Raw genomic sequence first — 72,089 nt, 5'->3', positions numbered from 1 at the left:
TGGGATAGCCAAGGCTGTGAAGGATACATCTTTGGATCCTCGGTAGGGCTGTAACGATTTATCGTGCAAATGCGCATTTTCTCAATTAATGAATTTGCATGAATTACGGTGAAATGCCGCCACATCCAAAAGCCAGGGGGCGCTCTCGTGCAGAAACTAACTTTGTGCCACAGAAGAAGTAGGCTAGCATTGCAAACGCTGTTCCAGGAAATGTCTACAAGAATATTTATATTGCTGTTCTTCAAATAGTTTCAGGTATTTTCATGATAATAAAGAATATTTTGAATGATTTTGAATGATTCTGTTTTATTTTGAATGATTATGATTTTTGATGCATAATCAGGCAGGTCTTTATAATGGGACAAGCTATAGCGTTACAGCCCTAACTCGGAATCAGTGGGGAAAAGGCCACAGTAAGAGGCTTTTATATGAATGAGCCTTCGAATTGTGACAGCCTTCGTCACAGCCCGGTGATGTCATTTGCCTTCAGATACGGCCTTGGAAGGCCACAGCCCCTGAATTGGGATGCACCCAGTATGTCAGTTTAAAGGGCGATTTATAGTCGTGCATAGGTCCGTAGCCTGTGCATAGCTCTGCGTAGCCTGACGCGCACCTCACAAAATTTTTAACAGCGCATCAGATCTACTGACGCGCGTCTATCTACAGCGCGTCAGATTGGTCCACCAGAACCCCTCCCGTCAGGTAAAAAAAAACTGTGTCATAGGTATTTCCGTTTGTGACGGTGAAAACAAAAATGAGCCAAGTTGAGGAGTGATTTAACTCAAATTGCATCAAAAGTCGATGTTTATTTACTTCCATCATTACTGGTCTTCTCAAATTATACACAACAAGTTGCTGTTTCTTCTTCGTTTGTGGGTTAACTTGCTTAGCTTCTTCTTCTGTGACTTCTTTTGCTGCTAAAATATTTAATTTTAGAGAAAATACACATGGTAGGCTAATAGATACTTTAAACGGTATTACACTGAAATCATCTTGGCCATATGCTGGTGAGACATGAAAACACATAAGCCCTCTGAATGGAGAGCAGTCCCATTAGAGTTTTACCAGTGGCTAAACCTGCACACAGGAAATAAAATTGCACAGTTTCATCAAAGTGAAGTGTGTATAAATAACTTAAAGCTGTAGTGTACGATGTTGAAAATCGGTAGAGAAAGCCTGAGACGGTTAGTAAGTTTTAAAAAACTCATCCCGCCCCTCTGTGCTACCTGATCCCTCCCCCCGGGGAACCACCTGAACAAAGTCACTCATTCAAGCTGTGATCACTGGTAGTAAACATCAGAACAGAGATTTACCGAGCAGTAAACACATAAAGCCTTGAAGGAATGTACAATTACAATTATGATTGTAATTGACGTTATTTACTTTCACAACAACGTTTGGCATACGTTTCCCCTCCTGAGCTTCAAGAAATGACTTTATAAATATAATTATTTTGACCCGTGATACGCGATGCTAAACGGCTAACATTCCGATGCCGACCGACAGCATGTTGTCAGACTCACACAATACAAAGTATAAATAAATGCGTACCTGTTCAACAAAAGTCTGCCGTGTCGGCGTCGGTTTTCAGCCCCAAATCTCCCAGAAGCTTCCTCCAACAGTCAATGGCGGAGCGTCTCTCCAGTTTTTGCAATTTTGCAGTATTATTCCTGCTCATCTCGGGTCTGTTCGTACTGAACAGCTTTGCTTTAACATCATACACCCGACAGGAGCTTTTGGGTATCGGTGAGGACTTTACCAGCAGTTTTATCACCAATCTTCGACTCTAGAACGCTAGAACAACCGAGGCTTCGCACTCTACCCGGCCGGGCGGAAGTGCTCGCAGGCGGCGTCGAGATCGTAAACAAAGGCGGGGGAAGCGCGGAGGTCTAAGAGCCAAGCTAAAGCTAACACCGCTCCGGCTCTCTTTACCCAGCATTTTCCTCGCTAATGTGCGGTCACTGGTGAACAAAATGGATGAGTTACGACTCCGCATCACCCACAGTAAGAGACTTACATATTATAGACCTTTATTCTGTACTTACTGCTTATTGCACTTCTGGTTAGATGCTAACTGCATTTCGTTGCCTTGTACCTACATGTGCAGTGACAATAAAGTTGAATCTAATCTATCTAATCTATGTTGCTGCTTCGCTAGCTACCATACACTGACACAAATTTCATGTCGCAGGCAGGAGAGGGGCGGGGTGGTGTGCGATGGGGTGGAGACGCGAGCACGAGGTGGATTTTCAAATGTAGCAGGGATTGGATGAGAGCAGTTAACCAATGTAAGCTGTCCGGCCGGACAGTTTACATTGGTCAACTTATCTGCTACCATACACCCAATAGACTGAATGGATTTTTTAAATTCTTTTTTCTCTTTATATTGTTAGGATGTTACTGTAGAACCATAACCAGCATATAAACGAGGTTATTAATAATGAACAATCTTTGAAATCGTAGACGATAGCTTTAATAAATAACTTTGTTCACATATATGATACATAATCTATAGGAAAAGGTCCATTGTTTGGAGTCATGTTTTGGTGATTCACTTAAACATCTGATAACTAGTCCACTCAAAGCTGATATTATTTCGTACTTAAATGTCAATACAGGCACGTTGAATCATGTAAATTAAACAATAATGTGTTTAAGCATGTTGAATAGAATTAAACATAAATTCTAACTTTTAGTAAATCTTGTAAATATGTTTATTCATACTGTAGGATCCAGTAGATTACTAGCAATTTAAATGAAAACAGCTTTTCAATCTCTTAACATTGTCTGTTGTGGTATGGTTTCACTGACCTTTTTGGGCATATTTTAATGTTACTTATACACTGTAAAATTAGGATTCTGAATTTAGAATCATTTTTAGAATCAATGGTTGTGTTGTGCACTAGAACTATTTATTTTGGAGTGAAAATATTGTAGACATAAATTTGTTTTGCATTTCAGATATTATACTTGATAGTAATATTGTGTTTAATAAGAATTGGAGGAAACTTACAGTTTACTTGTAGTGTACTTTTGATTGATAATTAATTATTTTGTTTTATTTACAGATTGTACTGAATTATATTTAGATATTTTTAGATTGTAACAAAAGTTTAAGATGTTTTAAGATACATTTCTTGGGAATTCATACTTTTTCATCCAAATTAAAATGTTATTTTACAAATGTACAAATGTACGTTTACATGCATTTATTGAATGTATTTGACTGTAAAAAAAATTTTTTAATTTAGTACATATCTGTGAAATAGTAGCATTTTCCCTCAAATCAGAAAACTTATTGTATTGTTTTGTAATTTAGCATATTTAAATTAGATAATTAACGTTGTGACATGATCACACAAGATACATGTTTTACCACTCATTATATTGTGACTTATGTATATTTGAGTTTAAATTAGTTTTACGTGTTTTCTTAGCCATTTTATCCTTTTGCTATTTTATGTGTGTATGTCTTTTATTTTGCTTCGTCTGCCTGTCATGTGAGGGGTCACATGACATGGAACTTTGTATAAAAGGAAGGAGCAGGTGCACATGGTTAGCTGATGCTATAGCTAAAACAAGCGGTTGCTGGGTTGTGGAGTTTGTGTATTTGGGCTTACCTGTCCAGTTACGTTTTATGGACTTTGGATATCACTTTCTTGGATTTTATATACACAGTGGAAACTTTGCACATTTGGACTTTTAACACGCTTGGACTTTTATATTGTTTTAGATTTGTTTTTTGTATTTCCACCTTTTGACAGTCTTGAGTTTTTAAATAATTGTAACTCAACCTTTAAGGCTGGCCGTTACAACTTTATTTTAACATTGATGAATGTTTACAGAAAATAACTAACCAATCAAATGCTGTAGGGAAAACCACAATGAACTATATATTAAAAACATATAATCTCTGCTTAGTACTTGTCAATGACTGCCAGTAAATTACTGTGGAAAAAAATCACAGTAGTTACCTGGCAGCCATTGACAATAGTAATTTACTGTAGAAAAGAAATCACAGTAGTTAACTGGCAGCCATTGACAAGTAACTTACTGTGGAAAAGAAATCACAGTATTTAACTGGCAGCCATTGACAAGTAACTTACTGTACGGAAAAATCACAGTAGTTAACTGGCAGCAATTGACAAGTAACTTACTGTACGGAAAAATCACAGTAGTTAACTGGCAGCAATTGACAAGTAACTTACTGTACGGAAAAATCACAGTAGTTAACTGGCAGCAATTGACAAGTAACTTACTGTACGGAAAAATCACAGTAGTTAACTGGCAGCCATTGACAAGTAACTTACAGTACGGCAAAATCACAGTATTTAACTGGCAGCAATTGACAAGTAACTTACTATAGAAAAAAAACACAGTAGTTAACTGGCAGCAATTGACAAGTAACTTACTGTGCTTTTTCTAAAGTAAGTTACTTGTCAATTGCTGCCAGTTAATTACTGTGAATTTCACAATATGTTTTTTACAGTGTATACGCCTGGCTATTACTGTATATTTGCATTGAATAGAGGCTTATTGTACTACATTGCACTGTATATATATACATTCGTATATATATATTTATACATTTCTCATAGCAGCCTGCACGCCTAGCTATTAATGTATATCAGCATTAAAAAGAGACTCATTGTACTGCTTGGCACTATACTCATACGTATATTTATATATATTTATACATTAATAGCAGCCTACACGGCTGGCTATTAAGGTATATCTGCATTAAATAGAGACTACTGCTTGGCACTATATATATATATATATATATATATATATATATATATATATATATATATATATATATATATATATATATATATATATATATATATATATATATATATACTCTTACGTATATTTGTATATATACACATTATTAATAGCAGCCTACACGCCTGGCTATTTATGTATATTGGCATTGAATAGAGAGGCTATCTCTCTCCTCTCTCATCCTGCTCTTAGCTCCCTGGCTGAAGGCAGTGAGCCGATGTGGATGTAAACTTTTAGGAGTTATGTTGCTGTACCAACAGAGGATTACTATTGTGCCTTACACATCCGTGCAGTGTTCAGGCAATATCTCACTACAACACAGGTATCTGACTCCCTGCGTGCGCGTGGCGAGCTGTTACTAAGTTGTTCATTCTTAAGGAAGTGTCTCTCTTTCTCTCTCGGGTTCTGCATCCGACCTTGCACAAAGCAGCAAGCCACTGCAGACCCAGACTTGTTTTTTTTTTATATGGCTCTATGTGCGGCAAGTGAGCCAGTGCCCTTCAGCGGATAACTCCGCTAGATGATTCACACACGTCTGGGTTGTGCACTGTGTGGTACAGTTCAGGAGTTTGCAACATCACTGTACAGCCGTTAACAAACTCTATTAAATGGCAACCTTCTTCAAAGCACACAGTATGTAACTGGCACCCGACACGCACAGACGACCGGTTACTATCCGTTCCAGTGTATAAGGAGTGTATCTCCTCGCTCGGTGCTATTGCAGAACCAAGCTCTGTTCTTCCATGGCTCTGTGTAACACACCATTGCTTTATGCCACACAATATGTAACTGGAATCCTGTGCGCTGCAATCCGTTACAGAAATGTCCCAGATGCGTGGAGTCGAATCTGCACTTGTATCCTGTATCCAGCCATCCAAGCGGTGAGCTGTGACAGGTTTGATTGGGCGGCAATCAGTGCGTGTCTGAACACACAACCCCTGTGGCCCTACAGCAGCCTCTCAGGCACATATGGCTCGCTCGGCACTATTATGATTTGTCATGGGTTTGTAACATCTCCATATGATGGGTGGCTCACACACCTATGTTTAACAGCAGGCTTGTTCCACAGCTGACAACATATACTATAATAGGCACACACATGTGTGATCGGAGCCATTGCAAACATGTCAATATGGAGCTACAACATCCCGATCGCTCGGCAATGTTTAGCCCATTACCTTACCCTGAACAGCACTCAATTCCTCCCTTGGCTAACACCGCTGTGATACAGAAGGGAGAGAATTATGAACACCCGCTTTATAGGGTATTTGTATATACTATTACCCAGAGCGGCTGCTAATTTGATTCGACACAGACCACCCCAGCTGTGCAGACCTGTCGCACAATCGGCGCAGCGCGCCGGTACTGAGTCTGGAGTTTACAAACGGGTAATATAGTTTTTACCAGACGAGAGAGGTAGAACAGCTTGTGCAGCCACTATTCTCTCACCCTAGACTATGACCTCTGTTGTGATAGGAGACTACTAGCCGCGCCGGTGGTGCTTATAGCAGGTTTAATGTAGACCCGCACACATTCACAGGGTGTATCGCTGTTCCCTCTTAGCTGAGCGAAATGCGCATCCTGCTATCTTATTGCCCGATTGGGATTGTAGCAACCAGCCACAGACACACTCCTTTGATTAAAGTGGTTCTGCATGCGTGCGTGTGAGCATATAAGCACGGTGTACCTGCCAGCTTTACGTTTATGTGCTTGGTTGGGGATACAGACACGGGCTTGAGTGTAGCTAATTTTTTGCTTACGAACAAACCTTAGCAAAGAAAACATTGCTTTCTTGCCTTGGTTTGCTAAATGCTGTCGGGTTTTCCACCATGACAATTTTGGTGTAAACCACATACCCAGGTATTTGTAACAGTTAACTACTAGAGATGCGCGGATGGGCTATTATTTCATCCGCAACCGCATCACAAAACTCATCATCCGTCCGCCATCCATCCGCACCAACGTTTCTGACCAGTTTTCAAAACCGCACCCGCCCGCCATCCGCTGACTGGGCGATGCAAGACGCTGCTGATGACAGCCGCGAGACTAGAAAGCTCTAGAATATCAGCAGTGAACTCAGTCTCCGATCGGCGCACACGGGACAAAAATAAATAAATAAATAAATAAATAAGTAATGTCTAAATTAAACGCACAAATTACATAGTCTGCACTGGTGTCATCCTGATTTACCACTTTGTAAAACTTATTCCAGGCAAACCTTTTCTGACCTTCTATTTCCTTTGTTTTTAATTCTCATTTTTTGAGGCGTTTATAAGAGCTATGTCAAAATGCGTCCTCATTTCTCTGCGCTGTTAATGATAGAACGAAGGGATTCTTAACATGCCGAGGCTATCCCAAACAATTAAAACCTTTATTAAATAAAAGTGTATTAGAAAACTTTTTCTTGTCACTGTTTTAGTATTATAAGTTATGTTTTGTGTTAATATTATTCTGTTTATGTTGCGTATATTTGCAACATAAGGTTGATTATTTGATATACTGTTGAATAGTTTAATCTACATCAATGTGTCATATTTTCTAAAATAAATTAATATTTTTGATTACATATTTATTTTAATAAGTCAGAAATGTCTCCGCTGTTTTCTGCTGACAGGCGCGGTGGGGGCTACTGGGGGCGCGTGCAACAGGTGACGCAAATTATGGGTCCTCAGAAGGCTAGACCGTCTCATTTCAGTTCTCTTTGAGAACTTCTGAGGCTGCCACCCTGAAAGACAGAGTGCTCACCTTTTAAGGTTGCATGCTTAGAAGGACACAGCTAACAAGCAGTCGATCCGCCACCCGCCCGAATCTAATTAAAATATTATTTTTCGTCACGTCATCCGCCCGATCCGCGGTTTATCCGCGGAGTCCGCGGCTGTAACCGCCAACCGCGCATCTCTATTAACCCGTTTAATCCCACCGGTCACATTTGTGACCGTGTTTTTTTTCTTCTTTCTGAAAGCTCTAAAAGTGTTGATGTTGGCTCTGGGCAAGAAATTAAACTTTTAAATGAAAAAATAGATTGTCTTGATTAAAATGTATCAATGTTGACAAGTAACATTGACAAGTAACTTACTGTACGGAAAAATCACAGTAGTTAACTGGCAGCAATTGACAAGTAACTTACTGTACGGAAAAATCACAGTAGTTAACTGGCAGCAATTGACAAGTAACTTACTGTACGGAAAAATCACAGTAGTTAACTGGCAGCAATTGACAAGTAACTTACTGTACGGAAAAATCACAGTAGTTAACTGGCAGCCATTGACAAGTAACTTACAGTACGGCAAAATCACAGTATTTAACTGGCAGCAATTGACAAGTAACTTACTATAGAAAAAAAACACAGTAGTTAACTGGCAGCAATTGACAAGTAACTTACTGTGCTTTTTCTAAAGTAAGTTACTTGTCAATTGCTGCCAGTTAATTACTGTGAATTTCACAATATGTTTTTTACAGTGTATACGCCTGGCTATTACTGTATATTTGCATTGAATAGAGGCTTATTGTACTACATTGCACTGTATATATATACATTCGTATATATATATTTATACATTTCTCATAGCAGCCTGCACGCCTAGCTATTAATGTATATCAGCATTAAAAAGAGACTCATTGTACTGCTTGGCACTATACTCATACGTATATTTATATATATTTATACATTAATAGCAGCCTACACGGCTGGCTATTAAGGTATATCTGCATTAAATAGAGACTACTGCTTGGCACTATATATATATATATATATATATATATATATATATATATATATATATATATATATATATATATATATATATATATATATATATATATATATATATATATATATATACTCTTACGTATATTTGTATATATACACATTATTAATAGCAGCCTACACGCCTGGCTATTTATGTATATTGGCATTGAATAGAGAGGCTATCTCTCTCCTCTCTCATCCTGCTCTTAGCTCCCTGGCTGAAGGCAGTGAGCCGATGTGGATGTAAACTTTTAGGAGTTATGTTGCTGTACCAACAGAGGATTACTATTGTGCCTTACACATCCGTGCAGTGTTCAGGCAATATCTCACTACAACACAGGTATCTGACTCCCTGCGTGCGCGTGGCGAGCTGTTACTAAGTTGTTCATTCTTAAGGAAGTGTCTCTCTTTCTCTCTCGGGTTCTGCATCCGACCTTGCACAAAGCAGCAAGCCACTGCAGACCCAGACTTGTTTTTTTTTTATATGGCTCTATGTGCGGCAAGTGAGCCAGTGCCCTTCAGCGGATAACTCCGCTAGATGATTCACACACGTCTGGGTTGTGCACTGTGTGGTACAGTTCAGGAGTTTGCAACATCACTGTACAGCCGTTAACAAACTCTATTAAATGGCAACCTTCTTCAAAGCACACAGTATGTAACTGGCACCCGACACGCACAGACGACCGGTTACTATCCGTTCCAGTGTATAAGGAGTGTATCTCCTCGCTCGGTGCTATTGCAGAACCAAGCTCTGTTCTTCCATGGCTCTGTGTAACACACCATTGCTTTATGCCACACAATATGTAACTGGAATCCTGTGCGCTGCAATCCGTTACAGAAATGTCCCAGATGCGTGGAGTCGAATCTGCACTTGTATCCTGTATCCAGCCATCCAAGCGGTGAGCTGTGACAGGTTTGATTGGGCGGCAATCAGTGCGTGTCTGAACACACAACCCCTGTGGCCCTACAGCAGCCTCTCAGGCACATATGGCTCGCTCGGCACTATTATGATTTGTCATGGGTTTGTAACATCTCCATATGATGGGTGGCTCACACACCTATGTTTAACAGCAGGCTTGTTCCACAGCTGACAACATATACTATAATAGGCACACACATGTGTGATCGGAGCCATTGCAAACATGTCAATATGGAGCTACAACATCCCGATCGCTCGGCAATGTTTAGCCCATTACCTTACCCTGAACAGCACTCAATTCCTCCCTTGGCTAACACCGCTGTGATACAGAAGGGAGAGAATTATGAACACCCGCTTTATAGGGTATTTGTATATACTATTACCCAGAGCGGCTGCTAATTTGATTCGACACAGACCACCCCAGCTGTGCAGACCTGTCGCACAATCGGCGCAGCGCGCCGGTACTGAGTCTGGAGTTTACAAACGGGTAATATAGTTTTTACCAGACGAGAGAGGTAGAACAGCTTGTGCAGCCACTATTCTCTCACCCTAGACTATGACCTCTGTTGTGATAGGAGACTACTAGCCGCGCCGGTGGTGCTTATAGCAGGTTTAATGTAGACCCGCACACATTCACAGGGTGTATCGCTGTTCCCTCTTAGCTGAGCGAAATGCGCATCCTGCTATCTTATTGCCCGATTGGGATTGTAGCAACCAGCCACAGACACACTCCTTTGATTAAAGTGGTTCTGCATGCGTGCGTGTGAGCATATAAGCACGGTGTACCTGCCAGCTTTACGTTTATGTGCTTGGTTGGGGATACAGACACGGGCTTGAGTGTAGCTAATTTTTTGCTTACGAACAAACCTTAGCAAAGAAAACATTGCTTTCTTGCCTTGGTTTGCTAAATGCTGTCGGGTTTTCCACCATGACAATTTTGGTGTAAACCACATACCCAGGTATTTGTAACAGTTAACTACTAGAGATGCGCGGATGGGCTATTATTTCATCCGCAACCGCATCACAAAACTCATCATCCGTCCGCCATCCATCCGCACCAACGTTTCTGACCAGTTTTCAAAACCGCACCCGCCCGCCATCCGCTGACTGGGCGATGCAAGACGCTGCTGATGACAGCCGCGAGACTAGAAAGCTCTAGAATATCAGCAGTGAACTCAGTCTCCGATCGGCGCACACGGGACAAAAATAAATAAATAAATAAATAAATAAGTAATGTCTAAATTAAACGCACAAATTACATAGTCTGCACTGGTGTCATCCTGATTTACCACTTTGTAAAACTTATTCCAGGCAAACCTTTTCTGACCTTCTATTTCCTTTGTTTTTAATTCTCATTTTTTGAGGCGTTTATAAGAGCTATGTCAAAATGCGTCCTCATTTCTCTGCGCTGTTAATGATAGAACGAAGGGATTCTTAACATGCCGAGGCTATCCCAAACAATTAAAACCTTTATTAAATAAAAGTGTATTAGAAAACTTTTTCTTGTCACTGTTTTAGTATTATAAGTTATGTTTTGTGTTAATATTATTCTGTTTATGTTGCGTATATTTGCAACATAAGGTTGATTATTTGATATACTGTTGAATAGTTTAATCTACATCAATGTGTCATATTTTCTAAAATAAATTAATATTTTTGATTACATATTTATTTTAATAAGTCAGAAATGTCTCCGCTGTTTTCTGCTGACAGGCGCGGTGGGGGCTACTGGGGGCGCGTGCAACAGGTGACGCAAATTATGGGTCCTCAGAAGGCTAGACCGTCTCATTTCAGTTCTCTTTGAGAACTTCTGAGGCTGCCACCCTGAAAGACAGAGTGCTCACCTTTTAAGGTTGCATGCTTAGAAGGACACAGCTAACAAGCAGTCGATCCGCCACCCGCCCGAATCTAATTAAAATATTATTTTTCGTCACGTCATCCGCCCGATCCGCGGTTTATCCGCGGAGTCCGCGGCTGTAACCGCCAACCGCGCATCTCTATTAACCCGTTTAATCCCACCGGTCACATTTGTGACCGTGTTTTTTTTCTTCTTTCTGAAAGCTCTAAAAGTGTTGATGTTGGCTCTGGGCAAGAAATTAAACTTTTAAATGAAAAAATAGATTGTCTTGATTAAAATGTATCAATGTTGACAAGTAACATTGACAAGTAACTTACTGTACGGAAAAATCACAGTAGTTAACTGGCAGCAATTGACAAGTAACTTACTGTACGGAAAAATCACAGTAGTTAACTGGCAGCAATTGACAAGTAACTTACTGTACGGAAAAATCACAGTAGTTAACTGGCAGCAATTGACAAGTAACTTACTGTACGGAAAAATCACAGTAGTTAACTGGCAGCCATTGACAAGTAACTTACAGTACGGCAAAATCACAGTATTTAACTGGCAGCAATTGACAAGTAACTTACTATAGAAAAAAAACACAGTAGTTAACTGGCAGCAATTGACAAGTAACTTACTGTGCTTTTTCTAAAGTAAGTTACTTGTCAATTGCTGCCAGTTAATTACTGTGAATTTCACAATATGTTTTTTACAGTGTATACGCCTGGCTATTACTGTATATTTGCATTGAATAGAGGCTTATTGTACTACATTGCACTGTATATATATACATTCGTATATATATATTTATACATTTCTCATAGCAGCCTGCACGCCTAGCTATTAATGTATATCAGCATTAAAAAGAGACTCATTGTACTGCTTGGCACTATACTCATACGTATATTTATATATATTTATACATTAATAGCAGCCTACACGGCTGGCTATTAAGGTATATCTGCATTAAATAGAGACTACTGCTTGGCACTATATATATATATATATATATATATATATATATATATATATATATATATATATATATATATATATATATATATATATATATATATATATATATATATATATATATATATATATATATATACTCTTACGTATATTTGTATATATACACATTATTAATAGCAGCCTACACGCCTGGCTATTTATGTATATTGGCATTGAATAGAGAGGCTATCTCTCTCCTCTCTCATCCTGCTCTTAGCTCCCTGGCTGAAGGCAGTGAGCCGATGTGGATGTAAACTTTTAGGAGTTATGTTGCTGTACCAACAGAGGATTACTATTGTGCCTTACACATCCGTGCAGTGTTCAGGCAATATCTCACTACAACACAGGTATCTGACTCCCTGCGTGCGCGTGGCGAGCTGTTACTAAGTTGTTCATTCTTAAGGAAGTGTCTCTCTTTCTCTCTCGGGTTCTGCATCCGACCTTGCACAAAGCAGCAAGCCACTGCAGACCCAGACTTGTTTTTTTTTTATATGGCTCTATGTGCGGCAAGTGAGCCAGTGCCCTTCAGCGGATAACTCCGCTAGATGATTCACACACGTCTGGGTTGTGCACTGTGTGGTACAGTTCAGGAGTTTGCAACATCACTGTACAGCCGTTAACAAACTCTATTAAATGGCAACCTTCTTCAAAGCACACAGTATGTAACTGGCACCCGACACGCACAGACGACCGGTTACTATCCGTTCCAGTGTATAAGGAGTGTATCTCCTCGCTCGGTGCTATTGCAGAACCAAGCTCTGTTCTTCCATGGCTCTGTGTAACACACCATTGCTTTATGCCACACAATATGTAACTGGAATCCTGTGCGCTGCAATCCGTTACAGAAATGTCCCAGATGCGTGGAGTCGAATCTGCACTTGTATCCTGTATCCAGCCATCCAAGCGGTGAGCTGTGACAGGTTTGATTGGGCGGCAATCAGTGCGTGTCTGAACACACAACCCCTGTGGCCCTACAGCAGCCTCTCAGGCACATATGGCTCGCTCGGCACTATTATGATTTGTCATGGGTTTGTAACATCTCCATATGATGGGTGGCTCACACACCTATGTTTAACAGCAGGCTTGTTCCACAGCTGACAACATATACTATAATAGGCACACACATGTGTGATCGGAGCCATTGCAAACATGTCAATATGGAGCTACAACATCCCGATCGCTCGGCAATGTTTAGCCCATTACCTTACCCTGAACAGCACTCAATTCCTCCCTTGGCTAACACCGCTGTGATACAGAAGGGAGAGAATTATGAACACCCGCTTTATAGGGTATTTGTATATACTATTACCCAGAGCGGCTGCTAATTTGATTCGACACAGACCACCCCAGCTGTGCAGACCTGTCGCACAATCGGCGCAGCGCGCCGGTACTGAGTCTGGAGTTTACAAACGGGTAATATAGTTTTTACCAGACGAGAGAGGTAGAACAGCTTGTGCAGCCACTATTCTCTCACCCTAGACTATGACCTCTGTTGTGATAGGAGACTACTAGCCGCGCCGGTGGTGCTTATAGCAGGTTTAATGTAGACCCGCACACATTCACAGGGTGTATCGCTGTTCCCTCTTAGCTGAGCGAAATGCGCATCCTGCTATCTTATTGCCCGATTGGGATTGTAGCAACCAGCCACAGACACACTCCTTTGATTAAAGTGGTTCTGCATGCGTGCGTGTGAGCATATAAGCACGGTGTACCTGCCAGCTTTACGTTTATGTGCTTGGTTGGGGATACAGACACGGGCTTGAGTGTAGCTAATTTTTTGCTTACGAACAAACCTTAGCAAAGAAAACATTGCTTTCTTGCCTTGGTTTGCTAAATGCTGTCGGGTTTTCCACCATGACAATTTTGGTGTAAACCACATACCCAGGTATTTGTAACAGTTAACTACTAGAGATGCGCGGATGGGCTATTATTTCATCCGCAACCGCATCACAAAACTCATCATCCGTCCGCCATCCATCCGCACCAACGTTTCTGACCAGTTTTCAAAACCGCACCCGCCCGCCATCCGCTGACTGGGCGATGCAAGACGCTGCTGATGACAGCCGCGAGACTAGAAAGCTCTAGAATATCAGCAGTGAACTCAGTCTCCGATCGGCGCACACGGGACAAAAATAAATAAATAAATAAATAAATAAGTAATGTCTAAATTAAACGCACAAATTACATAGTCTGCACTGGTGTCATCCTGATTTACCACTTTGTAAAACTTATTCCAGGCAAACCTTTTCTGACCTTCTATTTCCTTTGTTTTTAATTCTCATTTTTTGAGGCGTTTATAAGAGCTATGTCAAAATGCGTCCTCATTTCTCTGCGCTGTTAATGATAGAACGAAGGGATTCTTAACATGCCGAGGCTATCCCAAACAATTAAAACCTTTATTAAATAAAAGTGTATTAGAAAACTTTTTCTTGTCACTGTTTTAGTATTATAAGTTATGTTTTGTGTTAATATTATTCTGTTTATGTTGCGTATATTTGCAACATAAGGTTGATTATTTGATATACTGTTGAATAGTTTAATCTACATCAATGTGTCATATTTTCTAAAATAAATTAATATTTTTGATTACATATTTATTTTAATAAGTCAGAAATGTCTCCGCTGTTTTCTGCTGACAGGCGCGGTGGGGGCTACTGGGGGCGCGTGCAACAGGTGACGCAAATTATGGGTCCTCAGAAGGCTAGACCGTCTCATTTCAGTTCTCTTTGAGAACTTCTGAGGCTGCCACCCTGAAAGACAGAGTGCTCACCTTTTAAGGTTGCATGCTTAGAAGGACACAGCTAACAAGCAGTCGATCCGCCACCCGCCCGAATCTAATTAAAATATTATTTTTCGTCACGTCATCCGCCCGATCCGCGGTTTATCCGCGGAGTCCGCGGCTGTAACCGCCAACCGCGCATCTCTATTAACCCGTTTAATCCCACCGGTCACATTTGTGACCGTGTTTTTTTTCTTCTTTCTGAAAGCTCTAAAAGTGTTGATGTTGGCTCTGGGCAAGAAATTAAACTTTTAAATGAAAAAATAGATTGTCTTGATTAAAATGTATCAATGTCATGTGACTAGGGTGAAAGGTCACATGACCAGATCAGTTTACTTCCTGCTTGCACATCTAGAAGAAGATATCTACCTCAGACTACTACAAAAAGAAGTAAAACATCTTAATTAACAAATAGAACTATCAATTTTGTAGGTGGGGTCACTTACAGATATATTTTGAGAATTTTTTTAACGGTCACAATTGTGACCGGTAGTATAACACACTTTTTCTAATGTAAATATGTCTAATTGAATTTCAATGAAGTCCGGCTATGATGTTTCCCACCGGTCACTTTTGTGACCGAGTATAAAACCTAATATTTCACTAACTTAACCAACATAAAATCAAAGAAGGCATAAAGTTTGTGTGTTAGGGAGGTCTAAGGAGTAAATTGCATGTATTCAAATTCCAAGAAAAAATTTGGGATTAAACGGGTTAACTACCTCTATTTGCTCATCAATAAAATACCATTTCTCATTTTTATTTAGATGCCCCCCTCTTCTAAAAACCATAATTTTTGTTTTACTCAAGTTCACTCTCATACCATAAAGATTACAAAATTTTTCCAAGTGTTCAATCTGTCTCTGTAACTCTCCAATTGTATCTGCTACAGTGGCCATATCATCAGCGTATAACAAAGTTTGCACTTCTGTCATCATTTCAATTTGAATACCTTTACAATTTTTCTTTAGCATTGCTATATATTCATTTAGGAAAAGAATAAACAGAAAAGGGCTCACCATGCAGCCCTGTCTCACTCCAATGGTACAATCAAAATATTCTGTTAAACCTTCGTTTCCTTTCACACATGATTTGAGTTTAGAATACATAGATTTCAGTACATTAAATACTTTCCCACCAATACCATTCTTAATAAGAATAAAATACAAAAGAGTGTGTTGAACACTGTCAAAAGCTTTAGAGAAATCCACAAACATACAATACATCTTTCCTTTTCGCTTTGTAATATATTTCTGAACCATTGACTGTAAAACAAAAATATTATCTATTGTGGAGTAACCAGTCCTGTACCCTGCTTGTTCTTCAAAAAGTATATTATTCATTTCTGCATAGTACACTAGCCTCATATTCAAGATCTTTGTAAAGATTTTACCCAGTACGTTATTTTAGCCGTTAGAGTGTGCATTGATCTGCACTTCGAATTCTAACCGGAAATAGTAGACCATCCGGGTATCTTTGGGATACTCATTTCAACATACTACGATTTGGGACGTACTAATTCTAGTTTCGAATACTATTTAGGACGGATAGTATGCGAATTGGGACTCAGCAAGTGACTGTAAAAAAAGATGGACGACGCCTGTTCACTCTCTTCCATTGGTGAAAAGTGAAGCCGCCAGTGTCCCGATATGGCGCTGACATCTTGGGTCTTGAGTCTGCGCACTAACGATTTCGGGACCAGTCATGCGCAGTAGTGAGCAGGAAGGGAAGCCGCGAAGTCAAAACCCCGCCCTCGCTCTCGTAGAATGCGCATATCACACGATATCACAGCTGTCAATCATGACGTGACACCACCGTTTTTATATCATTAAATAACTAACTAAACACAAACCTATTTTAAAAACAAACATTTGAATTTACATCAGCGTGATAAAAACTACAGTAAATGACAGAAAACAGCTTCGGAAAAAAGATAATTGAAGTGTAATTAATTTTTTTGGTTGGTCCCAACTAAGTCCCATTGAATAACATGGGGAGGCGGGGTTTATGACCTATACTGGTACCAGTCACTGGGGGGCGATCGAGACGTTTTGGCTTCACTTTTCAGGGCTTGTGCGGCACGCTTGGTTGCTCTGGATAGTGTAAAAAATGGATAGAGGTAAAAAATAAATACTTGGTTTTCACACAAACCGATCGTTTCTTAGGACATCGATGTATCGTCTAGAGCCGCAGGGTTTAATTTGGATTTGTCTGTGCATATTTTTTGTCTATAATAGTTTTGTTACCATTCACTTGTACGACTGACAGACTGAAACGGTTGGACTTAAACATGTACATCTGTGTTATGTCTTAGCACGGGTGCTAGATTAATATGGATAACTCTGAGGTATCTGAACGTGTTGTCTAATTTTGATCAGTGTTCATTTTGTATTATTTTTATATTATTTCATTTTATATTATTTTTTTTTTAAATGTTTTAATGTTGTGTTTAAATGTAGTGTGTTATGGAAATGTGTTTTTGGCAATGTTTTTTGAAACCAGTGTTAAATAAATAGCTTTTATAAACTCTAGTGATGGTCTTTCATTATTAATTAATCATTAGCTAATGGTTTGCAAATATATCATTATGTTGTGACTTTACTTGTTGAGGCACATCATTATTAACTCATTATTTAGTAATTGTATGAATTAACACACTACTAATGCTGTAATTAATAATGTATTAATGCATATTAGTTTACCTGTATTATCTGGAAGTTGAAATATAAGGCTTTGGCTTATTGTGGTAATTAATAAATTAATTAACACTATTAGTTAATAAAAGAAGTGATGATGGAATTAATCCACAAATACATATTTAATTAATAACAATTCATATATGAACTAATATATTAATCAGACATACTCTTCATTAGTTGCTAATGAGGCAATCATTAATGAATAGCTAATGAATAGCTTAGATAATCATTAGTAATACATTAATTCAGTATTATCTGTGCATTAGTTAAGCATGAATTCATGATTAGTAGTGTATCCTTATTGTAAAGTGTTACCCAACATTATAATAAAGTGCTTTACAAATAATGCGTTGCATACTTGACAAGCTTGTCACTTTTACTTTTAACTACAGTACAGTACATGTATGTAAATCCAGTGTTTGCATTGGCACCTAGGGTCAGAATATTTATTTAGTTTGTATGGTTTATTTGTATATTCCCAAAAATATGTGTGAATAATTACAATAATTACTATTCCCAGTGCCAGACCATAGAAGATGGTGTTTATTTCATATCTAATGAAAGAAAAAAAAGAAATTGACATATTTGCCAATGGTAATCCGTAATCCGTACTTGGAATGTGGACGTCTGCATTTAACCCATCCAGTAATTAGTGAACACACAAACACCCAGAGCATATCCCTGCAGCACCCAGGGAGCAATTGGGGTTGAGGTGCCTTGCTAGGGCACCACAGTCGCAACCCACCAGTCGTGAGCTTAGAACCGGCAACTCTCGGGTTACAACCCGACACTCTATCCACTAGGCTACAACTGCCCCCTGATGAAGTCTTCATCATTCTGTCATCTGTTTTCATAAAACTGTTTATCCTTAATGTGGCAGTTTAATTTATAAGAACCTACTGTAATAAAAAAATGAAACTGAACTAAAATAGTAAAAACTTTCTATTTAGATGTAACTGGCTTGGGTCATATTTTTCAGATACGTGATCATCTGCACACAGTGAAGGCGTATCCTGATTTCACACTGGACTCTCGCTTTGTTCACATTACAATAGCAGACGCTATTGTAATCAAACACGTCTAGCAACTTACCTGTCAAAGAGACTTATTCTTGATTATGGTACTCACGTTATCACAAGTGTTGATGTTGGTGCCACTTTAGTGCAGGAGGACTAGCAGTCAGTCAGCAGTCATTTCTTCTGTCTCTGCATCAGTATCAGCAGGCTTAAGCTTTTTTCAAAAACAATTTAATCTGATATAAATCCCAAGAAAAATCTGCAACTCAATATATGATGCTAGCATCACATATTCTTTAGTTCATAGTCATGGAGGGGCTTTATTTTACCCGGGCATCACCCTACAGAAGTGGCAGAAGAGTACGCTCAATAATCTGGTAGCTATTAATCGCTCTGGACTGCCACGGCACCATTTTCTCAATCCATCAACATTTTTCGACCTCCCAGACCCAACAGTAAACAAACTAACTTAATCTGTCAAACAGGCTGTACAGCGTTATTATAATATGAACACCATTCCAGGGTGTGTTGATCCAGATTCCACAAGCCAAATTGATGATGCTTTGGTGGCACTTATAGACGAAGCTCACAACATGAATGTGGAGCGCATGCTATGTAATTTACAACCACAGATTAATCCAGCCTCTGGTGGTAATCCATGTCCTGAACAATTCTTTAGCATTCAATTAAATTCTGAGACAAATATCGGCATTAGACGACAACCTGATTTTCATTCTCAACCCAACTTTCTCAGCCCAACTTTGGGACTTGATGTCGGCATAACGTTAGAGTTTGACATCAGCTAAACATCAGCATAAGATGCAACTCAACGTTGGGACTAGACGTCTACATAAAGTTAGATTTTGACGTAAGTCACATGTCAGCAAAAGACGTCAAACAACAGGACTTGGCACCTGCACACAGTGCCAAAGGTACCTGGTTTAAGGACCATGGTATCCCTGTTCTTAATTGGGAACCAAATGCGATATGCCAGATCCAACAACGCAGGCCAAGAGCTGAAGGCCACTATCAGAGTAACCTGGGCTCTCATAACACCTGAGCAGTACTACAGACTGATCCACTCCATGCCACGACACATTGCTGCAGTAATTCAGGCAAAAGAAGCCCAATCTAAGTATTGAGTGCTGTACATGCTCATACTTTTTATGTTCATACTCTAAAAATCCTTTCTTTGTATTGCATGGTCTTAAGTAATATTCTCATTTTCTGAGATACTGAATTTGGGATTTTCCTTAGTTGTCAGTTATAATCATCAAAATTAAAAGAAAAAAACATTTAAAATATATCAGTCTGTTTGTAATGAATAAATATATAAGTTTCACTTTTTAAATGGAATTAGTGAAATAAATCAACTTTTTTATGATTCAAATTATTTGACCAGCACCTGTACATATTAAAACAGTGCCGAGCAATCTGTGCTTTTGTTTGATCTCCTATGATTTGTGTATAGTTTTGGTGTGTTTTCGTTAAGATATTGAACAAAGAGTGTTTTGGTGGCATGGAAGTAAATTCTTAAGTTTTTTTTTTAGTTGGGTGTGTAAGTCACCAAATCCTATTTTAATCACTGTCATGTTACCTAAAACATAACACATGTTTGTGTTCATCATAAAACATGGCAGTAACACCTAGTAACTGATAGCTGGGATTGAAAACATTTGTACACAATGAGGTTAGTTTTAACACAGTGTTACAATTAAGCCTCAGGTATACAATGATAATGTAATGAAAACAATGTAAATACTACTAATCAAAATGATAACTTTTTTTGTCCTAATTGTGCAGCCATTTCAAAATAATCTATTTATATGCATTTTTGATGTATAATACAAAGATGGTAAGATGAAGGATCATGGATGGATGAGTGTGTGGATATCTATCTATTATAGGCAGACATATAAACAATATCCACCTTTTGTCAGGGTTTAGCAGGAGGGAACCCAAGTGCAGACAAGGATGTAGAAAATAGGAATTTATTGTGACAAAAACAGAAAACAAAACCCACGAGGGGCAAACAGAACAGGGTACACTAAATAAACACAACACTTAACTACATCAAAGAACAACACTTAACTTAACTAGAACAAGAGCATTAACAGATGACAAGGAACTCACAGATTTTCACAACGGACCTGTACAAAACAATGATCACAAGGACTTTAAATAGGGAGAACTTAATGACCTACACCTGAAAAGAATCACAAGTAAGGGATCAGGGAAAAAGTGACGAGACCCGGGAAATGCATGGTCAGAATAAACCAATACTAAAACCACGCATCTCCCACATAAAACACTGTACTGTCAGAACCCTGCCATGCTGACAAGATCTAAATACAAACAAGGATCTGGCAGGATCCTAACACCTTTAGTATTTAGACAGGATTTTTTTGAATTATTTTTGTTTAAAGAGTAACTAAACCCCTGGGGCCTCATTTATCAACCGTGCGTAGAAAATGTTCTATATTTGTATCTACGAATGAAATTTAGAATGTGCCTAAGTACAAAAAAATTGGGATTTATCAAACTTGCGCACGGGGTTCGTACGCACATCAGTAAGTAATCCTTGATGATAAATCCCACTTGTTCTTAAGCACCATGCTCGTGCACGTTCATGGTCATTTGCATTCCGAAACGCCTCCAATGATCCCGTTATAAGTCACATGGTTGTGCTTTTTCCCTCATCGCAATAATGGCAAAGAGAGCGAAAAAGAGGAACATTACAGACACAGAAATTGAGTTACTGGTGGAGGAGATTAAATCCTAATAACACATCCTGTTTGGTTCACTTAGTGCGGGAGGAATGACTAACAAAAGAAAACAAATCTGCATGGGAACATGTTACCAGTAAATTTAATTCTGTTGGGTATGAGAACACTTCTAGAAATAAAAAAGTGGTTTGACATTAAATTATCAGCCAAAAAAATAAATAAAAAACGCGTCACAGCACACCGACGTGAAATCTGTAGGAGGACAGACAATGACAGAACTTTCCTTGGACAGCCGCATAACCAGCATCATCGGCGCGATCTCTGAAAACGCGCTCCCGGCGAAATGGATGATTTGCAAGTCTTCCAATAATGCAAGATAAGCCATTGCACTGTGTCAAGCATTTAACGGAGCTTTCTAATATAGGGTTAGACACTAATTTCATTAATTAACTTCAACACTGATTTGCAGTTACTTTATTAACAGTAATCATTTTTAACACCTTGGGGTGGATAATAAATAGGCAAAGTGTTCTTTTAACGCTGGGGATGGACGGTCCTGTGTAGTATCGCTATTCTACCACTAGATGCTCTGCGTACGCATACTCCGAGGTGTGCGTATATTTACACATTTCTACGTATAAGTGCAATTTGATAAATTCCACACTTTGCGTAAAACTGTTCCTACGCACACTTCTGTTCGTACGCACGGTTGATAAATGAGGCCCCTGGTCAGAGCGTGACTCCACCCACTGGCAATATTTGAAAACTGCAAGAAAAGTGGGCAGATCCCAACGAAGATAGAGGGGACGAACTAGGCTCGTATCAAGTCTGTGGTGAGATCGTAACAAGGGCATGGTGATCTTGAACCTGCTTACGTCACGAGTCATTTTTTGGACCCAACATCCAATGGGAAAATTCAACTGCAGTAGCCACTGTTCAACCTGAAGAGGGCAGCAATCAGACGTTTTTACACCATATATTGTAGTATTGAAACACTTTATATCCAAATGTCAAAAAAATTACTAAAATCAATGAACAGCACTAATAAAGCATCATTCTTACAGATCATTAACTAAAAAAAGTTGGTTTAGGGTTTAGTTACTCTTTAAACAATATATTCTAGCGGTTGTATATGCTTTTAAAACATTGGGTGTCATTTTGTGTTAAAATAAAACAAAAGTTGTGTTAAAACTAAGTAACACAAAATGTGTTGTTTCAATAATAACACAGAGATGTGTGGACTCTTGGACGACCCACAAATGTGTTGTTTTTAACACAACCTTTCTAAGAGTGTAGTACAATAACGGTAGGTCCCACAAACAAACTTTAATTGTTCATTTGTAGCAGAGATTATTGTTTGTTGATTGTTCATAATTAATCTAACAAATATTTTTTAATGATGAAGCCAAAGCCAAAAAGTGTCAGGTTGTGCCCCGCCCTCCCCTAATTATGTACCAAAATAATCTACAGAATGTTTGCTCTGTATTGTTCTTACATAAGCTTTTATGTAAAAGTGAAATTGAAAATAATCTTTTGTTATGTTATATTTTGATCCACATCATCCATTACAAAACAATTGTTCCAAAAATGTACTAGTCTATCAATAAAACTGGCTATACTGCTTTAATGAAGTCCACACCCGTTGGGACTGCAATAAATACCAAATGCAATCATACAGAGAAAGACATTTTCAAACACACTTGAAAATCATGGAATTTAGAACAATCTATCTGCTGATGCTCTGCTGTTTCATTCATGTCTGTGATCTTTCTCCACTCATCCGTCCCAGTAATGGACTCAATGAGTGTCGCAAAAACTCTGCTTTAACAGCACTGGAGGTTCTTCCAGGTGGTGGTTGGGATAACCTACGCAACATTGAGATGGGACGAGTGATGGACCTGAGCTATTCCCAGTGCCAGACCACTGAAGATGGTGTTTATCTCATTCCTGATGAAGTCTTAGTCATTCCCCGGAAAGAGAGCGGAGTGGAAACAAACTCTGATATCATCATGTCATGGTTGGAGGAGAAAAGCTCACTTTCACGCTCCATAAATGCAGATGCATCTTATCAGTCTATGATCAATGGAAAATTCTCAGAAGACAACCAACGTATAAAAACCCACCAAGTGAAAGAGAATTCGGTAACAGCTCGGGTTCAAGTAAGTGAAAATAACTGTCCAATTAAATATTAATTATCACTTTTGTTGCTGTTGCTTTAGAGCCTATACTAATTTTTGATTAATTTTTATTGATCATGAAATGTCAGCATTTAAACAAACATTTTATAGTGATAAATAATATTGTAGAACTATAATTTATTATACTTTAATTATCCTGTAGATTATAACAGTGACTTTTCAACTTTTATCTGAATCTGAATTTTTTTAAATGTAGATTTATTACAAGTAAATGGCCAGCTAGATCTCACAGAAATTCGTACATGTTTTATGAATTTGCTAATTCGTATGAAAAGTTAATCATGCAAAAATGTACAATTATCATAAATAAACAATAACAATAAAGTTTTATTTTATTTCAAGTGGATTTTGATTGGCTGTCCTCTGTGACTTTTATTGTTATGGTGGTGGTGTGTCAACACAATCTCACACAAATTTTGAACGATTTTACAAGGTGACCAATTCATTATTCATATGACTTAATATCATTTTATTCATACTATACAATCTGCTTTTGCCCCGATGATGCTCAGTGGCGGCTGGTGCTAAAAAATTTGGGGGGGGATACAAACTAGAAATTAAAGCTGCAAGCAGCGATGAAAGGGCCCTCGCAGGTATGAGCACCGCCACCTGATGGCCTTAGGAAAAACTGTGAACAGTGGGGATATGAATTTTAGTGTGCAAATATGTGGATATTTAATTAGACTAACCAAATATGATGTTGATATTGTTAAATCAGTAAATCAGTGTTTTCTGCTGCATCTAGGTGGTGCTATGACTGTATCTGCATTTTGCTATGCCGGGCCCCTTATTAACCATGTTAAGTATTGGGCAGGTCGGACATTGTATGCCTGAATTACAACAACTTCCAGTTTCATGGTGAAACATCAAACTTTGCCAGGCCGCCACGGACGCACCTTTCAACGACAAGTCAAGATCTTTACAATTTAGTCCTTAAGATCTGTCTGACCAAATAAGATGATGATCTAATTACATTTCTATGAGCAGTAAATCACAGTGTACAACCTGACATTTCCTGCTGCCAGCAGATGGCGCTATGACTGTATGTGAATAATCCCATGTTGATGTGTTTAGGCCAGGGCACTTATCAAACATGTGAAGTGTGGGTCAGATTAGACATTGTAAGCCTGAGTTAGAACAACTTCCTGTTTTATGGCAAAAAGCAGAAATTTGGCAGGCCGCCAAGGACACACCCTCCAACGAAAAGTCAAGATCTCCGAAATTTAGAATCGCAAAGGCCTTTAGATGACACAGACCAAATATGGTTTTAATCTAATGAAATCTGTAAGAGGAGTTTGTTAAAGTATGAAGCCTGGAAATGGCAAAATTTGCACTCAAACTACAGAGAAAATTAAAAATGGCTGACTTCCTGTGGGGTTTAGAGCTTGGCTCCAAGATACTTTTTTGTAGGTCTTGGGGTGATACATTATCCTATCACATTTCATATTTGTACGTTTACTGTAGCGGGGGGGCTGCTCTCTTAAGTTTTTGTAGGTGGCGCTATAGAGCCATTTTTACACCTCCAGTTCTAAAGCCTATTTCAAATTTAAAAAATCATCACATTTTACATGTATGCAACGTTTCATGACTTTTTGAGCTTGTTTAAGCAGTCAAAATTGCGATTCATTTGTCAATACTTTGCGAGGCCACCACAGACACGCCCTTTAACAAAAAGTCAAGGTTGTTGCTATTTATCATCACACAAGATCTTGAGATTAGACTGATGAAATATGATGTTGATATGGTTAAATCTCTAAGAGCAGTAATTCACAGCGTAAAACGTGGTGTTTCCTGCTGTCTCTAGGTGGCGCTATGACTGTTACTGAATTATGCCATGTTGATGTGTTCAGGCCAGGACCCTTATCAAACGTGTGAAGTTCACCGAAAAGTCAAGATCGTTGCAATTTATCATCGCAAAGGGCTTAAGATCAGTCTGACCAGATATGATGATGATTTGATTAAATCTCTAAGAGCAGTAAATCACAGCGTAAAACATAGCATTTCCTGCTGCATCTAGGTGGCGCTATGACTGAAGCTGAATTTTGGCATTGAAATGTGTTCAGGCCAAGACCCTTATAAAACATGTGAAGCGTGGGGCAGATTGAACATTGTATGACTGAGTTAGAACAACATCCTGTTTCATGGCGAAAACGCTGAAATTTGTCAGGCCGCCACGGACACACACTCCAACGAAAAGTCAAAAGCTCCGCAATTTAACATCGCAAAGGCCTTTAGATGATACTGACCAAATATGATGATGATCAGATTAAAATTCTAGGAGGAGTTTGTTAAAGTACAAAGCCTGGAAATGTCAAAATTTGTACAGAAATCACAGCGAAAATTAAAAATGACCAACTTCCTGTGGGTTTTAGAGCCTGGTTCCAAGGGACTTTTTTGTAGATCTTGAGGTGATAGATGACTCTACCAAATTTCGTATCTGTATGTTTTTGGTAGTGGGAGGGTTGTTCTTTTGAAATTTTGCAGGTGGCGCTATCGAGCCATTTCTACACACCCACTTCTGACGCCTATACCACATGTAAATTTTTGTCACTTCTGATGCATGTGCAAAGTTTCATGAGTTTTCGAGCATGTTTAGGCCCTCAAAAATGCATTTCATTTCGGAGAAGAAAAAGCAGAAGAAACTGAGCAAAAACAATAGGGCTATGCACCCACGGTGCAGGCCATGGTCTGTAAGCTGTAAGCTGTTTATCAGGTGATGAATGTTACTGTTAAAGTCAACTAAATCATGAAATAAATTTACTATGAATGTGTAAATCTAAGTATTATGTGGGTTTATTATCAGTAATGAACTAATCATGGTAATCATTCACACACACACACACACACACACACACACACACACACACACACACACACACACACACACACACACACACACACACACACACACACACACACACACACACACACACACACACACACACACGCACACACACACACACACACAGTAAAGCTGCCTAATCACGTTCACCAGACTGGTCCGTTGCAACAAAGTTGACCAAGCCACGGAAAATACCGGATCATCTGATCACCATGTCCACGCAAAGGCAGCTAAAATGCGGCACAAAATATTGACCAGTAACTTATATCATGCAGACTTATAAACAGCAAACAGGAAAATAATAAAAGGCATTTGACTTACATAGCATCCAGCTAACGTTAGCCAACTTTGTTTGCCATAAGTCCTGGAAAAGCACACAGTGTAAACTTGACCATGATCATTTCCTGCTGCTCAGTCTGGTCCAAGCTCCTTAATCCTTTATTTATTTTTCAACTAAATGTCTTGTAAAGAGTGATTTTGTAACCATAAAATCATATTTTCTTTCATCTCAAGGTATTTCACTTGCTTTTACTGATCAGTACTGTATCTAGCATTACATGGCAATCTACAACGCGGTTATGAGACTCTGAAAACGATCCAATTACATGAGGTCAAAGACATAAATAACAATATTGATTCGCTTACAACATAAGTGGGGGGTTTGGGGCGCACAGCCCTGCGCCCCAGGGTGGAACCGAAACCAGCCAATTAGAGCTCAGCCTCAGGTCACATGTTTTTACCCTTTTTACTGACCTGGGTTTGTGTGTCATCAAACATGACACACTCACCACAACGAACTCACTAAACGGTTTTATTTTCTATTAATTTGCATTATATATTTAACTTTTTAGTAACATGTTAAACTAGCTTTCTTCTCTGGCCAACTTTAGGGGGCGGCGCCCCAGCGCCACTGGTGATATTAGGTTTAGGGATGGGGCTTTATTATTGCCTTTTTGTAGTAATCATACAAATTCATACAAATCAGCCACCTCATAAAAATAATTTCTAGATGTAGATGCAATTATTCTCTTAAATTTACTATTTATTTTAAAAACTTTATGGTCTGGTTTCACTAAGCTTTGATCAAGGCAGGGTCTTTATAAATTTGCTTTATAAAGTAAAACATTACTGGCATTACTGCAAGTTGTTTTCAGTCAAAATAGCACAATGCATTTTAGTCTGTGACAAGCCTTAAAGTCCCACTGTGAGGAAGATCAGGTTTTTATTGTTGTTTATGTCTGTGGTGTTTTTACTATGCTTTAAGACAAGTCATGTGTACATTTTCTTCATTGGAAAAAACGGGCCTTAACTATTTATTTTCATGTTTTTATTCCCTTTTGTAATTTCTTTTTTTTGTATTTTCAGGTATATAATCGTCTGTATACAGTGAAGGCATATCCAAATTTTGCTCTGGACTCTTCCTTTGCTGAACAGGTCATGGAAATAGGAGACGCTATTGAGAAAAATCAAACACATCAAGCAACTTACCTGTCAGAGAAACTTATTCTTGACTATGGTACTCATGTTATCACAAGTGTTGATGCCGGTGCCACTTTAGTGCAGGAGGACTATCTGAAAAAGCCTTATGTCTCTAACAGTCAGTCAGACATGTCTTCTATCTCTGCATTAGCAGCTTTTAACTTTTTTGACAAAGTAAAATTTGAAATTGGTGGAAATGATACTCAAGTAAGGTCTAAAATAAGCAGTTATCAGAGTAGCATCACATATTCTTTAATTCAAAGTCATGGAGGGGCTTTATTTTACCCAGGCATCACTCTACAGAAGTGGCAGGAGAGCACGCTCAATAATCTGGTGGCTATTGATTGCTATGGACTGCCATTGCACTATTTTCTCAATCCATCGACATTTCCAGACCTAGAGCAAGTAATTTCTGAACTAGTTTTGTTAGTCAAAGAGGCTGCAGAGCGTTACTACAAAGTAAACACAATTCCAGGGTGTTTGGATCCAGATTCCAAAAATTTTGACTTCCAGGCAAATGTGGATGATGGATCTTGTGAGGGTCCGGTTACTAATTTTAGCTTTGGTGGTGTTTACCAAACATGCACTCCATTGACGGTAGATGGAAATATCATCTGTAACAAACAAAACAATCGAGCCACTGGTGATTTTTCATGTCCTCAGCCGTACACTACCACCCTATTACGGTCTGAGACAATAGAAGAGGGGTATTATCATCCTGATAAAATCGAGAAATGTGTTTCTTGTGGGTTTCTATGGATTTTGCAATGTTGTGATACGAGTGTTAAACTAAATTATTTAGTCCGTCGCGCAATGATTGAAACCTTTTGGTGTTTCACAACTGAGAAAATCCCTGATAATTCTGGGTACCTGTTTGGAGGTCTTTATGGACCATTTTTGCCAAACCCTATAACAAAATCCAGCAGCTGTCCTGACAACTTCATTGCTCAAAAACTATTGTCTAATGGCATGATGGTTTGTCTGAGCAAAGATTATACAACAGGAACCAAATTCTCAGTTCCTTTTGGTGGTTTCTTTAGCTGTCAGGCTAAAAATCCTCTTGCACAAAATCAGTCTCGCTGTCCACCTCAGTTCAGCCAAAATTTAGCTGCCATTAGTGATGGTTGTGAGATATTGTACTGTGTCCAGTCACCCGTGTTCACTGGTGGCGATTTAAAGCCTGCTCGCCTTCCACCTTTTACAAATCCACCACTGATCAGCAATGCAACAAACACTGTGGATATAATGACAGAAGGCGAACGGTCCTGGGTGAGAGTTAAAGGAACTAAGACATGGCGACTGGCAGAACCTGATGAAATTCAAATGGCATTAATGCTTGACACATCTGGAGGAGAGAAGGCTGGTCTAGCCTTTAATGCAATGGTTGTTTTTGTAGTAGGAGCATTTATTTTGTAACAAGGAGATTTTTGGCAGCAGAAAAGAGAGAATAAATGCTTCATAGTAAGGGACTAGAAAGATAACAGAACAAATTAAATCATTTTAAACATGGTGATGGGTATAGTGGTGTCATATAAGAAGTAAAAATAAAAAATTCAACATTACTTTACAATTACTTATCTTTAAATTCAAAATTTCCTTTCTGTCATGATTCCATTTATAATAAATTCATCAAGTCTAAAAAAACACTAGTCAGTAAAATTAAGTAAGTCCAGCTCATGTGTCTGTCTGTCCATATATGATTTTAATACAAAAGCTTTTAATTAATAAAATAATTATAGTTTTACTATATTATTTTATTAAACAAATATATAATTGTGTTATATATATAACTAAATCTCTATTGAGCAGTTTCCCTGACAGGTTTTAGAATGATCCAGGACTACACTGTAAAAAGATTCCGTAGAAATTACAGTATTACTGGCAGCTGGATGCCAGTAACGTACTGTAAATTTAAATATATGTTATTTACTGACAACAGTTTGTTCAAAGTTAAATGAACATTAAACATTAACAAGTCTTTGTCTTACAGAATAAAAATATAAAATAACAGCCTCATGCAAAGCATTCTGGGAACCAAAAATCCTCATCAACCTTTTTCTGTGTTTTTCCTTCAGATTTTGTTTCCCAGAATGCTTTGCTTGAGGCTGTTATTTTAGTTTTATTCTGTAAAGATACAGACTTGCTAATGTTTAATTTTCATTTAACTTTGAACAAACTGTTGCAGGTAAATAACATAAATTTAAATCTACAGTAAGTTACTGGCATCCAGCTGCCAGTAATACTGTAAATTCTACGGAATCTTTTTACAGTGTAGTTCTTCGTTATATTAAGAGTTTTTACAAACAAACTACTGGTGTGCATTTAGAGACAAAACAATGGCACTGATCTGTTAATATACGCAAGTGCAAGGTGTTTTTAAATGTAGGCAGCTCATACATGCATTTTAGTGTGGGGCTATAAGCCCTGTTAAGGAAACCGCCCTACTGCCACCCTGACACTTCGTTGAAATGATGGTACTTTGGACTCAATTCTAAGTTAATTTATAAATATTAGGATATATTTGGACTATTGTCTACAGAATATACTTGTAAATTGTGAAGAAAAAAAACATGCCCACATCCATAGGTGTCATTTACACTGGGGACGCTGGGGACATGTCCCCACCACTTTTTGAAATGGCTGATTTTGTCCCCACCACTTTTTGAAAGCATTTGGTTAAAATGTTCTGAAAAATCAAGCAATACATGTGCGACTTACACTGCAAAAATAACTTTCTTACTTAGTATTTTTGTCTTGTTTTCAGTAGAAATATCAAAAAATTCTTAAATCAAGATGAGCAAAATTTTCCTGATGAGCAAAATTACCTAAAAAAATAGTTTTTAGACAAAAAATATACAATTTAAGTGAATTTGTGATTAAAACAAGCAAAAATATCTGCCAATGGAGTGAGAAAAAAATCTAAAAATAAGACGTCTTTTTTCTTAAACACTTAGTGGCAGTTTCCCGGACAGGGATTAGCTTAATCCAGGACTAGGCCTTAGTTTAATTAGGAAATATAACTAGTTTTAACAAACATGCCTTACTAAAAACATTACCTGTGTGCATTTTGAGGCAAAACAAAGGGCACTGATGTATTTTAAGATATGTCAGTTCAAGTTGTTTTCAGTTTGGACAGCTCTTAAAAATGTTTTAGTCTAGGACTACAGTGTAAAAAAATTCCGTAGAAATTACAATGTTATTGCAGCTGGGTTGCTGGTAATTTACCGTAGATTTACATTTATGTTATTTACTGGCAAGAGTTTGTTCAAAGGTGAATACATTTTATCTTTACAGAATAAAACTATACAATAACAGCCTCATGCAAAGCATTCTGGGAACCAGAAATCATCATCAACCTTTTTCTGTTTTTTGCTTCAGATTTTTTTTCCCAGAATATTTTGCTTGATGCTGTTTTTTTAGTTTTACTCTGTAAAGACAAAGACTTGTAAATGTTTAATGTTCATTTAACTTTGAACAAAATGTTGCCAGTAAAAAACATAAATTTAAATCTACGGTAAATTACCGGCAACCCAGCTGCAATTTCTACTGATTTTTTTTACAGTGTAGTCTAATCCCTGTCCGAGAAACGCCCCATAATTTATTTTTCTCACCCCATTGGCAGATATTTTTGCTTGTTTTAAGCACAAATTCCCTTAAATTGTGTAGTTTTTGTCTAAAAACTAGACTCATTTTCTTACGTCATTTTGCTAATCAAGAAAATACATCTTGATTTAAGAATTTTTAGATATTTCTACTGAAAACAAGACAAAAATACTAAGTAAGAAAGTCAGATTTTCAAGAAAAAAATTCTTAGTATTTTTGTCTTGTTTTCAGTAAAATATCTAAAAATTCTTAAATTAAGATGCTTTTTCTTGATGAGCAAAACAACCCAAGAAAATAAGTCTAGTTTTTAGACCAAAAACGTCAAAGTCAAGTGATCTTTTGCATAAAACAAGCAAGAAAATCTGCCAATGGGGTAATTTAGTGTTATATAAAAATGTTCAAGATTTTTTTTGCTTACCCCATTGGCAGATTTTCTTGCTTGTTTTATGCACAAGATCACTTACATTTGATCTTTTTGGTCTAATATTTAAATAATAATATAAATTTGATATTTTTTGCTTGTTTTATGCACAAAATCAGTTACATTTGGTATTTTTGGTCTAAAACTAGACTTATTTTCTTGGGTTGTTTTGCTCATCAAGAAAAAGCATCTTAATTTAAGAATTTTTACTGAAAACAAGACAAAAATACTAAGACCATTTTTTCTTGAAAATAATTTTTTGCAGTATATGGTTTTGTGGTCCAGGGTCACATACACTGTAAAAAAAATCCGTAGAAACTACAATGTTATTGCAGCTGGGTTGCCGGTAATTTACCGTAGATTTTAATTTATGTTATTAACTGGCAAGAGTTTGTTCAAAGTTACATACATTTTAAATATGAACAAGTCTTTATCTTCACAGAATAAAACTATACAATAACAGCCTCATGCAAAGCATTCTGGTAACCAGAAATCATCATCAACCTTTTTCAGTTTTTTGCTTCAGATTTTGTTTCCCAGAATGTTTTGCTTGATACTGTTTTTTAGTTTTACTCTGTAAAGACAAAGACTTGTAAATGTTAAATGTTCATTAAACTTTGAACAAAATGTTGCCAGTAAATAACATAAATTTAAATCTACGGTAAATTACCGGCAACCCAGCTGCAATTTCTACAGGTTTTTTTTACAGTGTATGTTGCGTTGTTTGCTTATGGTGTGTTTTCTTTTGCATATGTAATGAATTTCATTGTAATCATTGACTTAATGCGCTGCTGTTTTCTATGATATGGTGCTTTGGCACTTTTCGGTTGAGCTGGTGTTGTAGGGACTGTAATATGCGCAGTTGACATTGTTAAGGGTTTTATGCTGAGTATTTTTGTGTTCTTGACCGGCCTACACTATACCCATTTTTGATGCGCCGTTATTCAATATTTTTCCCGTCCTACTGTAATGTTTTTTCATCTGATCTTTTGTCCCCACCACTTTTCAACACAAACTACATCTAATAACCTTTTTCAATCAATAAAGTTCAGATTGTTTCAGCAAATGGATGTATTATCTTTGTTTATAAAAATATAACAATTACACGTTAAATTGCTACAGTACACGTATAAAAGCTCAACAGACACATTAAGCCCTGTGTGTGCAATCTGGCCTAATCTGACCTGATAAAGTTTCACATTTTACAGATGGTAAAAATGCAAAACGGGTCTCCTCCAGTATGATATTACAAGTAATAATTCAGGTGAACACTGATCACTTTTCTCCAGTATGGACATATCATTTTTTCAAGGTTTGTGCGTTATTTTAAACTGGACCTGAAATATTTGGACACTGCTAGAGAAAGTGCTAGTCCTTATCTAACCCTCATTAACAGCTCCCATGTCAAACATTGATTTTAGGACTTAAGGGTATCAAGTTGCTTTGTTTCCACGTTGCCATGAGTGAATGGCAGTGCACGTGCAATATTGATTTACGTTCTTTATAAACCCAGTGAGACTTTGAGCAGCTCAGCCATTTGTTCAGTCATAGCTCCATCTTCACCTGAACAGAGCCAAAAAATTTAATTTACAGTAATATCGAGTTAGCATCAAATTACACAGCAATACAGCTGGTATACTCACGCCCGCCGACAGGGGGGGACAAACGGGTCTGTTGTCCCGGGCCCAGGGTGGGGTGGGGCCCAGAGGGGGCCCCAGAACTGGAACCTATGGAATAATTGATCAATAATAAAGAAAATATTTGATTAATTTGATTTGAAGTTCAGTACGCTCAAAATGTCCGGTCAGACTCAGCACAAGTCCGGTGCTCAGAAAAGAAAAGAAGAAAATATAGGCCTTATAGAGGAAAATAGAATTCCTAATTATCCCCGTTAGGAATCTGTGACCGCAGATATAGTCACTGCATCGCGTGTGTTTAGAAGTCTGTGCTGTTTGCTGTGAGGTTTTTATGAGAGAAAGCACAAACTATTTAATATGTAAAACTTGAATTTGAAATAAAACTTACCGCGGAGAAGATAATGAATTCGCTATCGTCTCTATTGCTAAGTGATGCGAAAATTATTTATTATTTCAAATCCGTTTACAAGATAAATATACATTGTGTTGTTAAACAGATGAAATTATCTTGATATAGGCTACATTCATTATGAGAAGCCTTTTCTTTTTACTGTTACACTGTAGACAGTAATATATGTAATTTATATTAAACTCTATGGTTGTGACAGCACATTGTCCATTATCTGTTGGTTCATGTTGGTCCAGTTTAATTCAGGGTAATCCTTTAATAAAATGTAATTATAAAATATTTTATTGTTTTGTAATATTCACAGCGCATATTCTCTCAGATCGTTTTAAAACATTTTTAATTATTCTGCAAAATTCCGCATAGATTCTGCAAAAGAAATCCGCAGAAATAGAAAAAATAACTCCTTACACAGATTCCTTACACAGCTGTACTACTCTTGCAGCAATTAAAGCAGTTCAGATTTGTTTTAAATGGCAAAATAGTTATATTTCTTTTTTTATTTACATTTTAGAGTATTTTTGTTTGTTCCAACAAGCGGTTCGCAGCCGACAGCAAGTTGACGACATGTTTGATGAATTGAACTCTCAGATCAACACTTCACTTGTCTATAATAACAACTATATAAAATATATATTTTCAGCATATCACAGTGTTAGTTTAAACGTTTATTATCAACACACACTATTTTTAAAAAGCGTAGGCAGGTTGCTCTGCTGCTCGCAGCTGCAACGGGTGCAGAAATAAAAAAATGAAAAGGGCTATAGCTACAAAACGAAACGAAATAAACATGAAACGAATAAACATGCAACCTGCCTTATCTTACAACTTCGCTATGCATATATATATATTATAGATTATGTCTTGGATGCTGTTTGCATAGATTATGCGCAGTATCCAAGGTTTTAATCTAGTCCTCCATTAATATTTTTTCCTGGTGCGCTGAAGGTCCTGCTGTTAAATACGCAACAGCTGCATTGTAAATGTGTGGCTGGCTGTGCTTATAGCGGACTCGTGCTATAGGTTAAAAGTCTTATTACGGTTGTTTTGCAATCATCGTCTGTCAAAATGTTATTTTAATTAAATTGAAAAATATAAAAAGATGGAGAAGCCTATAAGCCCGAGGTCCGCCCGCGTATCAGCTGTGACGTTAAAATTGGCCGAAACCCGACCTGAGGGGTGTAAAAAGGTCGGGTCGGGCTTGGGCTGAAATGCAGGGCTCTACCCTCAGTCGCATTCATTGAGAAAAATCTAATGCATGCTCATCATGAAAGCTCTTTACAAAATAATATCCCTCTGGACTTTTGGTTCAAAGGCGTGCATGTTTGGAGAAATATTGATTGAGTTTATATGTTTACTTCAAATTTCTAAAGAGAGGAGTAATATTTATTCAATATTTAGTCCAAACACAGCATAATATTAGCTGAAGTTGTTTTTCTGATATTTCCAATAGTCTGTTCATAATTCATACGTGATTATGATATTTTGTTTCAGTATACAGCGTCAGTACACTGAAACAAAATGATTCATTGAATTTAATCCGTTTTTTTAAGGTAAGTGGTTGCAATCAATTTATTTAAGCTACATTTAAACAAAAGTTTTATATTCTATTTTACTTTACTAATCTTTTTGTTTAAATGTAGCTTAAATAAATTGATTGCAACCACTTACCTTAAAAAATGTATTAAATTCAATGAATATTTTTTTTCAGTGTACTACATTTAAAGGTGCAGTGTGTAAATTTTAGAAGCATCTAGTGGTGAGGTTGCAAATTGCAACCAACGGCTCAATCCACTGCTCACCCCTCGCTTTTGAAACGCATAGATAAGCTACAGTAAAACATGTCATCGTCAGAGACAACTTAGTAAAAAAAGTTTGTCCGTTAAACGTTTCTGTAGAAACATGGCAGCACAAAATGGCGACCTCCTTGTAAGGGGACCCTCTGTGTATGTAGATAAAAACGTCTCATTCTAATGTAATAAAAACATAACGGTTCATTATAAAAAGGTCTTTATACACCCCTGATAATATAGTTTAGTATATTATTTTGCATTTCTGTCAAGAGATCCTTCTAAAAATTACGAAAAGCACCTTTAACTAAATGTTTTATACAATGTATAATATGCAATATTCGTGGGTCCTGAATCTGATGCCAAATCTCTTGTTACCAGTAAAAAGTAAGGGGTGGGGGGGCCCTCTAAGATTATCTTGTCCCGGGCCCAGGCAAGACTGTCAGCTGGCCTGGGTATACTGTATAGATACTGGCAGTATTAAAACTCACCCTCTCCAGTTTCAGTTTCTCCTGTCCCACACGTAGCATGCAGGCCTCAATCGAGTCCTTGCTGATGAGCTTGATCACCTGCACTGTTAAGGTTATAACCTTATGTAAAATTATACTTTTAAATAATTTCACAATTTATATTATTTGTGCACAGAGAGGGTCTTCGGTAAGTTAAAGTGACAGTAAAATACAAAGACTACTCTTTGGTCCCTATAAGATAAACAGCTTATAAATCAAACTAAATATGTATTTTTGAAAATGTAAAATTAATTTTTTTGCCCTGAAAAGTATTTTAAGGGTGGGAAATAAAGTGTAGAGATCAGTTTAGTGAAAACAGCTGTACTGACGCTGATGGCCATAAGGTGGTAGCAGTGTAGTAAGTTCATACTGGGTGTCAGGGTTGATCCGCACAATTGGCCTATTTTAAAACATGGGGTCTTGGTAAAAAATATATATTAAATTCAGTTTATTTGCCAGACTCATGTCCAAAAGCCACGCAAGACAAGACAGATAAAAACAAACAAAACATACAAACAATTAGAAAAAGCAAATACAATTAAAGCTGCAAGCAGCGTTTACCGGGTTTCGAGCATTAAAGCATGTAAAACATGTCAGACGTCGTCGAACAGGCTGATACACCACATCGCATCCAGAACAACATAAGAGATGGTCAGAAACGGTTCAGACAGACTATGTAGCTTACACACAGGTGCACCTATAGGACAAACATGTCACATCCTTAATGTTAAGTCATTCTGATAATTTGTTAACGAGAATTCGTTTTTCAGATTTATACCGTAACATACAATGCAGAAATGGCCGTGTTTAGTTGAACTACAAGGCCATTGAGTCAGGTTCAAGCGATTTGGGACCTTAAGACCTTAAGGGCATGCCTGTGTAGTTTTGCTGAATTGTACAAAATAAATTTTAAAAAATAAGCTACCTCACACACCTATTCAAAGTCATCAGCAAAAAAGGTGCTATCATTCAGTAAAAAAGTGTCTCCCTCTCTTCTCACGAAGCATTGACAAATAGAACACTGAAGGAAATGTTTGTGGTGCTTACAGTGGCAAAACTTGGGTCACAAAATGTTAAAATAGTGTAAAAAAGTCAAACGAGCCGAACCCCATATCTCTACGATGTTCTGATACAAAGATACAGCTCTTGCTAAATGGTTGCTAGGGTATTCTGATTGGTTGCTAGGGAGTGAATTGCAATCCACCAATGATTATACTCAAAGCCATGAAAGGCATACAGTAATCCACGATGACTCATGATTTTAGATATAAGGTTGCAGTATTTTTAAGTCAAAATAACAAATAACCACTAGGTGGCGCTATGACAAACTTGTGCATGCAACGTCATGAATGTGTTACATCTAGCTAGTATCATGGCTATACACTTAAGTTTAGTGAAAAAACAGTTGTGTGACCATTGTGCTAGCTCAACGTCAAAGGTTTTGTTCAATTATGAGGCCAACTAGTGGTGCAGGCATACCATTTGTTTTGTATTGCCTCAGACTCTGCTCAGACATCAGCGTATCAAATCTGGTGAAAAAATGTCATTTTGTTGCAGAGATATGACCATATATGTGTAAAAAACACAAAATTTGGAGGTAATTTTTCGTTTTTTGCAATTTTCGGCCATTTCTGATGGAAATTTTAACATAATGCCAATAGAACTTTTTGTTCAGAAGGTAATACAGTGTTCTTCCTATGGTCATTTCGAGTCGATCGGATGAACCCTCGCGGAGTTATTCGCGCGTGTTTTTTAAGCGCTATTTTCCTGTGCAGAACCAACCGTAAAGCAAAACCTGGCATGCTTGGTATCATTGGACTCGGCAACAATTCAGGACTCCAAGGAAAAAAGTCGCATGAAAATACGTTAAACTCAGCCTAAGTTATAAGCATTATTCGATTCGTCTGACCACTAGGTGGCGCTGTGACGAAACGATGCATGAAACCTCAGGCCATGACTCTCATCACAAGTACCAAGTGTCGTGTTGATACTTCATTCCTATCCCCAGTTATAGCCAATAATGTTGTAGTTCCTGCCCACAATTCAGACGTTTGGGCGTGGCATGTTGACCGTGAGTCGAAAGTTCAACTTTTTTTTAATAATTATTCAAACTCCAAGGAACATTTTAGCACTGGAATGATTCCGATCGGGCGAAAAACCTAGGACTAGTTTGTTTTTATTTTTTTCGACAAAATCTAAAATAGCGGAAAATTTTTCATGACGGAAATAAAATCGGAGATAGACTTTTTTTTCGTCTTGATGCAAGGATTCCAGCAATATAAGACACTTGACATTTGTATAAGAATTGTGGGAGTTATGACCATAAACGCGTTTGCCATCGTTATAGCGCCACCTATGGGCCGATTTGGCTAATTCACTGTATCTGAGTAGCCTGCTAATATACAACCAGTTGACCAAGTGGCAAGTTTCTACGACTTACGGTTTGGGCTGGGCGACGCGTTTTAAGGCGGAAAAATAATAATAATAAAACAGACAAATACAATAGGTTTTCAAGCACTTTGTGCTCGAAACCCTAATAATTAAAATACATACAGACATAATTAGTTTTTTTTAATTAGTTACATTTATATAGCGCTTTTCCAGTGCTCAAAGCACTTTACATATGAATGGGGGAATCTCCTCAACCACCACCAATGTGCAGCATCCACCTGGATGATGCGACGGCAGCCATATTGCGCCAGAACGCCCACCACACACCAGCTTATTAGTGGAGAGGAGACCAATGATGGCATTACGAAGGTGATACAGGTTAGGTATGGCATAAAGGGATGACAAGAGGTTATTTTTATTTTTTAACCTTATACCAAACTATCTAGAATTGTAAAGTATTTATAAAGTATTTAAAAACACTATTTGGGATTTTATTGTGGGTTTTGGCTATTAAAAGATTTAATTCTAAATGAGTAAACATGTTTGGTTGAGTGAATGTAGGCCTACCCTGAAATGACTAAACAAGTTTTTAAATGGCAAATGTAGAAAGGAAATGTATACACTCATAACCACGTAAACATATTTTTTATCAGGGGGGTCCTTGGCTTTTCTTCCGGACAGCGCTGGACTGGGACAAAAAAATCGGCCCTGGCATTTTGGCCAAAACTGGCCCACTACATAGAATCACAAATACCACCCATCTTTGTGCAATCTTGACTATACCAACCTAAAGTCATATAATGATTCAGCAGAAAAGTATAAGCGCTAACACATAACATATATTTTGATATTTTGATCACTTTTTTCCTGAATACCTTTTACCAATTCCAAAGCACAGCAATCTTAATAACTATTAATTTTGTATATATCTTGTCCTTTCATCTCTTTTTTTTTGTTACCCTGCTGCCCCAATCAAGATTTCTGCTTACCGCAGGTCCAATATTTCGTCTCTTACTTTTTGACAGATGCAGACTGGCGCTGCATGCTCGCAAAAAAGCCTGAAAAGTTTTTTAAGATAGAATTGGGCGAGCCAAATGTCAAATAAAAAAAAACAATAAGGCTGCTGATTAGTTGTCTCATGGGCCGGTCTGTCAGGAAAAACATCTTTCGCTTTTTTTTGAATGCATTACACTGCCACCATGCCATCAATATATTAAGCACAAACAGAAAGAAAGAAATGGGCAGCGTTGCACTAGTGTTATGGGCTGGTCAGACAATGTATCAGCCCAAAAAGTACATCGGCCCACCAGGAAATTGCCCGGTCTGCCAGACGACCAGTCCGCCCCTGCTCCAGGGATTACAGCACAACATGGCCAAACTGGGATTTTTTTGTGATGAACTGTGAGAGATAAGACAAGCTTATAAAAGTAATTTGAATGATATGGTTTTTTCAAAGTGCCAAGAATAATTTCAACAGTGACCAAATCTCCATGTTTGGCACATCACTTCAATTTCTGTAGAATTAATACTGTAGGTAAATTTGGGTAAATATTACATTTCATAAATTGTTCTATATTATAAAATGCAAACAATGTATTTTATAACCACCTAAAACAAAAAATACCTTTGATTATCACAGTCATTAATAATCAATTTGCAGCAATGTGTTATACAAGTAATTTAATTTGAGCTTTTATTATGGTCTGGCTACAGTTTTAAAGACCACTCTATGTAGGCTATCATACTCCTGTTGTTACATATTTTTTTGTGCTTTAAAGGGCTATTTACAAGCTGGAAAGGCATACTGTCTCTGTATCAGTATAATTTTTTATTTATCATATTAATTGACTAAACTTCGTATAGTCTCAGCATACATATAGTGTTTTGTTAGATTATGTCTTCAAAAGGACAACAAAATGTGCAATAATCCCATGTAATCTATTGTATATGCCATATATGAAAACACTTTATTTGAAGGGGTGTTTATAAGACTGACATGACACATTTATAATGTCATGAACATGAAGGAGATTGTGTGCACATTTATGACAACTGTCATTAAGTGTCATTTGTTCAATTATGTCATTTTTAATGAAAATATTACATTGTTTGAGATTTCTTTGTTATGACAACTTGACATTAACCAATCCATCATAACTTGTCATGACAACTTTGTCAAACTGATTTATAACAGCGTCATGAATATTCTTCAGTTCATAATGTTTTTTTTTTAAAGTTTCCTCCAGTTTTTTATGTATTGTGCACATAAAGTATAATCTTTTGACATTTCTGTCAAATAATATTAAAAACCTTTATGCAAAATGCAACATGGTATTAACACTTTAATGACCAGTTTAATTTTTACCACTGTAGTTGAGGTCAAGGAAAATATTCATGATGCTTTTATAAAACTATTTGACAGAGTATTAACATATTTAAATGGCAATTTAATGTAATGTTAAACCAAGCTAAGTATTTTCTTAAGTTTGATCATTATTCTGCTATGTCATGTTTATGACAGATTTAGGACAAGTTATGTTGTATTGGTTTAAGTCAAGTTGTCATAACAAAGACATCTCAAACAATGTCATATTTGCATTAAAATTACATAATTGAACAAATGACACCTAATGACAATTGTCATAAACATGCATAAACCCTCCTTCATGTTTATGACACGTGTCATGTCATGATTATGGGTAATGTGTGTCATGTCGTTAAAAGTATGTGAACCCTTGAGTTTATGACTTCAAAAAAGCTAATTAGAGTCAGGTTTTAGCACACCTGGAGTCTCGTTAAGATAATACGTTTGGAGGTGTGGAATTGTTGCTTTACATAAAGCTGGAAAGGGTTACAGAGTTAGACTTTAGAAATTCACCAGTCTACAGGTAAAGAATCTACAAATGGAGATGCTTTGGGACTGTTGCTACTCTACCAACAAGTGGGCACCCAGTCAAAATGACACCAAGAGCACAACGAAGACTCATCAGTGAGGTAAAGAAACAACCCTGAATGACTGCCAAATATTTGAAGGCATCATTGGAACTTGCTAACATTTCTGTTCCTGAGTCTACAATACGTAAAACAACATAATTCAGTGGCTTTGTAAATATCCCTAAAATAAATTATTAAAATAACTTAATAAAATCTCTTTATTTCACTAAGTTGATTTTTTGAGTTAGACAAACCAAAATAAATGACTAAAAAATAAACATATATTTGTGTGTAAAATGTACAGATATTATTTAGTTGTATACATCAAATAAAATAAGTATTTAACTAACAGATTATTTCTTATAGATATCCTTAATATTTGTTGTAAATTTGAATCAATATATTTCAGAATGTCACACTTATATATTTTAGCTTTCAAAACTATAGGTATTTAACATCAACAAAAAAAAAAGTAAATTTCATGCATAACTTTAACTATGATTTATTCAATATTTTTGGTGAAACGTTGTTAGATTGTATTATTTGAGTAAAAGTAGGCAAAAAAAATTATTAAATCAGATTTTTTTATTCAGCAGCAGAAGAAACAGCGCCTCTTGCAGGAAGACAAACAACCTCAAAACTCCTCAAAATTCCTGGTAAGTGTTGAGTTTATTAATATTTACACTTGTTTTTAATGAAATATTTGATGTGTCCTTGCGTGTCTTTATCTGAATACTTTCGGAGCCATACCGTAAACTGGGTACAATAACAGCTTTCTGTGCACATACTGCTAGATTAATCAAGAATATTTTTATTTTACGTATTTGTTCAGGTAACCAAAGTGTTGTGCTACTTGAAATGTGTGTAAAATAATCATTTCTGATCGTTTTATTACTGCATAATGTGGTTGTGTAGACAAACACGTGTAAATCTGTAGTGATAGTCAGGCGATCCGAAATCAGGGCTGCGTTCAGCCCCGACAGAACGTTGCACAACGTTTATTAAACTGAAACGGTGATGCATTGAACACCCTGTTGTGATGACGCAAGAGTTGCAACTACGGTAGCTGAGAGGCCATGCTTTGTGTTCTTTTTTAAATGTTTCTGAAGCCTGATGAAATCGTTATAAATGTGTGTTTAATACTGTAAAATACCCTCGATGTTACAGTCACTGACCTTGCCGTCCAGAATGAAAGACAACATTCCAACTTGAACCCACTGAGGGAGCTGTCTCTTTACGATCGCGTGGTTTTATACATCTTGCCGCTGATTGGGCTGACATTTCTGACACACCCACCAAACAAGAGAAAACGCTTCTAAAACCTGTTGGATTCCGTTGCACACCGTTTCAAGGAAACATGTCGTTCAACCCGGAAACCGTAGCAAAACGTTGCGCACCGGTGTGAGATTGAACGTGCCCCAGGTGTCATGAGCAATTCGGTCCCGCCCCCAGGGGGACAGGGTTTCATATTTTATTGAAGCAGCCCTGGGCACCGCCATTAGCTAGCGGACCCCCACCTGCTCTTAGCATTCCATTGACTCCCATTCATTTTGGCGTCACTTTGACAGTGAATAACTTTACATCTGAGGCGTTTAAAGACTCAATTTGTGCATCAATTATTTCTAAAGAAACACGAAAATGTATAATAGGCTCCATTACCTTGTATCTTACGTTATGGCCCAGTAGAAGCAGTTTTAGTAAAACTCAGAGTCGTATAATAACAGAGTTACGAAACGCTTTGATCTCGCCGCCGCGCGGTCACGTGATTCATGTAACGTTCTACAGTTCCAAACCAAGCAGGGCTGTCAATCTGTTTGCATAGGTTTTCAGCTATTTTAGGTAAATATTAGCTTGTAATGGGAATTGATCACTATACTAACTGTGTTTATAACGTTTTTTTTACTAGGGAGTGATGGAAATACAGTAAATCAGTTAATAAAGATAAACAGTTAATTGTGACCCAAATATAACTGTGGTTATCTATACCAACTACAGCAACACAGTTTATCTTTTATTTTTGTAGCAAAATATGGCTATATAAATGGCTATCAATCTGCTAAAAACATAATTCCTACACTTTTAATATATTAAAATCACAAAAAAGATCGCAAACGCGGTTATTTGTAACAGTGAAGCATAACAGAAACACACTAAATTCATATTTTAAATTCACATTATATGTTAATATAATCATACATGATTTTCGAGGATACATCACTCGTATTACTTACCAAACACAATGAAACACATAGCAGCATTGTGAAGCAGTGTGACTTTCTTATAAGGCATTTAGCTTGTCGCTGTTGCCCCCTAGTGTTACTCGTAATATATAAAAAAAGATAAGTATAAAGTAGATGGCCACCAGTAATAAAATATTAAACCATTAAATCTATATTATTCACACATTATACACAACTCATTAAAATATAAAAATTTTACTAGTTATTATTAACGATAATCATTACCTACAGCAGAGTTCATAAAATATCACTGTTGACTATATTAATGAAATGTCCGAAAATGTAAAGAGAAACGGTAATTTCATCGATTTACCAGCAGGTGCCATTGAAATGAATGGGCTTCAGTGCTGCGTTTGGAACTATGCGTCACTACCGGTCACTACATGAAACGCTGTTACTTCCGCATTCCATTTTTACAACGGACGTCTATGTGAGTGTCGTAACTCTATTATTATACGACTCTGGTAAAACTATGCTAACGATTGCGTCATAACCACGCGACTCTCTGTCGCACAGTAGAGAAATTACCGTATGGACAGGAGGAGAAGCGCATGTAGAATATGGCGTACTGGCGTTAAACTTTAAAATAAATAAATACTATGCAAAATGACCAAGTAATTAATCATAATACTAAATATACTTAATACAAAATGTACTCCCATTCACGCTTGCCGTTTCTGCAAGATTCGGTGGGTGATTCAGATTTCTCTTGGCACAGCTATTAGAAGACTTACAAGTCTCAGACAGGTTGCTCACGTCACCAAGCTCAGTTTGAGTCTGCGCAGTACGCTCGAAATTTACATACCTTACGGAATATATTTTTTCAATAGTAAAAGTGTAGTAATCATGGCTTATAAATTATAATTTAAATGTGTGATTCAATTATGTAGTAATCATGTTTTGTATAAGTAATTAATGAGTAAGTAATTGTAGAAGTAGTCGACAGTAAAAAGTGGAAATGGTACAGAATATAATATCTAAATAATATGACACAAGCAATGTGTAGATCTCCCACCTATAGCCTCATTTATATACTACTATATGAAACATCATTTAAAAGACATCAATTGTAATTTTAACAACGTTCTAACTACATAAATCATAACGCGATTTTGTAGGAATTGTAATAAGGCGCTAAGAAAACTACCCATGAGGAGTTTTTCCAGACAATGGAATCTCGCGGGGTCCTAGGGGAGTCCGAATTGCTCTGGGGGACCGAATTGCTCATGACACCTGTCCTCAGTTTCGCTTCACCCGGACTTATTAGACCTTTCATATGAAAGCGGAACAACACAACAGAGCTTTACAGAGCTCACACGCTTATATACATTTATATTAATTCTCTCTTTACTCCATATGCCTATTCTTTATTTTCCTTTTTTGTGTTAAGGGTCTCACACACCGGTGGAGATGCACTGCGTCTCGTGTAGGACAACTCACGCAGTTTCTGACACCGCACCGGACGTTCGCATTAAATAGCGCGAGTTTAGTCAGACAAAGTTTACTTCCAGATATAAAATATGCATTCGTAGCCTTTGTAAATCGTTACAGATTTGAGACAAATGTGTTATTTTAATGTTAAACTAAGTGGGGCTCTGTGGCAGCGTCCAGAGTCACAGCGGACAGCCGTTTAAATAAAGTTATCTTTGTTGCAGGTACAAGTGCTGGTGGTCCACCTCTCTGGGTTCAAGAGGTGTTGATTCTGCATGCTGTGAATTTGAGAGACCTCTCAGAGTTTATTCAGCTGATTGTTTTTGTAACAATGTTTGCCATTTTCAATAAAATAACGTGTACAAATTGCTTTGTTTATCATTGATAGTTGATGGTTCAGTATGAAATAAATTTATTACATTAAGTAAATAAAAATAATTTATTTTAGTTAAAATAATATTCACAAAATTTTCAGCTACATCTAAGTAACCTTTTTAATGATATCAACTAAATTTTTTAGTAGACTTCACTAGGATTTTTTTATTGATTTGCTTTAATATTTTTGATTCCATCTACTCAATTTAATTTGTGATAGGAAATTAATGTAATTACTGAAATCTAATCGATTTCATAGCTTTCAAATTTACTCAATTTTTTTAAGTGTAAAAATGCTTCACCAAAAATATTGAGTAGATAATAATAGTTTTTACAGTGCAGGGTGGCAGAACACTACGAAAGAAGCCACCGCTTACTAAAAAGAACATTGCTGCACGCCTAGTTTTGTGGTACCACAGTGGTATTGACAAAATGTTTTGTGGACTGATGAAACTAAGATTGAACTATTTAACTGTAACGTATGGTGGAGAAAACATCATGATTTGGCCCTGCTTTGCTGCACTAGGGCCTGGCCAGCTTGCAATCATTGAGGGGAAGATGAATTCCAAAGTATATCAAACAAATCTTCAGGATAATGTGAGAATGTCTGTACGTGAGCTGAAATATGTGGAAGGTGGGTGATGCAACAGGACAATGACCCAAAAACACCAGAACAGAATGACTTCAGAAAAACCAAAAACACGCCTTTTGGAGTGGCCAAGTCAGAGCCCAGACCTCAACCCAATAGAGATGGATTGACTTGAGGAGGGCCATACACATGAGACGTCCAAAGAATATGATGGAGCTAAATCAGTTCTGGCACGAAGAATGGGTTAAAATTCCTCAATGTGCAGGTTTGATCCATAGCTACAGGACGCGTCTGATGAGGTAATTGCTGCCAAGGGGAGGGGTGTAAATCAGTTCTAAGGGTTCACTTACTTTTTCCACTGCCATTTTGAAAGTTGAATGAGTGTGTTTACAGCAGACATGAAAGATCAGTTTTTTTGTATGCTGAAACTTTGTAACTGAAAGTATCTTTGAATAGCATTTTTCAAATAATTATCCTTCAGATTGATTTCCTAGGATTTTAAATTATTTTGGATAAAAGCGTCTGCTAAATACCTACATGTAAATGATGTTTATGGTGCGTGTTTTCATTAGGAAAATCAGACTTTAGCATACTCAGCTCCTTCTCCAAATACTTATCATGTCAAAACTTGACTGTACTGTATCAGTTGAACCGCAGCACGTATGACTAAACCTTTCTGTATGATCTAGAAAGCTGTAGCACATCTGGTTTTCAATGAATTAAAATACCACACCACACCTCTTCTTATTTGCATTAGCTACCTAGCTGCCCACATCAGATTAAAGTCTCTGACACTGAAAGTAACATATATTTGTCAAATATGGGCAATTACCGAAGCACTACTTTTTATACCTTAATTAGCAGTTGTTACAATAAACCCTCTGTTTGTTACAATTAACCCCACCTATGGGGTAAGTTGTGCTTGCACTCCTTTCAACGTAATTCACTCTAAGAATGTCTTAGTTTTTTACGCGTTTGTTTGTGTTATGCCTTTAACAAATTAGGTGTCACTTTAACACATTATGTGTTATTTTATGTTAAAATAAAACACAAGTTGTGTTAAAAGTGTTTCAATAATAACACAGAGATGTGCGGATTAACTAATGTGTTGTTTTAACAAATCCTTTCTAAGGGTGTAGTACAATAACGGTAGATCCCACAAACAAACTTTAATTGTTCATTTGTAGCAGAGATGTGTGTGTGTGTGTGTGTGTGTGTGTGCGTTGATTGTTCATAATTAATCTAACAAATATTTTTTAATGATAGAGCCAAAGGCGAAAAGTGTCAGGTTGTGCCCTTCCCTCCCCTAATTATGTACCAAAATAATCTATAGGATGTTTGCTCTTTATAGTTCTTACATAAGCTTTTATGTAAAAGTGAAATTGAAAATAATCTTTTCTTATGTTATATTCTATAATATGACCATATTACCCCTCTTCTACGTGATCTCCATTGGCTACCAGTGCAATACAGGATTAACTTCAAAATCATTCTGTTGTATACAAATGCCTTCATAACCAGGCTCCTTCTTACCTATCGGAATTGCTTAGTCCATATACACCACCCAGAGAACTACGCTCCAGCTCGCAAAGTTTGCTTATTGCTCCTGCTACCAGACTAAAACGCAGAGGAGAGAGAGCATTTTCAATTATGGGCCCTAGATTATGGAATAGCGAGCACTTTTAAATCTCTATTGAAAACGTACCTATTTTTCTTTGCCTATGGTATTTAGCTGAACAATTATCATATTTAAATGTCATGAGTTACTCTTTGCACTGATAAATGTTTTAGTAATTTCGAACACAGTCTACTGACATGTGCTGTTACATTCTTCTTATGTTCGAACGGCACAGTGAGTTACCTATTGATATGAGTCTTAATTTGTCTGTTGTGTTATGTTTTTGCATTTTTGTAATTGTTGCACTCAGTCAACTGACTGGTGATGCTCTGTGTTCTGTCAACTGACATGAATTAAGGAGGCAACAGTGGACCTCAAACTGATGAGGTGCTTTTATCATATCTTGATTTAAATTGGCACTGTGCCTATGTTTTCTATTTCCTTGTTATTTTATAATTGTGTTTTTATTGTTGATGTGTTGATCTGTTGCCACTATGGAAAGCACTTTGGGCAGTCCTGATCTGTAAAAAGTGCTATAGAAATAAACGAACTTGAACTAAACGAACTTATATTCTGATCCACATCAACCGTTACAAAACCATTGTTCCAAAAAACGTACTAGCTTATCAATAAAACTGGCTAAACTGGTTTAATGAAGTCCACACCCGTTGGGACTGCTATAAATACCAAATGCAATCATATAGGAAAACAGTTATCAAGCACACTTGAGAATCATGGAATTTAGAGCAATCTATCTGCTGATGCTCTACTGTTTCATGAATGTCTGTGATCTTTCTCCACTCATCCGTCCCAGTAATGGACTCAATGAGTGTCGCAAAAACTCTGCTTTAACAGCACTGGAGGTTTTACCAGGAGGCGGTTGGGATAACCTGCGTAACATAGACATGGGACGAGTGATGGACCTGAGCTATTCCCAGTGCCAGACCACTGAAGATGGTGTTTATCTCATTCCTGATGAAGTCTTTGTCATTCCACAGAAAGAGAGCGAAGTGGAAACTCACTCTGAGATCATCATGTCTTGGCTGGAGGAGAAAAGCTCAACTTCACGCTCCATCAATGCAGATGCATCTTTTTTTTCTAAAATCAATGGAAAATTCTCAAAAGAAAACCAACGTATGAAAACCCACCAAGTGGGAGAGAATTCGGTAACAGCTCGGGTTCAAGTAAGTGAAAATAACTGTCCAATTAAATATTAAAGGGGACATTTCACAAGACTTTTTAAGATGTCAAATAAATCTTTGGTGTACCCAGAGTATATATGTGAAGTTTTAGCTTATAATAGCCTACCAAATAATTTATTATAACATGCTAAAATTGCCACTTTGTAGGTGTGAGCAAAATGTTGCCGTTTTTGGGTGTGTCCTTTAAAATGCAAATGAGTTGATCTCTGCACTCTTAATTAAAAAAAACATTTTATAGACCGTTTCAGCAGTAACAACATAAACAAGCCGCTGTCGCGGTCCGCACGTAACTTCCGGTAAACTCCGCTAATAATAAATAACAACAAAGTTCTTTAAACAAAGTTTATTTATATAACAAGCAAACAAAACAACACATAGATTACCTAGGAAACCAAAACATTTGTTATTTTCGACGAGGCATTTGTTCAAGAGATCAGTTTAGCAACTAGTCAGACCATTAAAAAAACGAAACCGGAAGTAAGGTTCGGATCCAGACGTGTATCACGTGCGTCCGATGAAACCGTCTATATTGTTAAAAAACATTGTAGCACTATTTTAAGGTTAACAAACTATGAATTTATTATACTTAAATTGACCTTTAGATTATAACAGTGACTTTTGAAGCATGCACCGCTTTAACAACTTTTATCTGAATTTTTATGTAGGATTTAATACAGGTGCCCAGCCTGATCTCACAGGAATTCGTACATATTTTATGAGTTTGCTAATTCGTATGAATTTGTACTAAGATAATCATGCAAAAACGTACAATTATCATGAAAAACAATAACAATATCTATTTATTTAATTTCAAATGAATTTTGATTGGCTGTCCTCTGTAGCTCTATTACTATGGTTGTGATGTGTCAACACAACCTCAGAAATTTGTAACTATTTTACAAGGTGACCAACTCATATGTAATGAGTATGTAGTAATCATACAAATTCATATCAGCCAAATAGTTTCTAGATGTAGATTTATTATCTTATTAAATTCTTATTATTCTCTTAAATTTACAATGATTTTTTAAACTTTACGTCTGTGTTTCACTGAGCTAAGATTAAGGTCTTCATAAATTTGCATTATAAAGTAAAACATCACTGGCATTACTGCAAGTTGTTTTCAGTCAAAATAGCACAATGCATTTTAGTCTGGGACTAGCCTTAAATTCCCACTGTGAGGAAAATCAAGTTTTTATTGTTGTTTATATGTCTGTGGTGTTTGCTTTAAGACAAGCCATGTGTAATTTTTTCCATGTGCCTTAACTTTCTATTTATGTTTTTTCTCTTCTATATTTTTTTTGTATTTTCAGGTACATAATCATCTGTACGCAGTGAAGGCATATCCGAATTTCGCCTTGGACTCTGCCTTTGCTCAACAGGCCATGGAAATCGCAGACGCTATTAAGAACAATCAAACACGTCAAGCAACTTACCTGTCAGAGAAACTTATTCTTGACTATGGTACTCATGTTATCACAAGTGTTGATGCCGGTGCCACTTTAGTGCAGGAGGACTATCTGAAAAAGTCCTATGTCTCTAACAGTCAGTCACACATGTCTTCTGTCTCAGCATCAGCAGGCTTTAACTTTTTTGGCAAAGTAAAATTTGATATTGGTGGCAAGGATACTCAAGGAAGCTCTGAAATAAGTGAATATCAGGGTAACATCACATATTCTTTAATTCAGAGTCATGGAGGGGCTTTATTTTACCCAGGCATCACTCTACAGAAGTGGCAGGAGAGCACGCTCAATAATCTGGTGGCTATCGATCGCTCTGGAGTGCCACTGCACTATTTTCTCAATCCATCAACATTTCCAGACCTTCCAGAGCCAATAGTTACTAAACTAGCTTTGTTAGTTTATGAGGCTGCAGAGAATTACTACCAAATAAACACAATTCCAGGGTGTATATATCCACATTATCAAAATTTTAACTTCCAGGCAAATGTGAATGGATCTTGTGAGGGTCCAGTCACTAACCTTAGCTTTGGTGGTGTTTATCAAGCATGCACTCCATTGACAGAAGATGGAAATATCATCTGTGATGAGTTAGCGCAGAAGAATCCAGCCACTGGTGATTTTTCATGTCCTGAGCCATACACTGCCACCCTATTACGCTCTGAGACAATAGAAAATGGGTATTATCGTTCTGAGTGCAGGGAGAAATGTCATAAATGTGGTTTTTTATGGCTGCGTTCTTGTTGTGACCAGATATGTGGTGATAATTATTTTGTCCGTCGCGCAACAATTAACACCTTCTGGTGTTCCACAACTGTGAATACTCCTAATTACTCCGGATATCTTTTTGGAGGTCTTTATGGACCATCTTTGCCAAACCCTATAACAAAATCCAGCAGCTGTCCTGACAACTTCATTGCTCAAAAACTATTGTCTAATGGCATGATGGTTTGTTTGAGCAATGATTATACAAAAGGAACAAAATCCTCAGTACCTTTTGGTGGTTTTTTTAGCTGTCAGTCTGGCAATCCTCTTGCACAAAATCAGTCTCGCTGTCCACCTCAGTTCAGCCAACATTTAGCTGCCATTAGTGATGGTTGTGAGATATTGTACTGCGTCCAGTCATCCGTGTTCACTGGTGGTGATTTAAAGCCTGTTCACCTTCCACCTTTTACAAATCCACCACTGATCAGCAATGCAACAAACAATGTGGCTATAATGACAGAAGGCGATCGGTCTTGGGTGAGAGTTGGAGGAACTAAGACATGGCGACAGGCAGAACCAGATGAAATTCAAAAGGCATTAATGCTCGACACATCTGGAGGAGAGAAGGCTGGTCTAGCCTTTAATGCAATGGTTTTAGTCGTTTTTGTAGTCAGTGCATTTATTTTGTGAGAAGTAGATTTTCTGGCTGCAGAAAGCAAAGGAGAATGCTTCATGGTGAAGGAAAAAAGATAACAGAACAAATTAAATCATTTGTAACATGGTGATGGGTTATAGGGGTGTCATATGAGAAAAATCAACATTAGTTTACAATTAACTTTAAATTCAACTTTCTATCATGATTCATTTAATTAAATTGATTAAGTCGAAAAAAGTCAGTAAAATTAAGTAACTTCAGCTCAGGTGCCTGTATATACTATATGGGCACTGTAATGACCGAGCCAGATCAGATGCACAATAACTACTTATAATTCATAAATATAAGTGCAGACCCTCACACAAAAAGCAGACTAAGCCCAGGGGTCTTCAACACTACACCCAAACTGCTTTTAACAGGCCTTGTGACTATGGCAACACATCAAGATTAGAGTTTTATGACCACAAAATAATGTGGGAGCTTTTGAGACAAAGAAACTTTCTACTTAGTCATGCATGTATTCACTTATAAATGTATAAGGGAAATGTCTTAATCAACTATTTCTAATCTCACCATGGATTATGTTATTGGTGTTTATGTTATATCATTATATTAACCCAAACTAGTTTCAATTAATGTTTAATATTACTTACTTAATCCAAATCATATTTAGACCTTGTTTGGTATCTGTGTGTTCCATTTTTGATTTCCTGAATGATAATATACATTATGTTTAGGAAACTCTTCTTCATAATAATATTATGAAACTCTTTAGCACCTCAATCCAACTGAATTCCATATACAAAACAGCATGTTGGAAGACAAAGACAGTTAACTTTCCCTCTAAAAGTATGACCTCTGATTGGGTCAGACACATCTTTAAGGTGTTACCTCTTCACAGCTTAAAAACCCCTACATAAGAACACACACAGAGTTCTTATCTGAAATGTCGGCTCTTCTCTGAGTTTCCCTCAGTCATCCCGGTCTTTACATCTCTTTCTGGATAAGGATGCAAAACTAAGTTTCAGCGTACCTCTAGATTGTGCCAGGCCTAGGCCTTGTCTTTCCTTGTCTTCATGCTCATCAATTCTTTCAGCCAAGTTCAACTGAAGCCTCACCAAACTACATCAGGACACTTTTTTTTTTAATGGGCAAGACATGCAAGTATCATACTTAGTCTTATTCACTGATGCATTACGCATCCCTTTTTAACTAAGGTGCAATCAAATTAAGTAACTGATGGTTCGTCTCTTCGACTTCGTTCGTCTACCTTCTTCCAATGCTAAACTGTATGTATGTGTGTGTGTTTGTATGTTTAGAGTAGTATGTGTTCAGTAAGTCAATAAAGTCTGATTTGTATCACACATGATGTTATTTGTAGTTCATGCTCATGGAGTCACTAATCATTAAGGGGTGGGTTCCCAGACAGGGATTAGACTAGTCCTCGACTAAAATAATTGTAAGAGCTGACCAAACTGAACAAAACTTGCACTGACACATCTTAAAATACATCAGTGCCCTTTGTTTTTCCTCAAAATGCACAAAAGTAATGTTTTTAGTAAGGTATGTTTGTTCAAACTAGTTATATATCCTAATTAAACTAAGACCTAGTCCTGGTTTAAGATTATCTCTGTCCAGGAAACTAACCCAATAGGTATCTACCTGCTCTTAAAGCTGTTGGATCAATTTTAGGATATTCATCTCCTTAGCCAAGAGAGCTATACCTTAATATAGTCTATAGTGTCTGACTTAACATTCGCTGGACAAGTGTTGGCCAGACACCCAAGACCTTTATTTGATTCACATACCTATAGTTGTGACCCGCTCTGGCGAAATGAGTCGGAAGTCGCAACTTTCCATTTAAGATATGGACCGATAATGTAGAAAAACAATGAAATTATAAAAAAAAATTTTTAGCTAATTTTAAAGGACATTCAAAATTATCTCCCAAAGGTTCGAAGTCCAAATAATTGAGTAAAGATATTTAAATGACTATTAAAGTTGAAAACGTTTTACTAAATTCGATGGAAATGAACATCGCTTTTCTCAATCCTCTCGTCACCTCGGAGTATTTCCCTGGTATCCCCTGAAATGTCACTCTCTCTCCAAATATGATGTAACATGTTGTATATAGAGCCAATCAGAAATCTACATAAACGCTGATCATTTGTCAATGGGAAGCCCCGGGGCACGCGATTGCTCCAGCCATCCTCCTGTCAGACTCGCAGCGCTCTGTACCCAATATTAAACTCCTTTAGGAATTTGTTACACTGTAATGGTCAACTAGCCTACACAAAGATATGATTGCATAGGCTAGCATTATTTGTTTTCTTTTTGCTTGTCTCTCTGCCTCTCTCAATCTCTCTCTCCATCATGCGCGCACACGCACATTACATTTGCTTTTATTTGGATTTAAACACGCACGCACGCACACACTCTTTCTATCCCTAGCAAAAATGCAGCACTTCTGTTCAATCTTTCTAATTTTAGTAAATCTTTGTAAAAGTGCCTTTTAAAATATTTATTCAAATAAATACTTTACAATAATTTGAGCTTCAGCGTGGTTTACTGTTATAGCATTTATATTAATTTCTTTGGTCAAATTACTCAAAAAAAAACTTTAAAGGCGATTTTCTCAGGTTTTCAGTTGGAAAAAGAGGGCAGACAACCTTAATTCAAATGTCTATTTCTTTAAAACCATTCAAGGTATGTCTTTGACTAGGATAACATTTGAAAGCATATGATCTCCTCTTTCCAGTGATACAAAAATCTCACATTTGGGTCACTGTGACTCATTTTGCTGGATCAGGTCACAGTTGATTACAATCAATTGTAAGTACTTTACTTTTGAACTAATGTTTGTTTCCCTTAATTGGGATGATGGAAAATGTTTTTAAACATTAATAATTAACATAATTAATTATTAATTAGCATAACCCCCTCCTTTAAAATCGCTACAGCAAATACAAAAGCCAATTATTTATAAAATAATTAGTTTTACTATATTAATTTATGATGTAAATATATAATTGTGTTATATATAACAATCTCTATAGTACAGTTTCCCGGACAGGGTTTAGATTAATCCAGGACTAGGTCTTAATCCTATAACGTAGTTATGTTAAAACAAATGCCACACACACACACACACACACACACACACACACACACACACACGTTAAGATGTGTCAGTCCAAGACTAAAATGCATGTTTGAGCTACCTTAATTTAAAAACAGATAAACCCTGCAAAACCACCCTACATACTTAGTTGAAGCTATGGTACATTGGGCACAATTCTCAAATAAACTGTTTTATAATTACCAGGATATATTTTGATTATTGTCTACTGAAGTTTCAGCAAGTGGATGTATTATCTTTATTTATAAAAAAATATTACAATAACACGTTGTTAAATTCCTACAGTACACGTATAAAAGCTCAACAGACATATTAAGCCCTGTGTGTGCAATCTGGGCTAATCTGACCTGATAAAGTTTTACATTTTACAGACGGCACAAATGCAAAATGGATCTCCTCCAGAATGATATTACAAGTAATATTTCAGGTGATCTCTGAGCAAGATCACTTTTCTCAAGTATGGCCATAACATTTTTCCAAGGTTTGTGCGTTATTTAAAACTGGCCCTGTAATATTTGGACACTGCTAGAGAAAGTGCTAGTCCTTATCTAACCCTCATTAACAGCTCCCATGTCAAAAAGTGATTTTAGGACTTAAGGGTATCAAGTTGCTTTGTTTCCACGTTGCCATGAGTGAATGGCAATGCCCAGACAATATTGATTTGCGTTCTTTATAAACCCAGTGAGACTTTGAGCAGCTCAGCCATTTGTTCGGTCATAGCTCCATCTTCCCCTGAACAGAGCAAAAATAAGTAAACAATCAGTAAAAATGAACCTTTAGAAAGCATCAAATAACACAGCAATACAGCTGGTACATGTAGATACTGGCAGTATTAAAACTCACCCTCATCAGTGGTCATGTCCTGCTCCAGTTTCAGTTTCTCCTGTCCCACACGTAGCATGCAGGCCTCAATCGAGTCCTTGCTGATGAGCTTGATCACCTGCACTGTTCTGAAATAACAACATTATTAAAAACCAAATGTACCCATTTGATTACAGTAATCTGCAGTTCATCTCATTCTTGCAGTCATGACACAAACCTGGTCTGCCCCATTCGATGACAGCGGTCTTCTGCTTGCTTGTCATTAAATGGATTACAGTCAATGTCGTGCAGGATCACGGTGTTAGCAGAGGCAAGGTTGATTCCCTGGCCTCCGGCACGGGTTGACAAAAGGAACACAAAGATCTCTGGGTTTGTGTTATATTTGTCGATAAGGCCAATCCTAGAGAATTAAATTACGTGCAGCAAAAATCAGATTTTGTAGCACAGAATACAACTAATCTGGTTGAAGTTGGATGACCAGCAGAAACTCCCATGAATCAAAACATAACATTTTCGTCACATTCAAACCCAAGAACACTGATGTGTTTTATAACTTCAATTTTATTATTGGAAATGCCTTTTGGTCCCAAAGTTTTTTTTTTATCTTCATTTGTGATGACTAGTCACACAAAAGTGTAGGATTGTCCATAGCCACATCTGAATTTGCTCAAGTATGACATGCACCATCTGCTCATTAAGTAGTAATGTAAAAAAAAGAGAGCATATCCAAGCCTCCATTTATATGAGATTACGCTCTTGCTTCATATGAAACCACAATCTTAACAGCAGTTTATAAGCAATATTATTCATATCACACATTTAAGCTTTACTTTTATAACATTCTCCAGGCTCACTCTATCCACAACACCAAAACTTTAAAGATGAATTACTTCTTGGCCATCTTTGACTTTGGTACAGAGAGAAGATTTAGGAATATGAACTTTTAGTTGTTTTACAGCACAACAAGTGTGTATATTATTAGTGTTGTTTGTTGCTTGCTTAAGTCATCTGAGGGAGCGCTTGGACCAGGAAGAGGGCGTGTGACATCAGACTTAACAAGTAGATATAATGAAATGTGAACCGAGCAATTGGTTTGGAACACAACATATTGTGTTAATATAACTTGTGAGAAATATCAAATAAGCAAAGTTCAATATGATGCTTTTAAAACAAAACCAGGCAAAGTGTTCATATTTCTGTCCTCTAGTCCCCTATTTCTCTCATGTCTATAAAACTGATGGAGCCAAGAATATCAACCAAACTGGACATGAGACAACTGGTGAACAAAGTTATACTGATAGGATACTCTTTAGAAAGTTATGCTCACCTCTCTGCCATGGGAGTAGAGCCATCCAGCCGAACAAACTGATGATCAAGATGTTTTAGCAGGATCTCCACAATGTCTAGTACCATGGTGAACTGACTGAACAGCACAACCCTGTCACCCTATGAATACACAAAGTTACTTTATATCCATACCTAAAACACTTAAAATTGAGTCATTGTGACAATATTAAATAACATACCTTTTCTTTGAGCTTGGCAAGTAGCTTTGTTAGCAGCGCAAACTTCCCAGAGTCTAAAATGAGCTTTTTCTCCAGCTGAAAAGTGCTGATGGAGGTGTATTCCTTGCATAAATTATGCAGTTCAAAGTCAGACATCACCTCCATATCCTCCTGGATAAGTGCAGGATCGGCATCAAAGTGCGTTGGTTCCTAAAATAAACAAAACCACGTCAACTCAATAGCATGCAGAACACATAGCAGAAAAGAACACATGTACGCTTTTATTAAAAGTGACTTGCAGTGCAATTCTTTGTATCAATTTGTGTATTCCCTGACAATCAAACCCATTATTTTACATACTGTATCTTCCATTACAAAATTCCTGAATAATCCATAATACATACACAGTCCTCACCTTAAGCATGGCTTGACTCATGACAGCCAATTTTTCACTAGTGTAATACTGACGGTGTAATAACGGATGATTGGCCATCTTTCTCAGCTGCATCATCACATTGCAAAGTTCTTGCTCTACAGACAAAGAGGAAGAGAAAGTGTTATAATGGTTCTGTAGTGGTGCCATATTTCTCCAAAAGTCAACCACAGATTATTTCCAACAGTTTGTGATTACGGAAAATATCTTCCAGCAGAACTGAACAGCACATACTCTCTCCACCTGGAGCCCTTTTGAGCTTCTTAAAAAGCTTCTCATATAGCTTCTGCTGGGCCTCACTCATGGGACACATTTCAATCTTCTCCACTTTTGGTGGAAGCTCTTTCAATACCTAGGATGAGGAATGGGTGTTAAAAGCAAAGAAACAAACAAAGGTAAACAATTCAAGTCACTGAGGCACGAACCATTTTAATACAGTACATGCATAAAGGACAACATGTGGATCGGTTTATTTAGCAGCATTAGCATTTGACATTCAGGGACATTTTCTCAGTGCTTGGTTACTAATAAATGTAAAGATGATAAATGAAATGGTTACATCACGCTTGACTCGTCTCAGGATAAATGGCTTCATGATAAGTTTAGCCTGTGCGATTCTCTCCTTGTGAAAGGTGCTCTCGTCTTCTGATGATCTCTGAAACGAACCAGCGGTGCAGCCAATGAATAAGTTTACATGCGAAATATTACGATTTTACATATCACGTAAACTTAATCTTACTGAGATTAAGTCCTTATTCTGAATATGGAAAATAATCCCATTTTTGGTGTACATGTAAACATAGTCAATGAAAAAACATTCTGTCAGCATATAAACAATTACAGCCGTTTTGGGAAACATTAAGATTTTTGTAGACGCACACATCATAAATCAGATGTAACTCTCTTCATTTAATCTTTAAACCTTAGCTCCAGCATTTATTTTGATGCAAGTGAAAGCTTGTCTATACCGTGGAGAACATCTTGGAGATCTGTGAATTGCTGCTGGAGAACATGGAAGGCATGATGAAGTTCAACAGGGACATGAGCTCTAACAGGTTGTTCTGCAAAGGTGTTCCAGTTAGCAGTAATCGGTGCTCAGCCTGTAGACAAAAGACACAAATGATCATGTATAACGAAGATCCCAACTTTTGATTTCCCCCAGCTCAAAACAACATCTAAAATATGCATGTCTTAAAATTGGGTTCACAATCATGGTAATGATGCTTGTACTGACATTGATGGTCATGAGGTGGCGGTATCGCAACGATTTCATGTTTTTCAGCATGTGGCCCTCGTCAAAAATCGCATATTTGAGCTTCAGCTTGCGGAAGAGACTGCGGTCATGGTCGTTTCCTATTGTGAGATTGTATCTAATACAGATAATAGATGAAGAATAACAACAACGAACATGTCAATGGCATGCAACAGACTTCATTTAAAATTGCTAATATATCAAATCATTTAAAATTGAGTTTATATAAAAGTTAAGGGAATTACATTCCAGGGCAGTGAAGCATTGTATACTTACGTGGACACTATGATGTTGAAATCAATTAGATCGCTGAGGATCTCTTGCCGCAAGTATCTGCGGTCTTCCACTGACCCTGTAAGAGAAAGATGCTATACATTATTTTTAATACATAATCAACATCAACCTAGTATGAATTTAATTTTAACATTAAAGATTTTACACTAATTCTAGCTTTTAAATAAATTAAACTGTTAGCTCAAGTGTCTACACATTAGTGATGCAACAATACAGGTACATTCACACAGAGCGTAAGCGTTAACGATTGATGGAAGGCTTGTCTGAAGCGTGGCCAACAGCCAATCACAGTGGCCGCAACACATGCTCCGGTCTTCCATAAACGTAATTGGCTGGCCTTGCCTAGGTTATTTTGCATAAGGCGATCTGATTGGCTGACACACACATTGCCGCTTGAAAAGGTGAAAAATGTTCAACTTCTGCATCGAGCAACGGCAGTGACGCGGCGCCGAATGGATCCACAATTCAGTTCGGAAACGCATGCATCACCCATTAAAAGTGAATGGGAAGCGTTAACGCTTAGTACCGTTAGTCCACTGTTCAACACATACCTCAGTTTTTAAACCACTGTTTTTGGTTCAGTTGACAGCCCATTAAAGTGTTTTTACATTGTTCCTGTTGCCTAAACATAGAATAATGAGGTGTTAAGAAGAAAACTTTTTGCAAAAACCTATACCGGAATTCTCTTTATTTTACAAAAATGCAAAAATCTACTTTTTATAACTTCTATTATGAAAATCAACTTTTTTGTCTCGCTTATCCGCACGCCACTGTAAAGTGTGTGTGAAATCTGACACCAACATCGCAAGTGAGCACCTGTCGCTTTAGCGGGTAGACGCACGGATTAGCAGACACACAAGCAGATGTGCAGGGAATAATAAAACAGACGGATTTGGATGCATATTCACATGCATGTATTGGATGGTGGGGGTCGTACCGAATGGTTCACTATTATATTGAGAATTGTGACATCCCTACTATACACAAACACTGATACACACAAAATTGTAAAAAAGATTTTTATCTAGAAAAGCAAACAGCAGATATGAAATGATTTAACTCACCATAGTAAACAAGAACTTTCAGACTGGGGCACCAAAGACCAAGCTCACGAACCCAATTATCTGCAAAGACAGAATGAAGATTTAGCATCCCTATCACCAGCTGAGTTCACCTGTTATACCTCCATTAAAAACATCTCATTTACCTAAAGTGGATGAAGGCACAGTTATAAGATGAGGCCCTTTGATGCCTTTTTCATACAGATGAGCCAGGAAAGCGATGGCCTGAATAGTCTTACCAAGCCCCTGTGGACAAAAAATTATATGTTAACGGTAGAACAGTAACAATGTAAAATCCAAGTCATTTAAGGGATCAGCAACCAGCTTAGATTTTTTGCCACTATGAATGACTCACCATTTCATCTGCCAGAATCCCACTGAGCTTGTGCTGGTGGAGCAGAATCAACCACTTCAAGCCAATCAGCTGATATGGCTGCAAATGAAATCTAATACAGAAAGGAAGGTATAAATGTTAGGAACCAATGATTAAATAAGATCCAAATATGAGTTAGGTCCTGTGTGAGTGAACATGATTAACTCACTTGCTGTTTAGGACTTTGGGTTGCTTCATGGAGCCCATGCCTGCTTCTATGACCTGTGTGACATCTTTAGTCATTTTCTGTGCGATCTTCTCACATCTGCCCATGAGGTCTCTGACCACCTGCCTCTCTTTCAGTACCACCTTGCAGCCATGTACCAGGTCTATAGACAGGCCATTATCCTTAAAAAACTGCTCTTTCTGTAGAGAAACAGATGTATGGTTGGCACTGCGACACAACCACAAAACCAAGTTAAGCAATAGAAAAACAATGTAATGTGCCAATAAGCATACATACCACATCCTTCCAAGAGTTAAAAGGCCTCAAGGAAATGATCCTTTGAGCTTTTTTGACTGAGCAAAGAGATATCAGAACAAGCTCATCTAGAGAAGCCTCTTGAAGGAACTGAATGATCTGGTCTTGGAGATGAGGAGCGATGTCATCCTCATCATCATCAGACTCCAGGTCATCAGAGATGCTATCAACCTCGCTATCCAGCTCCTCCTCCTCCTCCTCACCCTCAGAGGCACTTATGTTGTCTACTCGCAAATCATTGTCTTTTTTCCGTTTAAAGGAGTCGTTTTTGATCGTGTTGTTGCTACTCGCCACTTTGTGCGTTTTGGGGGTAGATGGAGTGGAGACGTTTCGCACTGGTGATGGGGCCGCTGTCAACCATTTTGAAAGACTAGACGAACTTTCTGGCTTCTGCAAGCTCTTGGCATTTTTTACTTCGGAGTGAGACGATTTGGCCTTTGGTTTTCTTTGATCCTCTGGTGAACTGGAATCTACATTAGGGAGGGTATAAAAGGAACAAACATAAGCACTACTTGCACATGTGATTAAACGGCAAGAAAGTCCATACACACATTTTTCACATAACAAACAGCTGTCAAGAGTCTTTAACAACTTTGTTATTTTGTGTCAAGACATCTCACAAACAATTCAACTATAATCCTGTTCTGCATATGCTGTTTTTCTGTCTCAAGCATATACATATTTAACATTGCAAAATATGACTGATGTGTATTAAAGTGAGAAAAGCTTACCGGTAATTCTAACTGAGCCAAACTCATTCTCAAATCAAAATTCCTATTCGCATCCATCCTAAGTAAAAAATTCACCTAATGCTTGTAGGATCTTTAACATAATTACCTGTTGAGGAAAACATTAGCAATGATCCCAGGGCATTCTCATAGTCCCAGTCATGCTCTCGAAGGACGTCTCTCAGGACCTGTTAACACAAATTGATCACTTATAACATCTAAATCATATCACGTTTCAAGGAGCTCAAGTGCACTTGCATCATTACTCAATATAGCAATTCAACATTACAAAATATAACAAATATGACAACTTTGACTTGCATCCTTTTCAAAATCAGGTATTTTTTTCTTGAGCTTCCTCAGGAGAGCTTCCTGCTTCTCTCTGCTCGGCTCCTGGTTTTCCTCTTCTTCAGAGTCTTCTTCATCCTCAGTATCTGACCGCTAAATCATAATCAACAGCTATGTAAACACAAGTTCTTGATCTTTAAGCCAAGGCAGATGTTGAAAACAAATACATTTTCTCACCGTGATTTTTCTTCTCTTCATCGGCTGAGCGTTTTCATCATCTTCATTATGTCTGGTTTTGCCTTTCTGTCTGCCTGAATCTGCACATATAAAACAAAGGGAACAAGCAACATAGACCCTTTTACTATTTGTACACAATGATGATGTGGCAACATATGCGTGCGTATATTGGCAACGGAAGTACGACCAGAATCAGCAGTGAAGCAACACAGAAAGTTATTTTAAAAATTTACCTTTATCAACACAGCTACCACATCCGTGTACTATAGTGGAGTGGATAGAAGACGTTAGCAGTAGGGCTGGGTATTGGCAAGGGCCTCACGATACGGTACGTATCATGATACATGGGTCATGATACAATGTATCACGATACGACACGCCACGACACGGTACGATATTGCATTTTGCGATACATTTCAATACTTTAGCAAAAATGTAAAAAATAGAGCTGAATTAAAAAAAAGCTTTTTTAAAGCCAAAGTGCTTCCACACATCGGCTTTGAAGCTGCAGGTGTTTTTACATTTTCTGCAATTTTCTCACTCCCGCTAACTTCTGACAATTTGGCTGAATGGCCGTATATGACAACTGGACAGTGACAACTACAGCAGCAGCAGAGGAGGTTGTTTGAAGCAAACAGAGGGATTTGATGGGTTTTTAAAAATATCAATAGAAGAGATTAAAATATCTATACACTTTTAGGGGGAAATGTATCACGTTAGTTAGCTGTATCGATATTTTTGCACAGCCCTAGTTAGCAGATGCCCAAATATAAAGAAGCCAGATACATATACGTATATTATATTAGTGCAACCAAACGCAACAACCAGACGTTTTGATGCTAGGAAAGCGTTTTGATAAACTTTCTGAGTTGCTAACACGTTAGAACTACTGGGGAACAACACCACCTCTGTTGCCAAAATGCGCGCGCAGGCTATTTGATCACGTGGGCTGTAAAAGGGTCTATTGACTTGACATACAGCTTGTTTTTAACAATCGAAGGACTTATCGCCAAATAACCCAAGAAAAAACAGGTCAGGACCTTAACATTAAACAAAATAAATATTGAATTATGCATCTGAGCTTTTCATAGACGGATTAAAAATGTATGGGTCCATGCAAAATAAAATAAACTTTACCTTTCTCACCATACACTAACAAACAATGGGCTACAGCTCCCTCCAGTGTGCTGGTACTCTCAACCACCTGTCATAAGATAAAAATACATTACAGAAGACTATAAGAATTCCCAAAGCTTATATGTTGTATTATGTATTTATATTGTATCCAAAATGAAAGGGTTACCGCCAGCAGATCTTTCTTGCTCTTCTGAGGGAACATTTCCATAAGTTTGGACACTTTGTCCTCCATGTCCTTTGATAGAGAATCCCTAATGCAACATCACGTTATTAGTTGATACTTACAGACTGGGTGCTATGTTTCAACTGAAAGCCCTTGTTATGTGGTGGAGAAGCAGCTGAGTGAGGACTTTACATTAGTTTTATTGTTTAAAAAAAATCTCACTTACTTGCCCATCCTGACAGCTTTGTCATCAGAAGAACCATCCTCCAGTCCATGTCTCTGTAACTTGCCTGTAACACACTCTGATAGATAAATTATCATATCACTTATTATAAATATCATGTTAAAACTATTGCTTCTGTGGTGACACCCTGGTACATTTGTGGATGCAGTACTTTTATTAAACAGCAATACAAGAGTAAGACTAGCAAAACCAAATGACTAATTTTCTTAAGGGAAAGCTTATATTTGTAAATGTTGCATTTACAACACGCACACGATGCCAAGAAACGCTGTCTCAGTAAGAAGCTGCCTAGATTTTGACACACGACGCTGAACAAAAGCCCTGGTTGTAAAACGGTTTTTTGCTCACCTCTGTGATTCTCTTTATCCGAGCTTGATCTGTCCGACGACTTACTGCGACCATCAGCAGCTTTGTCCTTTTGGAAACGGAACCGTTCGAGGCTAAACAAACTCATGATAGATCGTTTTTAATATGAAGCGCTATGAGAGTCAGTCACGCGCAAGCCGCTATCCAATGGTAATGTCAAGTATTAAAACAGTTTCATATCACGACAACATATAAATAACACAAATAACATCACAATTATATATTTTAGATATTATATAAATTGTAAATTCGCCCTGCTGTAACAATGACGGTGCGATAAGCAATGAATACAGCTACGTTCCCGCCACCGGCCGGCATGCGTCACTTCCGCTTTTAACCCAATAGAAAACAAGCGTGTTTGACGTCATGAAGCGGCCAGAGCCACTTAAAGGCAAGCCATCAATTTTATTATTAAAAAAAGGATTAATTTACCCCGAAAACCACCAGCAAATGTATTGTATTATTCTTTATTATTAGATATTGTGCTTTTCTTTATTACTTACGTAGTGATATTGTATGTTAACAATAAAAGAGAAATGGGTATATGTTTCTTTATTTGGCTTTCAGGTTTAAACAACTGAAATTGTAACTGTTAAGTATAATATTGACTGCAATGCCTGTGCTGATATAATGCATTTTAATTAATGTTAATGATATTAATGAAAAAGCAACAAAAACCAATAGCAACTGCTCCTTTTTGACAATAATAAGACATTAATCACAGTGCCTTTGTCAAAACCAGTTGACCACACATTTCTGGAGAATGTTTTTAGCGGTGTTGTCGCTTATCCATAGTTTTCAGTTTAGTGCATAACATGGACCTACTCACTAGCTTTATAATGTCTGTAAACATTTCTCATGATTATTTGATTTTAAGTGTGAATCCCAATGAAGCACGTACACATTTTTTTAAACTACATTTTCAATAGATTTTATTTACAATATAATGGGGAAGGGGTGTAAATCTGGATGAAAGACTGTATGTTTGAGGAGAGCCTTATGTGAGGGAGGTCTTTTCTGTCATGAAGAGGTTCCATCATGAGACGTAAATGGCCTATTATCTTGATTAAACCTGTTGTGCTTGTTAATGTTTCATTGATGGATTGTTGAAATATTTTTCACGAAGAGCCTGTATCTGTTTTCTATAGACCCTCCATGCTGTAAGTGTGTTAACTAGTTGTTTTGGGTCAACCTTGCTTGTGGAGTTTGGTATCTTCCTTTTCTTTTGAAAAAATGTTTCCTCAACGCATGATGGCACAAAAGATGGCTTGGGAGCCCATCACACAAACTACTCAAAGCTTTTGGGCCTGGCTGAGCTTTTATGGTGTGACTACTTAAGGAAGTCAAAGGTAAAGCAAACTTGGCAATTATTTAGGACTAAATTAAATATATATTGAGTAAAAATAATTTTTCTCCTTCCCATTCATGTCTAGATTGACAAGAGGAATAATTATAGGTCTCATCGCATTATTGCTGATATGCTTGAGATCTTGGCAGAAGTTGTAGAGGAGCCAAATCTTAGTGATATCAGATCATCACAAGCAATAAGCCTTGAAGTTGATGAGAGCACAGATGTGTCGATGTCCAGGCAGCTTGATTTGCATGTCTGGTATTAGAAGCTAGTCAGAATATTCATGAATCAAAAGTCCTGTTAATGAACTGTAAATACTAAATAACCCAACTATTCTTTGTTTCAGATACCTGGACAAAGAAGGACATGTATTTAATCAGTTCTTGGACTTGGTCCCTATTCCTGATGGCAAAGCAGACACTATTGTGACAGCCATCAAGAACGTAATGCTGAAGAAGGCTATCCCAACTGAGAAACTGTATGGACTGGGAACTGATGGGGCAGCTGTTATGACGGGTAATTATTTTTTTACCATCATGTGACAGAATTCAATTGATGTATCCCATCATTGTCACTAAATAATTGTATTTAAATTCAGGACGTGTGAACGGTGTGGCAAAGCAACTTGCAGAGAGCTTTCCAAAGATTGTATCTGTTGCTTGTGCTGCCCACAGATTAGCCCTTGCCTGCAAAGACTAATCTAATGATGTAAAATACATGGCCACTTTCAGGGACCACCTTCAAGAACTTAATTTGTATTTTAGAAACAGTGCAAATCGAACTGCAACACTTAGGCAGCATCCGCCACCCTGGGTGTGAGTGACTTGAAAATAAAGGTAATAGTAATAAATAATTAATAGGTATTCATAACTAATCCTTATGTCTGAGGTAATAATGTACAGTAATTTGATACCTTAGTAGTATCTTCTATATTTTTACTAAATCATCATGTCTAACACTTTCAGGAAGTGAAGGACACACGCTGGCTTTCTCAGCACAGGGCCATTGAAACCCTACAGAGAAATCTCAGCTCAGTCCTTGGAGCCTTGGCAGAGGAGGCAGAGATGAGAAGATTTTGTACTACATACAGATTTGTGGTCACAATTCAAGTCTAAGGAGCATCAAAGAGACTGGACAGATGCCGCTCCCTGGGTCAATTTTGTCCGAACTTCAACAGGACCTTGATGATCCCCAAAGACTTGGAGCCTTAAACATAAAGCATGAGGAGGAGAGGAACAGGAGAGGGCAAGACATAAAATAAATGCAGACGGAGGAGCAATGGGCAAGATCCAGTATGTATTAATGCTCTCCTTTCTTTTAGAATAAATTTTATAATGAATAATAAAGGATGTTGATTTGTGCATTGTGGGTCATCCACCCTTACATAACTGGCCTGGAAAAACACCTTCACAGAAGGTTTCACGAGCTGGACATTCTTGGGGCTTTTAGTGTCTTGGGACCACAATCGGCTGTCCCACAAGATAACAGAGACATTGCTAATCTGCAGATTCTGGCCAGGAAATTTTTCCCTCAACATGAGAAGGAGGTCCTGCAAGAATGGCTCTCATTTAAGAATCATGCTCTCATTGGGGCATGCATTTAAGGTAGGTAAAATAGGAGGGCATGACTACAACACACACAACATGCTAATCACGCTTTAGTAAATCAAATATTATTTCAAGAACAAGACCCGGGAGGAGCTCTTGAGTCTGCTGGCAAGCGAGTTTGATGAGTGGGCCAACCTTTACCCCTCCCTGAGCCTTCTTGCAAGCATTGCCCTTGTTATCCCCATTTCCAGTGTTAACTGTGAACGTGATTTCTCGACCATGAACAGGGTAAGTTAAACACTTTAACATACAAACATATAATTATGCATTTTCTTTACACTACTTTTTTGATTTAGGTGAAAACAGACCTGAGAAATCAGCTTCAAGGAGAACACCTCTCTGCCTGTCTAAGGATCTCCATAAATGGACCTCAAACAGAGGACTTTTCATATGAGAGGGCATTCGAATATTTTTTCAGAAAGCCCCGTAAAATAGCATGTGCAAACAAAGGTTGCAAAATGTGCCATAAAGAATAATCATGTTGTGTCAAGGGGCATTATGTTAATAAAGTTTTCAGTTTGAATATTGGAGCATATTTTTGCATTGTTTCATTACCACCGTTGCTCCAGTGCACCCACTAAACATAAAAAACTGCCCCGCTATATACCTCCCCCCACCCTGGGGCCTACCACCACAAATAGATTGTAAATCTGTGGGAAACACTGTACAGCCCTTCACTCATAAAACCTTTTAAAGGTAACGTTACCAAATTTATTTGTTCATTTATTATGTTGTGCACACCACAGTTCTGTAAGTGGAAAATTAATTCATATTTATGCGTTTTCTCATTGTTTAGCACAAATGTTTGCCATGCAAGTTTGAATTTCTCTCAGTGAGTACTGACATACGGCCCTTCACTCCTAAAACCTTTAACGTTACCACATTTATTTATTCATTTATTATGTTGAGTACACCACAGTTCTGTAAGTGGAAAATTAATATATATATATTTGTGTGTGTTTTCTCACTGTTTCGCACAAACGTTTCCCGTGAGTTTGAATTTCTCTCAGTGAGTACTGACATACGGCCCTTCACTCCTAAAACCTTTAAAAGGTAACGTGACCACATTTATTATGTTGTGAGTATACTACAGTTCTCTAATTGGAAAAGTAATTCATATTTGTGTGTTTTCTCCCAGGTTAGCACGAATGCGTCCAGCATAATTTTGGATCTTTACCATTGAGGAGACTAGCTGACTGTTCTCAACCAACCATCATTCACCAGCAAAAACTTTAAAGGTACCACATTTGTTTATTAGGTTGCTAGTATACCATTGTTCTGTTTGTGGATCATTTATTCATATTTTTTGTGTTTTCTCACAGCTAAATATGAACGCGTCTAGAGCAGTTTTCGATCTTTACCATTGAGGAGGATGACTGACTATCATCTATTCAATTCAATTCAATTTTATTTATATAGCGCTTTTCACAATTGTTACTTGTTGCAAAGCAGCTTTACATGAGTAAATGTAGGGGAGAACACAGAAAATCAATAGATAATATAAGAAGTAGAATATAGCGGCTAAGGTTAAACCGTACAAGCGAGCGTAGTAATAATGTAACGTATACAGTAAAGTGCTAAGTTAAGCCAAAGCTGGCTGACTCTCCCGGGGACGAAAAAACCCCTAGGAGAAAACCCAGTGGGAAAAACTCCTAGAAGGACAAAAACCCTTGGGAGAAATTTATATATATATTTATATATATATAAACACGGTAGGGATAGGAAGCAGGTAAGCGGATTAAACAGCATATGGCGTATTTTTGAGATATTTCTAAGATGGAAGAATGCTGTGCGGCAGACGTTGGAGATATGACTATTGAAAGATAGATTGCTGTCGAACATTATTTTTGTCAGTAAAACAATAATATTTGTGTTTTCTCACTCAACAGTCACTTAAAGTCAACAGTGGCAAGATTTTAACCACAGGTTAATCCTCTTGAGGTTTAACATCTTTCTCTTTTATTATTCTCATCACTTGATCTTCAGGCTTGCTTTTATCATCCACCTTTAAATCATCCAGTTGAGTTACTGGTACGTTGCCTGTGTCCATCCAAGCAAGTTTTGTTAAAGGTCGTTGAATTATAACTTCTGGATGATCAGTTTGTGCCACATTTTTCTCTCCTAGCCTCTCAGGGGGTCTCTATTGCATAGGCAAGATTTCGACGACAGCATGTGTAGCATGATGCAAAGGTGTCTTACTTTCATTTATTTTACCATGCCTTTTACGTGGTCTCTGTTCCACTCTCCCATCGACCTAAGCCGGTTCTTTTACTGTGATGGATGGCCACAGCGGCGATATTTTATCTTCATCAGGTAAAGTCTGGCACTGAGGGGTTACAGTTATCAACAGTGGTTTCTTTCTTATCTTTCTTTCTTCACAGTGGTCAGAAGGTCGCTCTTGCTCTGTCGCCTGTGCCTGAGTCAAGTCTTTCTCTGTGAAGGATGGTTCTTTTCTTTCTTCCTTCACAGCATTCAGAAGATCTCTCTTGCTGTGTCGCCTGTGCCTGAGTTAAGTCTTTCTCTGTGAAGGATGACCACAGTGCCAGTTCTTCTTCCACGGGTAAAATCTGGCACTGAGTGGTTACTTTGTTCACCAGTGGTTTCTTTCTTTTCTTTCTTTTTTCACAGCGGCCAGGAGGTCTCTCTTGCTCTGTCGCCTGTGCCTGAGTTAAGTCTTCCTCTGTGAAGGATGGCCACAGTGCCAGTTCTTCTTCTTCTTCCTCATGGAAAATCTGGCACTGAGTGGTTACTTTGTTCACCAGTGGTTTCTTTCTTTTCTTTCTTTTTTCACAGCGGCCAGGAGGTCTCTCTTGCTCTGTCGCCTGTGCCTGAGTTAAGTCTTCCTCTGTGAAAGATGGCCACAGTGCCAGTTCTTCTTCTTCTTCCTCATGGAAAATCTGGCACTGAGTGGTTACTGTGTTCACCAGTGGTTTGTTTCTTTCTTTTCTTTCTTTCTTCACAGCATATCTCTTGCTTTGTCGCCTGGGCCTGAGTTAAGTCTTTCTCTGTAAAAGATGGCCACAGTGCCAGTTCTACTTCTTCCACAGGTGAAATCTGGCACTGAGGGGTTACTTTAATCACCAGTGGCTCCTTTCTTATCTTTATTTCTCCACAGCATTCAGGAGGTTTCTCTTGCTCTGTTGCCTGTGCCTGAGTCAAGTCTTTCTCTGTGAAGGATGGCCACAGTGGCAGTTCTTCTTCTTCCACAGGTGAAGTTTGGTGCTGAGGGGTCATTTCAATCACCAGTGGTTCTACCAGTGTGATGGCTGGAAAATGTGTAAAAAATTCGAAGTCATCAAGTGAGGTTTGATGCTGAGGCATCACATGATCCTTTAATGGTTTTGCCACTTTGTCAGGTGAAGAGGGTACCGCATCTGTTCCTTGCTGGATCTCTGTTTCACTGAAATATGCCTGTGTTTGAATGTAAATCTCACTGGCATACTGCTGTCTTTTGAGGTTTGAGCACTGCCACAGCCAGCAGAAGCTAAGCCATTTAATTTTTTTCCTCCAGGGCTTCATTTCAGTAGAGACTGATCTCTCTATAAGACTAAAAGTGGGAGGTCTCAAAAATATAAATATATCGAAACCTCTGACTTTTTTTTAATACAGCACTGATCTCGCAGTGAATCTTGCAATGGATGTCACTATGGATGAAGCAGTTGTTCTGTCAAGAGGGATCAAGCAGCAAAAAAAGTAATCTTAAATAGGCTACAAACAAAGTAAGTTACAAATAACAAATGCAAATTCTTAAACTTACCTCTAACTCACAACTGATCCCGCAGATTATTTTGTAAAATATCTTGAAGTTGAACGCACAATGGCTCACACAATGAATCTCGCTATTGATATCACAATAGATTTCGCCTGAAAATTGACAATGATTGGAGTTAATAAATTATTCATATTCTGTTTAAGATCTATATCAGCATTTGTATCATGGTCTTTAATGGCATTTTTACATTGTGAAAATAAACCTGGCTATTTTTATGATAAAGCATAAATTCCTTCATAATCTAAAAATTATATTTTCTTATTCTTCATTTCATATTTTTATTTTCCACATAAATCCTTTTTTTTTTGCAACTGCTACTCCTTAGCTACATGTTAATGCATATGCCACCTCTTAGGGGCTGTGCACATCAACCCTGTGTTTCAATTCGTTCCCTAGCTACAGAGGTTGTAAATTACTATATCATGTACGCGTGTTCGGGCACTGGTAAGGACCCTAGCTCACTCGACATTGGGACACTGTTCACTTATTATCCTGTGACGTGGCTGCTCATAAGCATGTTGTAAACATTCACAGCTGTTATCAACAACCGGCAAAACCAACATCTCTCTGACTTGAAAAAAAATGTCATTATTCTCTTACATATCTGTCCATAAAATTGAAGGAATGTAATTACATTTTAAATAAATATTATTATTTTAAATATTGAGTAGATTGTTGTTCCTTTACGTTCTAGTGCAGGATGCTTGCAGGACCGACATTGCAGATCGACATTGAAAATATGAGTCGTGATTTTAAATATTGAATTTGACAAGAGAAAAAAGGAAATGTATTTGTATTAAATGTCGTGAATAGTAAATAAAA

The 72,089-nt window shown here is 37.5% G+C and overlaps 3 protein-coding genes and 2 long non-coding RNA genes across 6 annotated transcripts; 4 read left to right on the top strand and 1 right to left on the bottom strand.

The window, feature by feature from the left end:
• The first annotated feature begins 23,227 nt into the window (after positions 1–23,227).
• LOC135730048 (macrophage-expressed gene 1 protein-like) lies at positions 23,228–29,638 on the top strand. The gene is made up of 2 exons (XM_065247937.1): positions 23,228–23,688; positions 27,935–29,638. Exons 1-2 carry the CDS (start codon positions 23,239–23,241, stop codon positions 29,462–29,464), a joined length of 1,980 nt encoding a protein of 659 aa, XP_065104009.1. The 5' UTR covers positions 23,228–23,238; the 3' UTR covers positions 29,465–29,638.
• A 3,748-nt stretch (positions 29,639–33,386) lies between these two features.
• smarcad1a (SNF2 related chromatin remodeling ATPase with DExD box 1a) lies at positions 33,387–64,838 on the bottom strand. Of its 2 annotated transcripts, none has more exons than XM_065247191.1 (23): positions 64,520–64,838; positions 64,154–64,217; positions 63,931–64,015; positions 63,765–63,831; positions 62,628–62,707; positions 62,424–62,543; positions 62,212–62,290; positions 61,357–61,844; positions 61,063–61,259; positions 60,876–60,966; positions 60,667–60,766; positions 60,524–60,583; positions 59,442–59,517; positions 59,148–59,283; positions 58,882–59,013; positions 58,473–58,568; positions 58,148–58,265; positions 57,896–58,011; positions 57,502–57,690; positions 57,303–57,421; positions 56,193–56,375; positions 55,997–56,103; positions 33,387–33,635 (listed from the first exon to the last, which is right to left on the bottom strand). In XM_065247191.1, exons 1-23 carry the CDS (start codon positions 64,623–64,625, stop codon positions 33,574–33,576), a joined length of 2,871 nt encoding a protein of 956 aa, XP_065103263.1. In that variant the 5' UTR covers positions 64,626–64,838; the 3' UTR covers positions 33,387–33,573. The 2 variants fall into 2 exon arrangements, with proteins under 2 accessions (XP_065103263.1, XP_065103262.1); XM_065247190.1 differs by lacking the exon at positions 33,387–33,635 and adding an exon at positions 55,384–55,885.
• On the top strand, positions 41,537–45,768 carry LOC135729493 (uncharacterized). The gene is made up of 3 exons (XR_010525686.1): positions 41,537–41,799; positions 42,336–42,395; positions 45,635–45,768. It is a non-coding gene; the product is annotated as an uncharacterized lncRNA (long non-coding RNA).
• On the top strand, positions 48,702–53,378 carry LOC135729492 (macrophage-expressed gene 1 protein-like). The gene is made up of 2 exons (XM_065247189.1): positions 48,702–49,176; positions 50,508–53,378. The coding sequence occupies exons 1-2, from the start codon at positions 48,727–48,729 to the stop codon at positions 52,047–52,049; spliced, it is 1,992 nt and encodes a 663-aa protein (XP_065103261.1). The 5' UTR covers positions 48,702–48,726; the 3' UTR covers positions 52,050–53,378.
• A 1,179-nt stretch (positions 64,839–66,017) lies between the features above and the next one.
• On the top strand, positions 66,018–66,962 carry LOC135730047 (uncharacterized). Its single transcript, XR_010525851.2, has 4 exons — positions 66,018–66,146; positions 66,235–66,404; positions 66,487–66,724; positions 66,854–66,962. It is a non-coding gene; the product is annotated as an uncharacterized lncRNA (long non-coding RNA).
• The last annotated feature ends 5,127 nt before the right edge of the window (positions 66,963–72,089 follow it).

Source organism: Paramisgurnus dabryanus, chromosome 11, assembly GCF_030506205.2.
Source record: "Paramisgurnus dabryanus chromosome 11, PD_genome_1.1, whole genome shotgun sequence".
Lineage (NCBI taxonomy): Eukaryota > Metazoa > Chordata > Actinopteri > Cypriniformes > Cobitidae > Paramisgurnus > Paramisgurnus dabryanus.
Note: the sequence above shows the minus strand (reverse complement) of the source record. Positions and strands in the feature narration are given on the sequence as shown.

Excerpts from the sequence above, each read along its gene's own strand:
- LOC135730048 (XM_065247937.1), top strand. The coding sequence starts at position 23,239 with ATGGAATTTAGAACAATCTATCTGCTGATGCTCTGCTGTTTCATTCAT. Across the intron at positions 23,689-27,934 it reads CGGTAACAGCTCGGGTTCAA|GTATATAATCGTCTGTATAC; the intron begins GTAAGTGAAAAT and ends TTGTATTTTCAG.
- LOC135729492 (XM_065247189.1), top strand. The coding sequence starts at position 48,727 with ATGGAATTTAGAGCAATCTATCTGCTGATGCTCTACTGTTTCATGAAT. Across the intron at positions 49,177-50,507 it reads CGGTAACAGCTCGGGTTCAA|GTACATAATCATCTGTACGC; the intron begins GTAAGTGAAAAT and ends TTGTATTTTCAG.
- smarcad1a (XM_065247191.1), bottom strand. The coding sequence starts at position 64,625 with ATGAGTTTGTTTAGCCTCGAACGGTTCCGTTTCCAAAAGGACAAAGCT. Across the intron at positions 64,016-64,153 it reads AAAGCTGTCAGGATGGGCAA|GGATTCTCTATCAAAGGACA; the intron begins GTAAGTGAGATT and ends ATGTTGCATTAG. Across the intron at positions 59,518-60,523 it reads GAAAGTTCTTGTTTACTATG|GGTCAGTGGAAGACCGCAGA; the intron begins GTGAGTTAAATC and ends TTTCTCTTACAG.